The following is a 72,089-nucleotide window of genomic DNA, read 5'->3' on the forward strand; positions in this document are numbered from 1 at the left end:
TTTCATATAAATGCTTAAAAATCTTTAACTTTTTCAGTGTTAGTATTTTTATACATTGTTTTAGGTTGGCATGATGCTCTTTGTCATATGTAATTCAAATATTTTGTTAGTATTTAGTGTGTCTAAATTTTCACAATTTCATAATCTGTTATACAATCTATTTGTGTCTATTTGTGTTAATCAAAATTTTTATCACATAGAACTTTGAAATTTAAATGTAATAAAAGTGATTTGTCTAATAAATTTTTATGTTTTGCGTTACATGTTAAAATGGACTGACTTCTTTGGATCAAAAAAGATACATGTATAACTAGGAGTTAGGGGACTATGGATAATGTCCAGAAAATATGAGCCTTTATTTTCATTAAATAAAGTTGTGTTCTTTGTTTCAAGTTGTCTTAGTTTATTTTGGTTGTGAGGAAGACCGGAGGATGCTTGTAAATATACTTTTACAAAATCATCATCTTAATAGTAATTATGTGTAGGATGATATTCACAATATTTAATAAGCACTAACCAGTTGAAATGATACTGGGTGGCCTAGGAGAATCCTGGAAGACCACTGGTGGGAAAGGTCTCAATTTTTAAATTTTTAATGATTTTTTATGGAGATATAATTGACATATAGCATTGTATCAGGGAAGGTTTTTGTTTGATGGTAAAGAGGTCCTGAGGGGCTCATAGGAGAAACTACATGACTAGGATGGTCTGAGGTGAGGACAGGGAAGCTCTAGGGGACCAGGATGAAAGGGATTCAGGGAAAGTATTTCAATGTTTACCAAGCATGTAAATATCAAACATACTGAAACAGGTAAACTGTTAACATGTTTGTTCCTTCTCAATTTCAGAGTTTCATGGGGATATAAAGCAAAAATACTGAATTTATTTCAACTCAGATATTCAATCAAATATCTATTTCATTCAAGTATTCTTGTTTCCTTATAAGGAATGACCACCTGATTTGTCTAACTTATTTTAATGTTTATTTACTTTTGAGAGAGAGAGACAGAGACAGAGCACGAGTGGGGGAGGGTAAGAGAGAGAGGGAGACACACAATCAGAAGCAGGTTCCAGGCTGTCAGCACACAACCCGACCCGGGGCTCAAACTCACGAACCGTGAGATCATGAACTGAGCCAAAGTCAGACACTTAACTGACTGAGCCACTCAATCATCCCTTGTCTAGTTTATTTTTATGGATACTAATTAATTAGTTAAAAGTGTGAACTTACCATTTATAATAGTGAAGAAAGTTAACAAACTTTTGTTGTTTTTGTGTGTAAATATGAGTAACTTTTTATTAAAACAAAACAAAACAAAACAAAACACTATTATCCCTAGTAAGCAAACCACTGAATTTGGGAAGAGAACAAGTGATTTTTTTTAAGTTCACAGCAACAAAAGATTGAGACACATAAGCCACAGTAGCCTATTTTATTATGTGAATCAACCAATAATAAATTAACAACTCTATTTTATGTGCTTATGTGCTTAATACATTAATTGTCACTAATGGCATCTAATAGGTATCTATTTTATGACCAGGTGCATATTATCTTTGCCTCAACAATAAACCCAAATATAGATAACTGTTCTCTTCCAAACAGATTATTTCTAATTGGGGAGAAAACAAAGTTCACATTCTCAAAGTAGAAATTTTGTCTAAATAGAGAAAAAAAAATGTTATAACATCTAAAAGAACTAAAAAAAGCAATAAATTCTCTTTTAAAAAATTAGTTTTTTCCCTTTTAATAAAAATTTGATCTTCAAAATAACCCTGAGGTAAGTAGAGCAGTTTTATATCATTTTTTTTTAAGGTTTGCTTATTTTTGAGAATCCGAGTGCAAGTGGGAGAGGGGCAGAGAGAGAGGGAGACACAATACAACAGGCTCCAGGCTCTGAGCCACCAGTACAGAGCCCAACCCGGGGCTTGAACTCATGAACCACGAGATCATGACCTGAGCCCAAGTTGGACACTTAACCGACTGAACCACCTAGGCTCTCCAGTATCATCTGTTTTTAAGTCAAAGCATCTCCTATGGTCAGTCCTGGCAAATGGTAGACAAAGAGCTGAAACAATGTAATCTAACTTCTTTCCCTGTTTTGTGTTAAATTATTTTTAAGATATGCCTTATCTATAGTAAAAATGAAAATCAGCTAAATTTTTAATGAAATTTCTTAATATATAATTCTGACATTTTCTTTGGTGTTTCACGTAATGTGGAATTGAATCCAAATCAGCAACATGAAGACTATGGGTTCAAGTAAAGCCAAATAATCTTTGTAAATATCACTTTACAAATTTACAAAACAGGGATTATTACCTCACAATGTCACTAAATGGTTATTAAATTGTACAGGTTATTAAATGTGTCTGTACTAACACCTAGTGAAAATGAATGTAACTACAAAAAAATGGTTCTAAGTAAGAATAACTTTCAACACTATTATGTAACTCCAGGGATCTGTTGATCACAGGGTTAAAATATTCTTTCCTCTGGCATGTACTTGTAACATTTGTCAGATATAACACCTGTTCGAATTGCTATTACACAGATACCACTTGAGATTCAGGATTTGAAATTGCCAGGTCAGTTTTTCAACCTCTAAATCCTAAACTTTGATGGCCACTTTTCTTCAGGAAAAAATTACATAGGTTTATTGAATGAGAGGCAGCCTGTAAATGAGCCAGGCATATTTCATGCAACTTCCTTTGATTTGATTCTACTTGTCAACTTTTCCATTCTTATCCTTCTTGCATTCCTATTAATAGTACAGGCCAGTGAGTTCTACTTTTTTAAAATCGTTGAGATCAACTTTTTAAATAGCAAAAAGAATTTTCATTAAGAAAATAAATGAATATACTTAAAGCCTCCAAAAAATATCACTAATCACTACTTTTTAAAAAACAAAGCATTTCATTGGTCTTAAAATTTATGTCCTGATGTCCTACCTATGATTAAAATGATAATTACCTATACTGTTTATGTATTTGTCTTTAGCACAATATTAACTAAAATAAACTTTGCCTGCATTCATGTGCTATTTCTATGAATGATCTCATTCAGCTGGCAATCAACCAACATGGAATTAGGTGGAGTTTGATGTCTATGACCTCTATTGCCTGTAAGCCTGTCTCACCCAGTCTGCATGTGAGATGAGATGTACTCGATAGACAGTCTAACTACTAGAAACTGGAGCAAGGCATCTCCTCCAAAAAAAAAAGGAAAATTTTAAACAGAAAACAGCTAGAGTGACAGCACAATAAAACAAAGTGTCATTTGGCTGCCATCCACTAAACACTAAGCAAAATCCATTAAGGGAGTGAGTAAATGGATCATTCCTCATTCAGCTGGCTCAGACTGGTAACAACTCTAGCTATTTGCCTATGTTTTCTAAGGGTTCATTTCCGCTCCTCTGTGATCTGTTTTGTTTCAGAGTGGCCGGTATCCCAAAACTACATTTCCAAAGCTATCTTGCCAGCTGCCTTCTGGTTGTTTGTGAATGGGATGCCCTGGTGGAAAAGAGGGCAGAAAGAGGTAGGTAGCTCTTTTTCTGCTCCTGTTGGCTGCTCATCTAGTTGAACACAGGCTTTTAGAATGATGGGAGTTTCTGTGTCCCCCCTCCTCCACCACCACCCCCCCCCATTTTACTCATTAAACCTCTTTCCTGGTCTTTTGGCCTCCATTTCTGCTGAGAAGCCATCCTTTGTGCTTATCACTGTCCCGTGTGTAATGTGCCTATTTCTCTAGCAACTTTTAATATTTTCTTGTTCTCACCAGTTTAGACATGCCGTGTTTAGGTGTAGTTTTCTTTGAATTTACCCTGCTTTAGGTTCACAGATTTTCTTGCATAAGCAAGTTGAGATTTTCATACATTGTCCAAAATTCTCAGCTGTGTAGCACTTCTGATATTTTTCTCTGCCCTACTCATGGTCTCCTTTCCTGGGACTCCAGTTACATGCTTATTAGACTAACTGGCATTGTCCTACAGGTGTCAGATGCTCTTTTTTTTTTTTTTTTTCTATTTGTGATTTAGTTTGGATCATATCTATTGACCTGTTGTCAATTCTATTCAGCCTTTTGTGTAGCTCAGGAAGTCTTCATTTCTGATATTGTGTCTTTCACTTTTAGCATTCCTTTTTTATGATTTCAATCTCACTCTGATAAAATTTCCTACATGCTAATCGCTGTCCACCTTTTCAACTAGGATCAGAATTTCAGATTTCTGTCTTGAAACAGCATCTTAACCTTTTGTACCTTTTATTGGTCCCTTGATAAACTTATTGTTTCTTATCTTTCCAAAGAGTCACATTTTCTTGATTCTCCATATATCCTCTATTTAAAATTTTGTACCAGACATAATAAACAGTCTGACCAATGTTTGGAAAACTTGCCATATGGTCTTTATCACTACTACTCAATAGTTATTTTACCACAAAAGCAGCCAGAGAGTATGCAAATAAGAGTGGCTAAACTATAATACATATTTATAGACACTGAAGTGAGAGCTTTACATAATTTGTCTCACAAAATTTTTAAGTATGTAATTATGTAAAAACAATTCTTACCCAATAGGTAATATTAAAATTTTGCCCCTAGGCCACGGTTTGTTGATCTCTGATATAGATTAATAGAAATATTTTTCCTGTTCAAAAAGGCATGCTCTTTCTTTCCTCAGATCAAATATACATTGGATTGATTCAGCTTGTGTGGGAGCTTAATCAATCCAATGTGTATTTGAACTGGATCTTGGCTTTCTTGCAACTTTTGTAAATTTACAAGTGAACTAAAGGTTTCAAATATTTTGAAGGTGGAGTCAGGATTGATCCTTAAGAAATATAGAATTTTAATATCTATAAGACTTCAGAAATTCCATACGGTTTTCAGACTACCTGTAACTTTCCAACCTAGGAGATATTCTCTCTTCCTTATAGTTTGTCTGCAGGGTTTTTGCAGGCAAGTTCTCCTTGTGCTTTATTTTCCTATAACACAATCTTACTCCCAGATGATGGGAGTGGGGGTCATTGAAGTGCACCTGCTGAAGGCCCAGAGTACTCTGAAGGAAGTCATCTCTTCTGAACAAACCAGCTTCTAGATTACTATACTACCCACTCAGTGAAGGTCTCCAGAAAAGAGGTGCTGAGCACCGCATGCTGACTCTGTGGTTGGAGACCTTCGGTATTGTAGTACATCATAGAAGGCTGCATGCATGCATAAAAAACTTCAAGTTACATTAAGTTTCTCGTGAAGTCCATTTAAGATGTTCACACCTATTTGTGTATGTTGCCAGGATAAAAGCAGTTATCAATCTCTTTTCTTCTGAGAAGGTTTACTACTTACTAAAATTTTGTTAATTTTTAAATCTGACAGACTGCTTAAAGCCATATATATATATATATATATATATATATATATATATATATATATATATTTTTTTTTTTTTAGTTGATCCAGCATTTCTTATATAGAGTGGGAACAATGACATTTTGCAACTTAACATCTTAATAAGAAATCCATATTTAATGGTTTTCATCCATGGAGTATAAGAATCAGACCTTTATTTTTAGTTATTACAAGTGTAAGGAAAGAAGCAGGCACTGTATTTAACAGAGGACATTAAGATATGGTCCAAGGTTGTGGCAAGAGGATTGAAGTATATAGATCAAAGATATATTTATGATTCCTTTATTCCTATTAGCTAATACATCATGTTCTTTCAACAAAATTTATAAAGCATGTTAGAAACAAACAAACAAAAAAACAAAACACCACAATCTTATGAGACAAAGCATCAAAACCAGGTTCACCTTTGACAGACATGTTTTGACATTATCTGTTAGGGAATTTTACACAATTGTGGTTAAAATGGTAAAGGCTAGTCTAATGGGAAAAAAATTAGATTTCATGCAAGAATAAATGTAAGCAAAAAGATGAAAACAAAAAAATCAGAAGTATCAAATATCAAAACACTAACATAATGAAAAATGCCTTTGGTTGGGCCTATTAGTGTACACATGGCCAAGCTTACAGACATGCCAATAGAAATTTCCAAGATTGAAATGCAAAGGGAAAAAATAAAACAGAATATCAAGAACTATGAGACAAAAGGTATAACATATCCATAATGCAAATATCAGATAAAGAAAAATATTTGATGTAACAATGGCCAAGAATAATAATGAAAACCAACCACAGACCTAGAAATCTCAGGACACAACAAGTAGATAAATGCCAAGCAAACAAACAAACAAACAAACAAACAAAAAAAAACCAGGCACATACATTTAAACTGCAGAAAAATAACGTGAAAGAAAATCTTGAATGAAGCCAGGGGGATGAGAAACATTATTTTTAGAGAAATAAAGATACGAATTACATCACACTTCTCATCAGAGACCATGCAAGCAGCAAGAGTAGACTAAAATACTTAACATGTTGAATGAAAAAAAATCTCATCAACCTAGAATTCTGTATCAAGCAAAATTAATCTTCAAAAACAAAGGAAAAATACAGAATTTCTCAAACAAAAACTCTGAAAATTTGTTGCCAGTAGCTCTGCCTTGCAAGAAATGTTAAAACAATTTCTGCAGAGAGAAGGAAGTTCTTTTATATGAAACTCTGGAAAAGGCAAAATTTTAGGGATAAAGAACCAATCAGTGGTTTCCAGTAGCCAAGGAGGTAAGGAGGGGACTGAGTACAAAGGGGCCATAGGAAACTTTTGGGAGAGATGGAAATACTCTGTGAGCAGACTGTTGTGGTAGTTACAGAACTATATGCATTTATCAAAATGTGTGTGATGTATACATGAAAAGGTTGAATGCATCACATCTCTAAATATTATCTCAGACTTCGTTTTAACATGGTTAAGTCTGATATTAGGCTTGAGTTTTCTAGTACCTTGAGATAACTAATTATCTAAGTATTAGGTAATAGAAAAAGAAACTCCAAAATAAAAATAAGAAAGTCTAAACTGGTATCCCAATGTATACATATTTATGGTTAATTCTTATTCATGGATAACTCTTGTCTATCCAAGAATTAAATATAGTTAAAATTTTTCAGAAACTTAGATGTTTTAACATTTAAGGATCAGATTATACACATGTTAAAACTTATTTGTAAAATTGATTTTTATACCCGTTTTAAGCTTTTTTGAACATATTTATAATCAAATAGTGTATCATACCACAATTTTTCCCCTTAAAGTCAGTAAGTTATATACGCTTTAACACATCGCAAGTATTTTTTTTTTTTCTGATTCTCTAGGCTTAGGTTGAATCAGGCCTTAAAAGACCAGTGTTCTTGTTTTTAAGCATATTGATTAAACTGAAATGGTTATTGCAATGGGACTATGGAGAATTTATTGTTTACTTCAAAATATTAAATATATGGTCTAACATCTTAAGCCATTGATTCCAAATAGCTCAATAAATGGATGACATTATAATAAACACTAAAAGGAAGACAGTATCAGTTATGTTTTTCTCCTGAATATCAAGTGTTTATGCTATGGATTATTGAAGGTTTAATTTTGCTTCTAAACACCTTCTACTTGATCACCAACATTGTAATTTAAAATTGTTTCATAAGGTTTGTTAGTAGTTATTCAGAAAAACCCCAAGGCAAGTCAAACTTACTATTCCATTTTATGGATTAGGAAATTTACCAAAAGCAGGAAAGTGGCTTGCCTTAAGCTGAATATTGATTCAATGGTAGAATAAACCACTAAACTCAAGCCCTCAGGCATTGCTTATTTCATTATGCAACAAAATCTCTTTGCTTATATTTTGCATGGAATAAATTTAAGTAATGTGTACTGCTAGGTATGAATTAGTTTAAGGAAATATTCATTGTCAGAATGAACACTAATCTGTTTTTTTAAAAATGAGTAAATCTCCATATTAAAACAGTTTATCAAGAAATAGGTTCTTATAGAGTTTGATAAATTTGAGTTTCTCCCTTATTTTGTAAGAGAAAGAGAAGTGTGCTACTCCCAAAGACCAAAAGCACTAGTGAAAAAGCACTACCCAGACTGCAATCCCAAGAGAATCTTGTTACAAAGTTAACCTAATTTAAGAATTACTAATTGGATTTTGTGGTAGATAAAAGTAATATTTAGAATTCTAGGGAGAGATATAATTAACACACCTGTAAGTGTCATAAACATTGTGAAAAAAATTTTAAATCCATTTTTAAGCAAATATTTAAGTGAATGGAAAATCAGTAAAATTACATAAAAGAAAATCAGATGCCAGTACATAAAGCTTACTTTTGTCCATGTACTGTTAAATGTCTATAAAGTTAAAGACTGACACATAATTATGTGCTCTGTGGCCCAAACCAAGCCTCAATCTGTAACTTTTGCAGGCCCTCAAAATTCTTTAGCAATCTGGGTTCTTGTCTTTAGTATCTTCCTTGTTGATTCTCCATATAATCTCTTTAAAACTTTCAATCATTTCTTAAGCCACACTCCCTCTTTCACATCACACTAGAAAAAAAGAATATCCACTGGGATCTTAGTTCTCCAACCCAGAAAACCTAAGTGTTATCCATCACAGTGTATAGTTGTCTTTTGTTCTCCTGTTTTAATGTCAGTGCTACAAATGTTTATCCACCTAAGGCTTAATTCTTCCAGTGCTTTCCATAGACTCTGTTACATCGCCATTAAGAGTAAAATTCTTCAGTATTACATGTTCTATGTAAACACAATTTCCTTTCATAGTTAGAAACAAAAACAAAATATTCTACCACTCTGAATATTCAGTATATCATCATTATCCCTCTTTCCTTTCCATAATTTCTGTTAAGAATAGGCTGTTGAAACTGAGAGTTTTTGACTGCAAGCAACAGAGATAAATTTCTACTATTTTATGCAAAACTGAGAACTCCTTGAAAGAAATAGGGAGCTTTCAGAATTGAGAAAAGAGGAGGCCCTGTAAAATAAGTAGCACACAGACCCAACATTAGAGTTGATTCTTTACAACTTGGCTTATATTTCCTGTGTGGCTTGAATTTTCCTCCTTTGAGATAAGCACTTGATGGCTTTTGTTTTCCAAAAACAGATCACTTTTATCAAAATTGAAAATTCAATCTAAGATGCACACATTTATATAATGTGTGTATTATAACATAAATAAAATAAACATAATTTATATTTTAATACAGAAGAAAACAGTGTTATAGCTTCTTTATCTGGACTCTAAATCAACTATGCAAGCCACTATTTGCATTAAGGTAAAGAACTCCCTGTGTATTTTAAGTTGCTTTCTTCAGGGTTCCTCTTCAACTGTGAAAAAGCTTGCCTTTGGTTACTTCAAAACAATATGTTGTACATGGGGGAACATGTATGGGTAAGACTTTGCAAAATATTGACATCATCCAACTGTATCCAACCAATCACACATGATCTAAAAACCTTAAAGGAACACATTTCTTTAGAACAGCCTATGTTGTCTTATCTCTCCCATTTGTTTGTAATCCTCACACAAGCAAAAAATGAGTCTCTTACTTTCTAGTATTTATTAAGCTTACACAGTGCCTGTACCACTCTGAGATATTGAATTTAATACTATATGAATCAAGTGAATAAATAAAGCTTACTTCTGTTTCAAGTAATGATTTTCCTCTTTCTAGTTGTACTTTGCACAAATGAATGTCCCCATAATTTTTAGCCCAACTTTGTCAGTAATCCCTTAGATTCCAGTCTAGTTCTTTTAGAACGATATTCCCTTTAGCTGTCATCATTCTTTTAAAACTGCAAATCAGACAGTTAAATTTGTTTAAAACTTCTTAGAGGCTCCCTGTTTACCTGCTGGGTGAAAAAGAGGTCTACTTACAACAAGGATGCCCATCTTCTGCATAGTATTTATTTCATGAAACTCAATCACATGCCACTGTTTTACAGTGAACCCTCTACTAAAAGTACACTGAGATTAGATTTGCATAAACACCCTGCCATCCTCCTCTTATTTCCTAGACTCCATCCCTACTTAGCCTTCTAAGGTCTTGAAGAAGCCTTCCTTGACCATGCCTGTCCCAATTGTCCCTTAATTGCCTCAGAATTTCTGTGCATATACCCATTCACATGATTCATATTTTGTTTTATAGATAGCATTTACCTATTTGGGAGTCTGCCATCAGACTGCAGAATGAGTCTTATTTTGTGCTTTCATATGCAAATCAACGACACTCACAGAGACAGTGAACTGTATTTCCCATTTTACATGAATTCAGAATATACTTTATTTAGGGGGTCCTGATGCTAAATCTATAAGTTGTTCTTCTTCCAAATTCTAAGTTCATATTTTCAATTGTCTTAAAGGAATTTTTATCAGTAATTCTCACCATCAGTGTACCAAAAGGATCTTAAACACATGCAGGTCCAGAATTTAACTCATCTACATTTACTCTTTACTGTCAAATGAACCCCTCCTCCTGCCATCCCTCTTTCTCAATGGCAACATTATTCTCTAAGGCATCCAGATGGAAACCTTGGAGAATACTTGTGTTAGTTGTTTCTGATTAGGCCACATCCTAACTAGAATTACTTGATGGTGAAATATACATTAAACAACTCTAGTCAAGAGGAAAACAAAGTATAGATAAATATTTGATATTGCATACTGGGCAAGAAAGCATCCCTGCAGTTAAAAATCCTTATAGAAAATGAGATGCAGTGTGGCATACAAAAGGAAATGTAAGATGAGCATCTTGAATTTTACTTAAGTTTGTGTCCATTTTCCCAAGGATGGCCATCAGAGGGGAAACCAAGAGAATGGCCAGTTTATCTTTTCTGTCAGCTGCAGACCAAATGGAGAGAACGCCATGAATGGGCATTATCTCTCAATGAAGCAATGTCACCCTCTAGTGATATGCAGCTAAAAGATGTTCTTCAAGATCCTTTTACGATATAGGTCAATATAAAAGTGTCAGGAGAGAAAGTGCCTATCCCCACACAAATACAATATTTCTAAGATTTTAATTTCCTTTTAATCTACTGATCTGAACAGACAAACTTACGGTCAACTTGTACACAGATTCTCTTAAAGAGGCTATTAGGTCATTCGAGTAGTCATGATCCACCCAAGACAAAAGATTAACTTCATAACAACTACCAGTGTTTATTTTTATTTCTGGAAGCAGGGAAAATGGCTATTCTGCTTTAATTTTCATAAGTCTCTAAAATAGAAAAGGATATTAATGAACCTTACAGACATACTGCAACTTAGACCAAAAAAGAAAATATCTTCAATTCTCTGCCAGATTATCTAACAACATTCAATGAAATGTATATAATGAATTCTAACTAAAAAGGATGACCTAGATTTAAACACAAACTCTTTCCCATTATATCTGCCAATGTTTTTTTTGTTCTTTTGTTTTTTAGTTTAATGTTTGTTTATTTTTGAGAGAGAGACAGAGCATGAGCGAGGGAGGGGCAGAGAGAGAGGGAGACACAGAATCTGAAGCAGGTTCCAGGCTCTGAGTTGTCAGCACAGCGCCTGACGCGGGGCTCAAACCCATGAACTGCAAAGTCATGACCTGAGCTGAAGTCAGACACTTAACCTACTGGGCCATCCAGGGACTCCTGCCAATGGTTTTAATATTAAAAATAATAATAATAATAATTGCTCCTTTACATTCTGATTCAATTCATGCATAGTTAAATGGTTTCCAATTAGATGCCAGACAAGAGTGGAAATTAACTTCAGCAGATGTAAATATATAAAAATGGAATAGAACAGTGTCTGGCACATGATACTACATCATTACTAGATTGGATTGTCTATAGGTACCACCTATTAAGTACCATATTAGTAGAGATTTTGCTTTTTCAAAGTTCTGAAGGTCTGTAAGGAATATACAGTAAAACCTTAATTTGGGAGCATAATTCGTTCCGGAAACATGTTTGTAATCCAAAGCACTTGTATATCAAAGTGAATTTCAAGAACCAATGGCTCAATTGTGATCATGTGACATCCGGCGTCATGTACAACTTGTATTGAAAGACATCATTCGTTTGTCAAGTTAAAATTTATTAGAAATGTTTGGCCATCTTGCAGAACACTTGAAGAACAAGTTACTCGCAATCTAAGGTTTTACTATGCTACAATGGTTTTATCAGTCAGAATGGACTAGGTTAAACTGTAATGATAAATAACTCTGGGCTTACACTCACAAAGCATTACATTATATCATTACATGTCCAACCCATGGAACTCTGCTCTATGTTGTTTTCAAATCCTGTGCCCAGGAGTGAATAATTGTAAACACAATCTCTAATAGTTCTAATCATGAAAATTTAAAAATTCAAAAATTCACATATTTATTAAAATAAGACAAAAATGGGGGAAAGGAACATATATGGTTATGGATCAGCCTCAATACTAGGTATTTGAAATTTAGACCTCACACTGGAGTAGCTAATATTTATCTCTATTTTATAGATGAGGAAATCAAAGTCAAATATTATAAACAGTGTTTATAACCTTAAATAGTATAAGATATTTAAATGTATTTAAACATAAGTGGCAAAATGACACCAACTACAGATTGGTGGCTTTTTAAATCTGCTTTTAAAAATTATAAATATACACAGATTTTTATTTATATACACTGGTATCCTAAGGTTCAATAAACATGGTACTTATGGATTTCAATGAGATATTTTACATTTTAAAAAAATCTAGTTAGATACTACTCTTTCTCTCCAGCCCCACTGCCTACTCCTTTTTTCCCTCCTCATAACCATGTCTGTTGAACTGAATCAAAAGATTAGCAAAAACAAAGAATCTCCGGCTATAAGCTAACATGCAGCAGAGAAGACAGCTTGAGAAACCATTAAACACAACAATAGTTTAGAGTTTCAGGGCACAGAGCTACTCTAAAAAGAGGGAGCAAAGACTCCAGGAATGGAATGCACAAAATTTCAACTATACTGGCATGCAGATTTTAGCAATGCAGAATACTCAGCATCAGCCACACAACAATCCTTTAGGAAAAGATTTGAATAGTTATTTCTCTGCAAATTAACTTTACATTTGGGGTTAGGTAAAATTTTCCAGCAAAGGTAAATGGGATCTGCAAAAACATAAAAACAAGATGATTCTGCCCTGAATTCTCACACCTTCTGGTCTTCAAACATTGTCTTTAGTTGTTTTTTTCCCCCACAATTCTAAATGTATATTTCAAACAAAATTAATTTGTCTTGTTAGATTTTTATACATTCTATGTAGATTACCAAAGACAATGCAATTTGTGTAAATAAGGAAACTATCATTCATAGTAACAATGCTAGAAAAATCAAGATCAATGTTTAGAACTTAAGTTTATCTGATGCCCACAGTTCACTTTTCCAATATATCCAGTGAATCTTTTGTTGGTTAAAAAAATCAAAGCTTAAACAGCTGATCATTCTCTAAAGTTAGATATTTGCTTAGGTTTTACTAAACTTCAAAGATGAATACCAATGACAAAATACATGACTGTAATTACTCTTCTAATCAATGTCAATTTCAAAGCTACACATTTGGTATGATATTTCTGAAAATACTCATGAAGTTTTATTGTATAATTCTTGATATTGTATATTATATATTGCTCTCTACCATGTAAGTATATGCGGTATACAGAATCATGATTTTGATATAATTTCAACACCAAGGAATCAAAATTTATCTATTGATTGCTTGGTTTTACACAAGTGCTGTTTTGGTTTTTTCTTCCATATTCCATTAAAGTTTTATTTCCTTAAAAGAGTAACTTGTATGCATTTGTTTGTTCTCGTTCTTTTTGTTGTTACTTCTATACCAGGGTTTCTCTTCATAAAATGAAAGTGATTCTTCTATAGAACTTAGTAAAGAATTTTATTCTGTAAACATAGGGGGATATTTTTGTTGTCAATTCCATGGACTTTGAGTAGTGCATATGCTTTCATGCCATAAATCCTAAGACTAAATTGCAGTTTCCTCCTGAGCGAGATGAAATGGATTTGAATTGGACACCGGAAAAGTCAACTACTGTGCTATTTGTTACAGTTGGCCAACTTTGTTCAATTGAAGCACAGGAATGTCTTGAAAACCAGGCTGTTTCCATAAGGTCATTATAAAGCTTACTCTTGGAAATGCCAGTGGAAAATTTCAAAGAATCTCCTATGATGCATGGATGTTTCATTCCAACTATGGTAGCAATCTTCTATATATCCACAGCTAAGCACAGCAACTTTTGATATCTGAGGAATTTTCAAGACTTAGACATAAGGTACACTGGCTATATATTTTGGACTTTCTTTTCATTCTATTGATTATTGTCAAATATAGAGACAACTTTATTTTAAAAAACATTATAAAGCAGGAGATTTGCCCTCAAATAAGTTTGTGTTTAAAAATTCTTGGAAAGTTTTCATTGTGGCACCAGAAAAACAAACATTTTCTCCATACTCTGATGTGTATTCTGTCTCAAAGACTAAAGTGATTAAAATGTAGGTTCACAATATAAACAGAGTTTAGAAACTTACAGTAAAATTTGTAGGCCACAAATTTGGGCATATCAACTTGTATCCATCATTTCTCTATAGAGACTTGAAAGTCTCTAACATTCACTTAAATGCTGTTTTATGGTTTTAATTATATTCCCAGCTAGACAACATGAAGACCTAATGCATGAACCAATAATATTTTTGAGAAACTCAACAGGTGAATACCTAAAAAAATCAATGGCTATAACTGAGTACTCTTTTACAAAGCTCTAACTTCAAAATTATAGGCAAAGTTGTTTAGATGTTGCATCTATTTTATTGCTTTTTTTTGTAAATCCCTCCCAGCATATCTCTGTTTCCCTTTCCATTGCCTTTTAGGTCACTGTTTATAGTAACTGAGCAAGTAGAAAAAAAATGGCAACTAGAACAGTGAGCAGATGGCTAACACAGTCCCCTCCATGCGACTCCTGCTAACATAGAAGTCTGCTCAAGACTACGTGGTCAATAGTGTTTATCATAGGTGGGATCATTAGCCCTTTAGCCCCTTCATTAGCTCTTTGACCCCTACAGTTCAGCATTAATGAAACCATAACTTCCCATTCCTGAGGCCTCTGTACTATTCCTATAGTTCCCTAGTAATGGTATGTGTTGTTTACTGCAGCTATATTACAGAGCTCTGTACTGCATGCCCCTAGCATCAGCCACACACAGTTGTGGGTCTTTGACACACACTGGTAAAGTTCTGCAATGAACTGTGTTTATTAGAGCCCACCAGGAAGGCAAGCTTCTTAGTATAATTAGCTCCCCTGAGAACAATGGCTGTCTTCACAGCTGGAAAGCTAGAAGAAATTTATTCTCAAGTATGGGAAGAACTGAAAAGGTGCCTGTAATTAAATTTCTTTCTCTTTTCCTCTTTCCTATTTGTAGTTTGGGCTTTGGTTTTTCACTTTTCATCTCCAACTTGATAAGCAAAATATAACAACCTAACCTGGTAATTACAAATACTATCTACTGAAGGTCATTTCTTTAAGTGCTATAAGACTAAACTTGCTTTTATCTTTTGATGCAATTTCAGTAATATTATGCATAGATATATACACACAAGGCATGAAAAAAGCATTGCTGTTTGGAATCTTCACTATGTAGACAAAATACTTAAATAGATTAATTTTTATATAGGACATGGTTGTGGATTTTCCACTGAAGCATGGTCTTGATTTTGGTCTGAGGCCTTTCTCCTATTACTTCTCATTTCCCTTTGATATTTTCCTTTTCTTTCTCTGTCTATGGTTTTTCACTCTATTATTTCACTACAGCTTTCCTGTTGATAGCTGACAGTCTGTTGACTTTTGTTATGAATACACTAATTTTCGTCTTAATGGTTCCCAACTTCTCTCAAGTGGTACTAAACTGTGTAAGAAATGCATAGCAGGTGCTGGCAACAGCATATTATCACAAATGTGAATAAGTACAACTCCGTTGACTTGATGGCCTCAGATTACATTTCACATTCATACAGGAGTATGAGATAGGGTCTTATACTACATCCATTGTAATGTGCAAATATTTATCCAGTAAATGGCCATCTCTTGAGGCAGAACACTGGTTTATATATGGAACTGGGATTGTAATGAAGATCTAAGCAGTCTTTAGTTCATTTGTCTAGACTTGAGAAAAGCATGTTTTGAAGGTAACAGGGGAACAGAAATGCTAATAACTATGGTAATTAAAATTATCTTGCAGTTGGAGTTCTTTCATAAACATCTTACTGAGTCAACTATGAAAACAATAGAAAGCAGTCTGTTCAAATAGCTGACACTATAGCCTCAGAATCTCTGAATCTGGGATTTAAAAAAAAATCTACAATAAAGTCAAGATTTTTTTTCTCCCTAATTTTCCTGCTCTGAGGCTATATTTGCACAACACAATCAACCCTGCTGTTTCAATCAAGTCAGTGAGGGGAAAAAAAAAGTCAAGAGAACCAGATGTTTGGCATTTTGTATATGAAACAGCTGGTTGATTGTCTGAACTTTTCATTTTTGAACTAATCTTGCTGTCATAATATAGAAACATCCTGAAAACGAATTTCTTTGCTTGTGAAATGTAAATAGCTCCCTTTAGAGGCCTAGTATGGGGTTAGGTACCTTAGAATTAATAGGAAATGGTTTAGACTGGGTAAAATTCCACTTACAGATAGCAAGGAAGAAAACACAAATGACATTCAAGGAAAATTAAGTTTCAATAGTCCTGCTATAAATTTTATCTTAAATTCTCTTCAGCTGCACAATGTCTTACCGCAAAAAAGAATTAACTACTATTTTTTTTTATTTTTAAAAGATTATGAAAGATCTTTCCAGTTATGGAATTATTTGAATCTTTGTCATATTAACATTTGGGTCTAATTGTAAAATACTTATCCCTTTTACTATTACAATTTTGTATTTAAGTAGGATTTTATAGTATCTCAAGTAAAATGATTTTTTAAAAGCATTGTTCATTTAGCCCCTTAAATAAAGCAATTTCAACATCACAGAAGTTTTATGTTAGCAAATTACAATACTATAAACAAGTATGTGCATGGCAAAGACACAATCAAGTTAAATAAATGTTATCACTAGTTTTTCTAACAGACTTTTTTGGTCTATAAACACACAATGCATTCTAATTTAAGAGTCTTTGCTCTAATTTTAAGTCTTATATTTACCTATCCAGTATGTACCTGTACCAAATGAACTAGTGAAATAGTTATCTTGACATTTCTAACTTTTTTTTCTGGCTACGGATTTATTCAACACAAAACAATCTCCAACTTTACTGAGGTGGCTGACCACACACACTCCAAATCTTCCTCTAAACTCGAATTCAGTTGCTGACCCAGCCAAGGCCACAGCTTTCTTGTAGGCACCAGGGGGCACAGCACTTCCTCTGTAGGTGTCTCTGTCAGCTTCCCCTCATGTGAGTCTTACAGGTAGCTCTCCCTCCAGACCTTTGAGCCATGGCTTGCCAGTCTCAGGACAGCTATGGCATAGAGTGGCAGGCTCAATCTCAGGGGACAGGTTGAGGTAATCATGGCGACATTGGATACTCTCACTGGGAAGCTATCAGTAGTAATGTCTCTAGGCAAACTGTTCCTTTACATAGCCTCGTTATTTGAGACACTGCAAAGCCTTCATAATGTAAAGATTTGGCACATTCTGGTCTCCCAGCTCAAGGTATTTAGGCATGTGAGCATCCTTTCTGGCCACCATCACTCTCTCCTTGAAAAGGAGTTCATAAATGGCAATTCAGTTCTTCCTGGGCATCCACATCTCAGCAGCTGCTATGTCCAGAGCCGGGGCCAAAAAGCTTATCTGGATATTTCAATGCAATATTTTGCCTCCACTGTTTAATGATACATCAGTAAAATATTGAAAAACGGTTATACAAAAGGTATTGGGCCAGGCACTTTTAGAATAAAAAAGTGTGTGCATAACACCTGTTTAAGTAATAACAGTATAAGACATTAAATAAATATAATTTGCTATGCAAATAACAAATGTCTGTAAATTTTAGGAGTTAATCATTTCATGCTAGAGGCTACTAAGAAAGTGCATACTGAATATACTAGTTATTAACAGTAAGTATAATTTGGAAAAGTGGCAATGATATGACATGCCAGGTAGATAGAACATAGGCACACTGGAGAGAGACAGCATGATCACAAGTGACCACTAGATCTGTTTGTAGCACCCACAGCACCAGTAAAAAAGAGCAAAGGCTACTGATAAGTTTTGTAGCATAGAATGTATTCAGTAAGCAGATGGAATTCAGTGCAATATGTACTTTGTATGATAGAGAATATGTTACAAGTCTTAATGTAAAACTCAGTCTTCCCTTGCTGGCTATTTGTTATAGCTTGAATTATGCACAATCCCCCCACCAAAAACAAACAAACAAAAGTTATGTTGAAGTCCTAACCCTGAACAGCAGAGACCATAACCTTATTTGAAAATAGGGTCACTGTAGATGTAATCAATTAAATTAGAATGAGATCATTCTAGAGTAGGGTTGGCCCTAATCCAATATGACTAGTGTTCTTATAAGAAGATGGTCATGTGAAAAAAGACACCTAGGAAGAATGTCATGTAGAAATAAAAACAGATTGGAATTATACAGCTGAAAGCAAAGGATTTCTGGCAACCATTAAAAGCTAGGAAGAGGCAATGAAGAGTTGTCTTGCCAGTTTCATGGGAGGTTAGATCTGCCAACACCTGATCTCAGGCTTCTGCACCCCAGAAGATAATGAATTCTTGTTGTGTGAAGCCTCTTGGTTTGCAATTTGTTATGGCAGGCCTGGCAAACTAATACAATGACTATACAATACCATCCGATGGGCCAAAGTTTGGCAATGCATATCCTTTGCATATGGCTGCAGGAGCTATAAGAAATTACAATTATTTTTTCCTTAAAGAAAATCAAAACAAAAAAACCATTGGGGCACCTGCCTGGCTCAGTCAGGAGAGCATGTGACTTGATCTTGGGGTCATGAGCTTAGGCCCCACATTGGGTGTGGAGCCTACTTTAAAAGAATCAAAACAGAAGTAATTTTTCTTGTTGGTTTCACTTAGTGCTCAATTCTACTTTGGGAAGTCAATAGATGTAACTTGAGAAATTATCAAAATGTTACATCATCATTCAAAAGATACTGGTCAACTATAAACAAATAACACGTATGCATTATACTATCTAAAGTACCAATATCTAGGGGTGCCTAGGTGGCTCAGTTGGTTAAGCGTCCAACTTCAGCTCAGGTCGTGATCTCCTAGTTCATGAGTTCAGGCCCTGCATTGGGTTCTGTGCTGACAGCTCGGGGCCTGAAGCCTGCTTCAGATACTGTGTCTCCCCCTCTCTCTGCCCCTTCCCTGCACATACTGTCTCTATCTCAAAAATAAATAAACATTAAAAATTAAAAAGATAAAAATAAAGTACCAATATCTAAATATAAATGTATGTTTAGAAAACATGGATAAAGATAAATTGATATCTGAATTTAGGCTTTTTACGACACTGTGACAGAACAACCAAGAAAATACTGAAGTTGTTTTATGGAGGCTGATTTTAACATTTTTATTAATAGGCAAAGATATATCTGTCCAGATATAAATACTTAGTTTAATTGTCACCCCCACAAAAAATATAGTGGGACCATGAAACACACATTAAAAAAAAAGTCTGTAACAGTGGGTTAGAAAAGAAGTCTTGGGACAAACAGTATACAGACTTGTAAAATTAAGCACTACTTTTTTTAAATTACTCATCTTAAATAGAGAAAGAATTGGGTAAAAAGAAAATATTGGTATTGGTGATACATGTTTATGACAAATCAAAGCTGCACATTATCTCCAAAATTCTGTGTTAGTAAATATAAATTTAAAGTGATTTTTATGTAACATAAACATTCATTTCTATAAAGTGTATAAATGACATGGAATAATAAAAACCTTAAAAAAATCTTAATTATAATAAAATTAAAAGTTTTGAAAGCAATTTCAGAATGAAAGTAATAAGTTATGGTATATACAACATATTTTTTAATACAGCAGAATATTACTCAGCCTTATGGAAGAACAAAATCTTGCCATTTTTGACAACATGGATGGACCTCAAGGACATTATGCTAAGTGAAATAATTCAAAGAAATGTTGTATGATCCCTCTTATGTGTGTAGTCTAAAACAAAACAAAAAATGAGTAATCTAACTTTATCCCTAAAGAAACTAGAAAAAGAACAAATGAAGTCCAAAGTTAGTAGAACAAAGGAAATTAAGATTTCAGAATAGAATGACAGATTTCAGAATAGAAATGGACACTAAAAAAGAAACAAAACAGATCAATGAAACAAAGTGCTGATTCTTAGAAAAGATAAAATTAATAAACCCTTAGCCATATTGATTAAGAAAAAAGGGGACTAAAAATCAGAAATGAAAGAATTAACAACTGATGCCAAAGAAATATGAATTATGAGACTATGAAAAATTATATGCCAGTATTAGACAACCTAGAATAAATGGATAAATTCCTAAAAACATAATCTTCCAAGACTGAAAAAGAAATTTAAAAATGTGATCAGACTAATTACTAGTAAGAAAGTTGAATCAATAATCAAAATTCCCAACAAAACTCCAAGACCAGATGGCTTCACAAGTGAATTCTACCAAAAAATTAAAGAGTTAATATCTATCCTTTTCAAACTATACCAAAAATACAAGGGGAAAGGAAATGTCCAGAGTCAGCTAGAAGGTCAGCATGACCCTGGTATCAAAACCAGACACAGACACTACAGAAAAAGAGACCTACAGGCCAATATCCTTGATAAACACAGATGCAAAAATCCTCAACAAAATATTAGCACACCACACTCAATGATACATTAAAAAAAATCATATACCACGTTCAAGTGGGATTTGATCCTGGGATACAAAGATGGTTTAATATCTACAAAATCAATGTTAAACACTATATTAACAAAATGAATTATAAAAACCATATGATAATCTCAACAGATGCACAAAAGCATTTGATAAAATTCAACATCCTTTCATGATAAAAACTGAGAAACTGGGTTTAGAGGGAATGCAGCTCAACATAATAAAAGCCATATATGACAACCAAAAGCTAATATTATATTCAGTGGTGAAAAACAGATCTTTTCTTCTAAGATCTGAACCAACAGAAGGATGTCCACTCTCATCATTTTTATTCATTATAGTCCTGAAGTCCTAGCTGCAGCAATCAGACAAGAAATAAAAACCATCCAAATTGGTGTGGAAGAAGTAAAACTGTCACTATTCATAGATGACATGATACTATAGAAAATCCTTGAGACTCTAAAAAAATCCATTAGAATAAATGAATTCAGTAAAGTTTCAGAATACAAGACTAATACACAGAAATTTATTGCATTTCAATAAATGAATAATGAAGTAGCAAAAAACTCTAAGAAAACAATCCCTTTTATAATAGCATATAAATAATACCTATGAATAAATTTAACCAAGGAGGTGAAAGGCCTGTACTTTTAAAACTGTAAAACATTGATGAAAAGAATTGATGATGACACAAATGGAAAGATATACCATGATCATAAATTGATCATAAACCATACATACCATAGTATGGTTAAAATGTCCACACTACCCAAAGTAATCTACAGAGTCAATGTAATCCCTACCCAGATATCAACAGCATTTTTCACAGAACTACAAAAAAAATAAACCAAAAATGTATTGAGCCACATAAGATCCCTAATAGTCAAAACGATCTTAAGAAAAACAAAGCTGGATTTCAAGCTATACTACAAAGATGCAGTAATCAAAACAGTATAGCACTGCCACAAAAATAGATACATTGATCAATGGAACAGAACAGACAGCCCAGAAATGAGCCCACATTTACATGGTCAGTTAATCTACAATAAAGGAGAAGAGAATATACAAGGGAGGGAAAGCTGGTCTCTTCAATAAACGGTTTAAGAAAACTGAACAGCTATCTGCAAAATAAATAAATAGGAAAGAATCTAGATTATTTTCTTGGTGGGTTCAAAATGGATTAAAGGCCTAAATGTAACCTGAAACCATAAAAATCATAGGCAGCAATCTTTTGGACACTGCATCAATCTTAGCAACATTTTTCTAGATATATCTCCTCAGCCAAGGACAAAAACAAAAATAAACTATTGGGACGACATCAAAATAAAGAGCTTGTATACAGCAAAGCAAACCATCAATAAAATGAAAAAACAACCTACTGAGAGAGGACATTTGCAAATGATATATCTATTAAAGGGTTAATACCCAAAGTATATAACTCAACACAAAAAAATCTGATTAATAAATGGACAGAAGACATTTTTGCTTTGCAAAAAAGACATAGATGGCCAATACATGAAAAGATGCTTAACATTTGCAAATGATATATCTATTAAAGGGTTAATACCCAAAGTATATAACTCAACACAAAAAAATCTGATTAATAAATGGACAGAAGACATTTTTGCTTTGCAAAAAAGACATAGATGGCCAATACATGAAAAGATGCTTAACACCACTAATCATCAGGGACATGGAAATCAAAATCACAATGAGATATGATGCAATGGCTAGTATCAAAAAGACAAGAAATAATAAATGTTGGCAAGGATGTGGAGAAAAGAGAACCCTTGTGCACTGTTGGTGGGAATGTTAATCATGCACCACTATGAAAAACAGTGTTAAGTTTCCTCAAAAATTAATAATAGAAATATCTTAAAATCCAGTAATTCTACTGCTTCTTATTTACCCAAAGAAAATGCAATCACTAATTTATAGAAATAGGCACCCCTGTATTTATTTCAACATTATTTATAACAGTCAAGGTATGGTAGTAACCTAAGTGTTCATTGGTGGATGAAAATGTGGTACACAAACACAATGGAATATTACTCAGCCATTAAGAATTAGATCTGGCCAAACCATAAGAGACTCTTAAATACAGAGAACAAACTGAGGGTTGATGGCGGGGGCGGGGGGGGGGGGACATACAGGGGAGAGGGGAAAATGGGTGATGGGCATTGGAGGGCACTTGTTGGGATGAGCATTGGGTGTTGTATGTAAGCAATGAATTATGGAAATCTACCCCTAAATCCAAGAGTGCAGTGTATACGCTGTACGTTAGCTAATTTGAGAATATATTTTAAGAAAAGAATTAGAGCTTGCCATTTGTGACAACATATATGGACCTAGAGGGTATAATGCTAAGTGAAATAAGTCAGACAAATTCCACGTGATTTCACTTATATGTGGAATCTAAAAACAAACACTCATAGATACAGGGAAAACTGGTGGTTGCCAGAGGAGAGGAGATGGCAGGGAGTGGGCAAAATAGGTGAAGGACAGTAAGAGGTATTAAACCTATAATATAAATAAGCCACAGGGATGAAAAGTACAGCATGAAGGATCTAGCCAACAATATTGCAATAACTTTGGTGACAGATGGTAATCACTCTTATTATGATGAGCACTGCATAATGTATAGAATTTTTGAATCACTATGTTGTACACGTTAAAGTAATATAAAGTGTATGTCAACTATGCTCCAGTAAACAAAAATAAAAGGATAGGCATCAGAAAAAACAAAACAAAAATAACAAGTTCATAGATACAGAGAATAGATTGGTGGTTAACAGAGGTAGAGAGGTGGAGGGTGGGAAAAGTGAGGGAAGAAGGTCAAAAGGTTTTAAGAGAAATCAATTCATTTAAGTAATTAAAAATGAGCAAAGCTACAAAGGGAAAAATGAAAATATGTCCATTTTCTATTTTGTTTGCTTTTCTGTACTGGATAGGTTCTGGCATTATCTTCCATTATTCCACCAGCAGTTGGATGGCTATTTTACACATTGTTATTTTTTGAGAGTAGATACTAGAGGGGTAAAATATATTACATATAAATAACTTTATTGCACAGAAATACGGATACCATATTGGATATGGATACTAAATATGGATACTGTGGATTTTTTTCTGTGAAGAAATTAAATATTATTCCTTTATTACATGATAGAAGATACTGTTACACAAATAAGTAAGTACTGCTTTTAATTTTAAGGAGATCAAAATCTGATGAGGGAAAACTACCTGCCTTTTCCTCTTGCTATGTCTCCCAACCTTCCCACCAGGGAATTCTGTTGCTAATCTGTGTGATTTATATGGGCATCTGTGCCCTGTATTCATGTGCATACTTTATTATTTCATTTGTTAACATGATACCCTTAGGGTTTCAGATATACTTTATTACAAAGAAGTCATTATTGGCAAAGCATTATTTTAAATAAACATCAAAATAGTTGTGTGTATATTTACAATCAACATCACTGAGCTAGAGGTATGAATTGAACTGATGTTCAGGTTGGGTATCATTTGCTTAGGACTATACCTCCCACTTGATACAATCAAGTTTTCTAATTACATGAAATTATTTAGGGTACTGTCATTCCTAGAAGGTATGGAATGACATGATCTCTATTAATTGCTACTGATTTCCTTCTCTGGGTAACTCTAGGATGGAAGTAAAGGAAGCAGTGTCTATAATCATTTGATAAATGACTTCTGTTTTTAAGGATATCTTTGCACAACACTGAAGATCCTGTAAGAGACTGTTATGGTACATTGTTCCCTTGCCATCATTTTCAACAGCCTAAAATTAGAGTATTAAGAGAGATCCTAGGATGCAAAATACATTTTTTAGCCACTGAATTATATGCCACATCACTTGTCTGCTTAATGAGAAACAGGTGGCTCATTTTCAATTGCTACCATTTATTCCTTTGACATAAACTTGTTTTCCTTACTTTCATGGTTCTTTAATTTGCTTGTTATATTATTACTCTCTGAAGGTAAAACTAGTAATTTCAAGAATGGTTGGTATGAATTGCCTTGTACATCTGTAACAAAGTGTTCTCAATGCCACAGAAAGTTTCATAAGGAAAAACAGAAATGGGTAGGAAAACTGGAAAAATGAATTTCTAAGATACTAAGGTGAAACTTAAGCAGGGGAAACTAATTTCACATATTTATTTTAACCTAAAAAGTAGAAAAATAATTCAGAACTAATTCTTGACTCAATTTATCACAAATTGATATGCTATCATGCTAAATATTTTACAAGCACATCTAGGAAATTAAAATATGCAATGCCACAAAAAAATAAACTAAAATTTTAAAATACCTACCTTAACGTTATTAATTAATCACTATCAATTTCGGGGTAGAATTTATTTTAATGTATGGAATATGCCATAAATCAACCATGAAGTCCTTCAAAAAGAATAAGCAAAATGAAGCATATTAATTGCAGAAGTTGTTTGGGTGATAATAATGTAACATGCAAATGAAGTTAAGACCGAAAGTCACATTATAAGCAAATGAATTGCTTAACCTGAAACAAGACTGATGTTTCTTTTACTTTCATCAATAGCTTTTACCTTCTTTGAGAACAGGCTGTATCTTACATATTTCTGCATTATGAATGTCTTTCATTTATCTGGGCAAACTGTTATCGACTCCTTCCTGTTTTAGGTATACAGGAATAAAAACAAATCCGTACCCGCCCAAGGTCTCACTTACTCAACAAAAGCGATTCACATTCATTTTTTAAAATATTTATTGTTAATTATGATGACCTTCATTTCATTAAAAAGGCCTTAAAAGGTTATAGACCAAATTTTACCTACTGCAAGAAAGTTTATAGTTATTGCAAATTTTTCATAATTGCTTCACAAATAATTTTGAGCAAAGATCAACTTTTGAGCAAGTTTTACTTTGTTTTTATTTAATTCTACTTTTTCTTAATCTTTGTCATCTTAAACTAGTTATACAATTTTAGGTCTCAGTTTGTCTTCCAAAATTGAGGGTAATAACAACGATCTGAAGAGTTGTGGGATACATCTAGGTAAAATCCAGGAGAACTGTGTCTTACATAGAGGTTAGGTTCTAATGTCAGTCCTTATAGAAAAAAAATCTAATAAAAACTACCTTTAGGAATAAAACCCTTAAATTCCTCCTAAGACTATATACGGTGTTGGGTATATAATCCTTGTACAGGAATACAATACTCATCTGTACTCTTTTGTTTTTTAATTCTTTTAATGTTTCCTTATTTTTGAGAGAGAAGGAGACAGAGCAGGAATTGTGGGAGGGGTAGAGAAGGAGGGAGACACAGAATCTGAAGCAGGCTCCAGGCTCTGAGCTGTCCGCACAGAGCCCAATGTAGGACTCAAACCTGTGAATCTTGAGATCATGAGCTGAACCGAAGTCAGATGCTTAACTGACTAAGCCACCCAGGCACCACCCCCATCTGTAGCCTTTTAGATCAAAATGTGTTTCAGAATTCAGAATAATTTGTATTTTAGAAAGCTAGTAGATGCATGTACCTTTTGAATTAATACTTTAAGTTGATCTCTCCCAGCACCTTGTGATCAGGCACAATATTTCTGCAATGTAATTGCATACTGGAGTCATGTACATATTTGTGGGAAAGCTATCAAGGTAAAGGGAAGATCCAGTGTAAAGACATGGAACAGGGGACATTTTAGTGTTCAAAGAAAAATCAGAGGCAAGGTGTGCCTGTATCCATGTGATCAAGTAGGAGAGTGAGAGGAGAGGTGGTCATGAAGCTGACAGTGTGCCTGAACTGGATGGCCATGTCAGTCATTGATCCAACTGTACCTGTGTGATACGGAATCACTGTGAGATATGAGTATGGATATGACACCTGACATATTTAACAACTTTGGCTTCTATACAACGATCGACTAGCATATGGGGGGGGCAATAGAAAAAGCAGGGAGATCATTGAGGAAGCCTTCACAAAAATTAAGGTGAGAATTAGGATTGCTCCGATTATGTCAGTGACCATGGAGTTTTGGAGAAGAAAAAAATTTAAGGTAAAATTGATAGAATTGGCTGACATATTAGATGTGGACAATGGTAGGGGTGGGATAGAAGGGATAGAAGGGAAGAGGGGAAAGAGGGAAGAGTTTCAAAGGATTTTTACTTGAATAACTCAAAGCATAAGATTTTCATTTGTCAATATGGGAATAATATAAGAGCAGTTGATTTTTAATATATAAAAAAAGTCAAGACTGGTTTTGGCCATGTGTTAGGTAGATATATAAGGAATGATGTCAAATAGGCTGCTGAGTGTAAGGATCGAGATAGAGTCCTAGACTAGAGATATACATTTGGGAGTCTTCAGTGAGCTGAAAGAATATAAGATCACAAGATTGATGATGTTATAGAGAAAAATGGATGATGACATAGAACAGAGAAGGGGAATAGGTCTGCACACTCAATCTAGGTCTATCTTTGAGAATATCAGAAAACAACCAAGAGGACTAAGAATAAGGTAGAAAACAAGATAGAGGAATGCCCATGACCTAGTGAAGAAAGTGTTTCAAGAAAGGGGGAGTGAAAATAATTGTATGAGAAATCAAGGAGAATGAGGACTAGGAGTGATCATTTTATAAATCAACATAGAAGTAACTAGTGGCCACCATGAAAGTTATTTCATCGTTCAGTGGTAGATGTGAAAATATGAGTTCAAGGACTATAACAATATAAGAACTGGAGAATACAAATGGACAAAACTTTAAAGATGATTGATTATATCACAATAATGGAATGGTAGCTGAAGCAAAACATAGGTTCAAGAGAGAAGTGTTTTCTTCCTTTATAAAGAAGCTGAAACAGTATACCAGGAAGTATGATCATGATGGACTTGATTCAGCAGAGAAGGCAACTTATAGGACAAAGATGGGAGAATTGTTAGATCAGTTTCCATGAGATAGGTGGGAGGGAATTGGATCTGGCACACAGGTAAAGGAACTGACCTTGTTTAGAATATAAACATCTCATCTTATGGTAACAGAGGGGAGGCATGCAGGTTGGCAGAAGATGTTAAGATGCAAATTTATGGAATATGACTGAAACAATTTTCCCAGTGTATTAATAAAGAAGGTGGTTAACTCAAGATTGGGGAGTGGATTTTCAAGACTGGTAGACAGAGGAGAAGGTAGGAGTAATCTGGCAGAGTGGGGAGGTGAACAGCCTAGGGATGTGTGATGAAACTGAGGCTAGACGTAATTAAAATGAGAATTGTGGGCACCCTAATGTACTTCTCCAGTAAAGTTAATGTACTTCCCCAGTAAGTTTAAGTGCCCAGGATGATACAGAGAGCAGACAGAGACGTGGATTTAACAAGAATTTAATTTTAACAGGTAAAAAAAGTGACAGAGACAAAGGGTTGAGTGTGTATAAAACAATGACAGTGTGGTGGACTTTTGACCAAACATAGATGAATATTTTAAAAGGTAAAGAAGAACCATGTGAAAGTGATATATTTGATGGATTGTACATAGCAAAGTGGAGAGAAAATTATGGAGTCATTGCACTAGCAGGAATGTCCTAAAAGACATGAAATTTTAGGAAGCAAATGCTTAGAAATTAATTTATGAACAAAAGCTATGATTGAAAATAAAAATGTCCAGGCTATGCTTTGCATAGACTGCTGGATTAAAATGTATGAAAACAGGTATTTTGAGGAGAGGAAGTAAAGCAAGTCAAGCAGTCATTCATCTAAGAATTTAACACCTAGACATAGAATTTCTAATATCCTCTTTCCATGTAACAAAATTTTTAATCATAGCCATAAAAAACATACAAATAAGGAATAGGCAAAAAAAATTAAATCACAGTCACTGAAATTTTTCTTTAACTGAATTTTCATTTACCACTCCTTACTGCTTTAACACTGGTATCATGCACTACCAAGGAGAACAGAAATAATCCCAACAATTACAAACCATTGTGAACTTTCTTTTACAATGAGGACATACAGCCAAGTCTAAATGTGTGAGGGCCAACTATATAGAAATGAGAGTTCCCCTAATTAGCTCCCATATGAATTAAAGTATTTACTAAAGAAGTGAACAAAACTAATTTGAAGCTAAATATAGAGTACGTTTTGAAACTAATCATAACTATAATTGACTAGAATGTAGCCCACTGGGGTGACCGGGTGGCTCAGTTGGTTAAGTGTCCAATTCTTGATTTCAGCTCAGGTCATAATCTCACAGTTCGTGCGCTCAAGCCCCACAAAGAGCTCTGTGCTACAGTGTGGAGCCTGATTGGGATTCTCTCTCTCTCTTCCCCTCTCTCTCTCTGACGCTCTCCCACTTGTGCTCTCTCAAAATAGAAATAAACTTAAAAAAAGGATGTAGCCTATTAAAAGATTTTTTCAAAGGGTAGTATATTCTTACTGACATTGTCTAGAAATGCTGTCACATGGTAATAACATGCAGACCAAGTTTACCCAGTGTTATTTTTAAATCCTCCACTGAAAATTTGCTCCTCATTATCTGTACCTGGGGGTAGAATGCACTCATCACTCTACTCTTAATCTGACCAGGAAATTAGAAGTATCCTGAATATATTGAAATCATTCATAAAGAAGATCATTACTATTGGAGAAAACAACAATAAACTGGGTTTAAAATGCAAGATAGAAGGGGAGTTTAAAAGGCCATAGAGATATCTGTGACAATGATAAATGTCATCTCATGAGCTTCTATGCTGTACATTTTAAGAAAGAATGGTCATATCTGGGTATGGCAATGAAAAACAAGATAGACTATTCTGTTCTAAGCCAATGGCCTGTGGACTATTGCGTGACATAGGAGATATAGCCCTCTTGAGAGGGCTACAGAAAAGGCAGTATTATCACAAGAGGGCCAGCATCTGGCCTTCCAGATGTACAAGATGGTGTTCACTTGTATTTTTTTCTCTAGGTAATATAGAAAAGGTGAAATATATCATAAAATAGGAAGGAAGTCTCTGACTTCACACTATCACCCCAACTTATCCACATGCAATTTTTAAACACCACTACCTCAAATGAGATGTGACAGTGTGCATGTGAAGGTGTGTTGGGGAGGGCAGTTGATTTCTAACATTCATATAGGAGTCACAATGTACTAGTTACTTTCCATCTCCATGATGTGATACATATCTATTTCCACTTTACTCAAGAAACAATATACAACTCAAACCTTGTATTTTTCTTCCTCAAAAATCACACTGCACCAGCACCTCTGTTAGATGCAAAATGTTATATGATCCAAAGTCCAGAGAAAACATGCTTTCTTTGATGGCATTCTTGGTCCAGTCACTTCCTAGGACAAAGTTCTATACTTCTTTACTGTCAGATGTACCCAAAAATATCCAAGGAGAGATGACAAGACGCTCCCTTCGGAATATCAGTTAAATTTGACTGGATGATGGCTCAAAATTTTGACAGTTTACCATATTCAATGTTCTATGCTAAGTGCTTCGAATTAATGATATGTGGTCTTCCTTAGAATAATCCTTTGAGGAAGACATAAGCAGATCAATTTGCAGATAAGGTAAATAAACTCTGGAAATGTCAAGTAAACTGCCCAAACTCACAGGGCTTGATGAACTGCAGAGCAGCATTCAAATTTACATTATTTTTTATTACATGAAAAATACAACTATATACCAGCTTTCAAAATAAAATTTTTTAATGTTTATTTTTGTTTGAGAGAGAGAGAGAGAGAGAGAGAGACAGCGTGCACGTGCAAGAGTGGGGTAGGGACAGAGAGAGGGAGACCCCGAATCCAAAGCAGGTTCCAGTCTCTGATCACAGAGCCTGAAGGGGAACTCAAACTCACATATGGCAGGATCATGACCTGAGCCGAAGTCAGATGTTCAACCACCCAGGCACCCCTACACCAGCTTTCATAACTACTAAATATGAGACACAGAGTTTCGTGGCAGCAATACTTTAAGTATCTGCAAATTGCTCCATTCTACAAAAGCAAGACTTCAGAGAAAGTGGGTGGAGAGCAGGGTCACTCCAAAACCCTACCCGAATGAACACAATGATGGAAACATCAATAAAGACATAACCAAGGTTCTTTTTTAGAGGTCATATATCAAAATATTAACAAAAATTTTTCTTAATATTCTGTAACTCCAAGGTCGCTTGAAAAAAATACCATTTTCCTACTCCATATATATTTTTTTAATTTTTTTAATCTTTATTTTTGAGAGAGAGAGAGAGAGAGAGAGCGCGCGCGAGCGGGGGAGGGGCAGAGAGAGAGGGAGACACAGAATCTGAAGCAGGATCCAGGCTCTGAGCTGTCAGCACAGAGCCCTATGCAGGGCTCCAACTCATGAACTGCGAGATCATGACCTGAGCTGAAGGACGTTTAATCAACTGAGCCACCCAGGTGCCCCCATTTTCCCACACCATATTTAAAACACTGTGGCACAGGGTGCCTGGGTGATTCAGGCAGTTAAGTGTCTGACTTCAGCTGGGGTCATGATCTCACAGTTTGGGATTTTGAGCCCCAAATAGGGCTCTGTACTGACAGCTCAGAGCCTGGAGCCTGCTTCGGATTCTGTGTCTCCCTCTCTGTTCCTCCCCTGCTCCCACTCCGTCTCTCTCTCTGTGTCTCTCTAACTCTCAAAAATAAAGACAAAAACAATTATAAATAAATAAATAAACAAACAAACAAACACTGTGCCTGTCATATCATTCTTCCTGAAGACGTAGGTTTTAGGAAGTACTGGCCTGAATAAAACTGTCCCTCCTCCTTACTCTTCAACTAGGAATGGCCAATGAGTCACATTTAGATAAAATGTAACATTATTAAGAAAAATAAAGTTTGTGCTGAATAAAAACTATTCCAAATCACATCAGTGCAACAAAGTCATTCAAGAGGCTAAAACCCAGTTCTTTTCCCTGGAGGTATTAAGAGAATTTATTTTTACCGTACTTCTCTTTATTAATTTTACTGCAATACAGTTGATAGATTTCTGTGTTTTAGATGTATGTCTTTGTATGCCTATGTCTTCCATAACATACTACAATGTATAGGGTATAGACCTTTTAAAACTCTACATTTATTCATTTAAGTAAAGACCTAATAATAGTTGTTTAATACATAGTTGCTTAATGATATTCTAAAACTTTTGCCCGTTGTTGTATGTTTACATAGAATTATTGTGAACCCTATTTACATGTGACGACACACATATGCATATAGAATGTATGTTAAAGGGTGTAATATATAATCTCTTTGTTCCAGATTCACTTTTTCTAATAACCCATAAGCTAGGCACTTTTCTGGGATCAAGAGTTACAGCAGTGATTAAAACAGATAATGGACCTCCCTCATTGATTGTCCAGACAGTGTCAGGACAACACAAATAGAAAGGAAAGAGGGTGACTGGCAGGGGTGAGGAGATCTCTTCCATTTTAACTTGGTGACCATGGAAGTCTTATGAGTGAGGGTAGAGACCTCCAAGCTGAGAGAATTGCAAGGACAGTTTACGTGCAGCAAAGCAGAGCCACTGGAGATAATGAATCAGGGTTGAGTAGGAACTGAAAACTTGACCCCCTTTTTTTTTCCCAAAAAAGTGAAGAATGTCAAAATAGAATTAGCTACAAAAAAAATGAGTTTTTGAAAAATCAATTACAAATTTCACATTAACTGAAAAATAGCACAACAATTACAAATCTAAGAAAATTCTAATATCTTTTATTAATCAACTGATACCCTTTTTCATTATTTTTTTCTATATTTTTCAGTTATATACTGTTAAATAGGTCCTATATGGCAATGATTATCTAAGAGTGGAAGATAATTTTTTCTAGTATACTTGATCAATTTTTTTCCTGAGGGATTAGAAAACCATCTTTTACTTTTAAAATGGGTATTCAAAACATCATCCAATTTTTTTAGTATTACTGTTAAACTTTTGAGAACTTCTATAAATCTTTTTATGTGTAAGTTATAAAATCTCAGGGCATTTTAATTTTTCTTGTAAAGTAATTGTAAAAATTATTTGAACTGACAACAATCCATGTCATTGATGTGGATTCACTATAATGCTGCATTAACAGTCATGTTATCTTTGTTAATATCAGTATTTTGTGTTAAATCAGCATGAAATTAAATTTTTCCACCTTCTATTCAAACTATTATCTACTCTTCATTAAGTGGATTATCAAACAACTTAAGATTCTATTCATCACTTCAAAATGTATTTTTCAATGAATTACTGCTTTGATGGGATGTGATTTTTATTTCATTTTGCTTCTTGATATCAAAATAATTTCAATTTATTTCCTTACTCATTCTTTTCACTTCCCTTTAGTGACTGTAAATCTTTATCTCTTCTCTGAGTTCCTCCATAATAATTTTTTAATATGAGAGTACTGCACATATATGTTAAATCAAGAGTCTAATTTCTTATTTGTTTTGGTGAAATGTTTCAAAACCTCATTCAATTGCATTTAAAGCATTATCAACTTTAATGTTTTTTTTTCAATTTGTGTTTGAATTTATAAAATATCACTGCCTTAATCTTGTAAGGCTTGGATGGCATGATAATCAAATCTGTGGAATGTGGCTATAGGGAAACTGAGTAGGTGTTTAGAGGTACATATATTTTTCATAGTCACTTCAATGTGTTTGTGTATATACGAACTGTATATACTGTATATATATACAGTATATATACAAACTGTATATAAAAATTTTTAAATTTTCTAATGTTTATTTTTGAGAAGGAGAGAGAGACAGAGAGAGAAAGCGTGTGAGTGGAAGAGGGGCAAATAGAGAGGGAGACACAAAAGCTGAAGCAGGTTCCAGGCTCCAGGCTATTAGCACTGAGCCTGACGCAAGGCTTGAACTCACAAACTGTGAGATCATGACCTGAGCCAAACTCAGATGCTTAACCAACTGAGCCACTCAGGCACCCAACACACACTGTATAGTCAACTTACTGTTAGCTGTTTGGTGCAGGAATACATTTCCAAGAATTTTCTTATTAGAGACTGCATTGACATAGCTGGCACTTCTTAAAAAATGTTTACTTATTTTGAGAAGGGGGGGGTGGGGAGAGGGAGAATGGGGCAAAGAGAGAGAGGGAGACTCCCATGCAGGCTCCGCTCTGTCAGCATGAAGCCTGACACAGGGCTCAATCTCATGAACCGTGAGCTCATGACCTGAGCTGAAATCAAGAGTCAGATGCTTGACCAACTGAGCCACTCAAGCATCCCCATGGCTGGTAATTTTAATGACTGTAAAGAAAAAGGTTTCATATGAATATGTTCTGATACCTCACCACTGTCACTTGGCAGGAGCAGATATGTAAAAAGGTAAGCTGGCATGGAAAAAAGGCAATGACTTGTGGTTGAATTATCTTCTTTTTAATCAGATGGGCATACTGTCGGGGCCCTACCCAGGGCCTTAAAACGTGGCTGTACAAGTGAGGAGCAAGTGAAGAACTCTGAAGCTTCAGTTTTATTGGCTGTGCAGGAAATCCAACACTTGAGGCCACTGAAACTAGAGCAGAGAGAAAATGGGGAGATGGATTTGGAGGGACAGCCAGAGGAGAAGGATCTTGTGCAAGCTGAGGATTTGGAGATTGATGCTAAGGCAGCTACTAGGGGACTCATAAGGGATGTAATATTATTCATTAACAGAATTGCTTTGGCTGCTGACTTTGGGGGGAAGGGAGGACTCTTGAAGCCCAGTTAGAAAGATATTTTAGTAATTCAGGTGTAAGATGATGGTGACTAAAGTATTACTAGTCATAGAGAGGTAAAAAAGAAAAAAAAGGGAAAAATGCTTAGATTGGAGCAATATTTTGAAGGTAGAGTTGAAAGGTTTGATGGATTTGATGAATGGTGTCAAGGAAAGAAACTAGAATGATACTAACTTAGAGAATAGATGTGCTATTTCCCAGACTGCTGAGAAGGAAAAAAAGGTTTTGGCCAAGCACGTTTTGGGATGCCTATTGGACATATAAGTGTAAGGGGGTTTGAGTAGATAAGTTAACTGAGTCTGGAATTTGGTGTAGAATTAGGATTAGATAAATAGGTTTAGATGGCATCAGCTTTGGGACTTGATGATGTCCCTAAAGAATGAGTATGGACAGAGAAAAATCTGAGAATTGATCCTACGCACATCATTAAGCAGAAATCAGGAAATGGGAGAAATAAAAGGCAGGCAGGGGATCCAGAAGCCAAGAGAAGAAAAGGTTTCCAGAGTGTATTTAACAATACATGTCTGACTTCACTGGCATGGCACTTGTGCTGTCACACAGGGCCCTCTGCTTTTATTACTTCCCTGCATCAGTCAAGTACTAATGCTGAAAATGACAGATGTTGGTCACAGGGTGTAATTCTTCAGTTACCAGATGAACAAGTTTTGGGGACCCAATATACAGCATGGTGACTACAGTTAATAAAACTATATATTTATATATTTGAAATCTGCCAAGAGTAGATCTTAGGTGTTCTCATCACATATGCAAAAAAATATAACTATGTCAGGTAATATAGTAATGATTGTAGTAATCATTTCACAATCTATATGCAGACTGTCTCTGAGGATGAGTACTTGAGTAAAAGTCATGTACAATGAGAGGAGACCAATACAAGGAAACAAGAGGAATTAGAAGTTTCTAACATCTACAGCTATTGCAAATATTCGACACAGACCAATTTCTAATCAAATTAACATAAAGTCTCACACTAAAGGTATATACCTCAGCCTCCACTACACAATTTAACATTCTTGGTTTTCATCAAAAAATTACAATAAAAAACACATTCTAAGTAGACAAAGTAAGTATCTGAACGAGATTCACACATGACCTGATTTTGGTATTATCAGATACAAAATTTTAAATAACTACCATTAATATTTTAAGGTGCTAAATAGAAAAAGACTATATACAGGACAGAAGGTTAATATAAGTAGAGATGGAAATTCTAAGAATAGGAAATGCTGGCAATAAACAGTCAGAAATGCATGCCTTTGATACTAATTCAGACTGGAAACAGGTGAGGAAAGATCACTGCTTTTGAAGATAGGTTTATTGAAACTTCCTAACATGAAGTGTAAAGAGAAAAAAAAAAAGAGAACATCTAAGAACTATGTGACAATCTATAAAGATAAGTGTAATTGGAACACCAGGAGAATAAAGAAAATGAAACAGAAGTATTTGAAACACAAGGGCTGAGCCCTTTTCACATTAGTGACAGACAAAAGGTCACAGATCCTGAGGATCCCACCTTAGAAAAAAATGATAGCAAGAAAAAAAGAACTACACTCAGGCATATTATATTTAAGCTACAGGAAGCAAAAGGCAAAAGCAAAGAGAAAATCTTGCAAAAGGCCAGGAGTGATGAGAAACAACTTACCTGTAAAGGAACAAGATTAAGAATGACACTACTTGGGGGTGCCTGGGTGGCACAGTCGGTTAAGTGTCCGACTTCAGCCAGGTCACGATCTCGCGGTCCGTGGGTTCGAGCCCCGCGTCAGGCTCTGGGCTGATGGCTCAGAGCCTGGAGCCTGTTTCCGATTCTGTGTCTCCCTCTCTCTCTGCCCCTCCCCCGTTCATGCTCTGTCTCTCTCTGTCCCAAAAATAAATAAACGTTAAAAAAAAATTAAAAAAAAAAAGAATGACACTACACTTTTTGTCAGAAGCCAGAAAAGTAAAAAGTACAGCAAAATATTTAGAGTGTTGGGGAAAAAAAAAATCAACCTAGAATTTTATAGCCAGTGAAATTATCAAGGAAAATGAAAGAGACTTTCATCTTCAGCAGACCTATACCCTCCAAAATAGGTCAAAAAAAGTTCTTCAGAGAGAAGGACCTTCTATAAGTCAAAAATTGCTCTACGTAAAGAAGAACACTGAAGTAATAAATGAAGGTAAAATGAACTATTTTCTTTCTTGATTTAGAATAGTTTAAAGTATTAGTAGCAATGTATTGGATTATAGAATTTGGATAGGAAAAATTAATGGCATAATTTTCATAAAGAATGGTAGGGATGAACTAAGATCACTCTAAGTACCTGCATTACACATGAAGCCACATAGTGTTAAGTTGGACTTAGTTAAAAAACTGGAAACTCTAGGGCAACTACTACAAGACATTTTAAAAAGAGGATTAGAGGATATAAAATGGAATTAAAAAAATTTATGTTTATTCATTTTTGAAAGAGAGAAACAGAGAACAAACAGGAGTGGGGTGGAGAGAGAGGGGGACACAGAATCTGACTCAGGCTCCAGTCTCTGAGCTGTCAGCACAGAGCCCGACATGGGGCTCGAACTCACAGACTGTGAGATCATGACCTAAGCCGAAGTCAGATGCTCAAACGCCTGAACTACCCAGGTACCCCTGGAATTTTTTAACATTTTCAATTATAGAACAGAATGCAGAGAAAAGAGGAATAAATACAAATGCAACTAAAAATAGTTACAAATATGGTAGATACCAATCCAATTATATCAATAATATTGATATTGATCTATTATATCTATTATATCAATTATATCAATTATATCAATGTAAATTAGTTAAATCACCAATGAAAGACAGATGGTCAGAGTGAAGTAAAAATAGGACCCAACTATGTACTGTCAAGAAGAAAAATATATTTTAAATATAAAGACTCTGATATAATAAAACCAAAGTACATGCCATCCTAACACATACACACATGCATGCACACACAAAGAGCTGGAATAACTAATTTCATACAAAACACTTCAGAACAAGAAAAATTATTAGGAACAAAGAGGAACACTACATGATAGTGAAGTAAATTCTCCAAACCAGAACATTAGAAATATCTTAAGTTAAAAATACAACATATAATATTTTCAGGATACAGTGAAAATAGTACTTAAACGGAAACTTATAGTATTAAATTCGTGTTAGAACAAAAGAAAAATCAGTCATCTAAGCCTGAAATTTAAGCAAGTAGAGAAGGACAGTTTAAAACTAAAGCAAGTAGGAGAAAATAAAGTCAAAATGAAAATGGAAAAATGGCATCAAAATACAGTTCTCTGAAAAGATCAGTTATAAACCTCTATCAGATATAGGAAAAAGTGACGACCCATATTACCAGCATCTGAAATGAAAGAAGCATCACAACTAATCCTTTGTTTATTAAAAGGATAAAGGAATACTGTAAAAACTATGCTCACTAATTTGATAATTTAGACGAAATAAAAATTCCTTAAAAGATACAATGCACCAAATTATATACAAAAAGATACAGATAATCTATAATGCCCCATAATTAAAGAAATCAAATAATTAATAACGTTCCAAAAAAGATAGCACCAGGACCAAATATATTCACTGATGAATTCTAGCAAACATTTCAACAGTAAAAATAACAAATTCTCCACAATCTTTTCCAGAAATTGAAGCAGAGGGAAAACCTGGATGCCAGCAATACCCTAAATACGATGAATACATTAGAAACACGACTACAGACCAATATTTCTCATGAACTTATGCAAGATTCCTTAACAGAACATTAGCAAATCAAATGCAGTGGTGTTTAAATTATATTTATTCCATGTACACAAGGCTGTGTTCAACATTTTTAGATTATTGATGGAATCTACTACATCAATAAAGATGTTAAGTTATATAATTAAGCAAGTAGAGCAGAACAGCTTAAGACTAAAGTAAGTAGAAGAAAATAAATTAACAGAAAGCCAAAATGATAATAGAATAATAGCATCAAAATATAGTTTGACAAAATTCACAAATTCATTATAAAAACTGAGCAAACTACAAGTGTATAGGAACAACCACAATATGATAAGGAAGAAACCTACAGCTACCAACAGACTTAATACGAGATGTAATGTTTTTAAATGTAATGTGAGAACATTCATGAGATCTTGGAACAGAAAAGAGAATATTACATAAAAGTTAAAGAGGTCTAAGCATAACTTAATAACATAGCAATTTTAATTATTAATTTTAATTTTGACAAATGCATCATAATACTGTAAGATATTAAAAAGCAAAACTACGCTATGGGACATACGAAATTCTGTACTATCTTTGCACTTTTTCTGTATATCTAAAACTGTTCTAAAATTAAAAGCTTATTTTAAAAATACATTATGTTCTTATTCAATTTACTGTTTAAGAAAAAATTTTTTCAAATAAAAAGTATTTTCTAAACTTCATACTATTTTAAACACAAAAATGTATCTGGTCAGTGTATGTGTTTTGTATTTATTAAGCTACACATTGAAAGAGATTCATGTATTTAAGAACTATAGATTTATTTAATAAGCAAACTAGGTTAGATAGCAACTGAAAAATGAGATGTTTACAGTCTGTTATACAATTCATTTGTGAGTTTGTTGAGATGAACATTTTCTCACATAAACATGGTTAGTGTTCATACTAAAACTGAATTGATAAAAATGATTAAATCTATGATATGGTTGAAATACATATGGGTAACAAATTTTTAACAATGCTGTTCAATATTTACTCCATGATTGTTGGCTTTAAAGATTATTTTGAATGTAGCTACTCTAGAATTTCAAAAAAGGTTTAAGAGAAGAAAACAGATAAAAGTCCTTGCAGAAATTCTGAAGGGGTGTCTTGTGAAACTAAGGGTTCTGCAACTGAAATCCTTACCGAACGGTCACTTTGTCATATCTAAATGGAATTTCAACACAGGACTTTGGAAAACATATTTGTGAGACTAGAAATACCTTTACACAACAGGAGCCATATTTATTTCATAGGAAATAAAGAGGCAAAGAATTGTTTAAAATGTGTATTTACCATACATATTTAAACATTGCAAGCACTATAAGGATTGCATATGGAAGATTAACCTAAGAGCAATAAAAGAAGTTTGTGAAGAAAAGTCATTGGATCTAATAAGCTGTACTAAATACCACATAAAATTTCCTGGTATATCTTAGTAATTTCCCAAATCAGCCTTATTAAGCATATCAAATTGTTGAAGACACTGGAAAACTGAATTATTTCTATAAGCAGATTAAGGCAATAGACACACACACACATACACACACACTGATTTTACAGTCTGACAAACTTAGGTTGCCATCTTAAGGAAAAAATAAATTATAGCTGTAAAATCTGTGCAACAAATATGTCAGTCAGGGGCACCTGGGTGTCTCAGTCAGTTGAGTGTCTGACTTCAGCTCAGGTCACAATCTCACGGTTTGTTAGTTTGAGCCCCCCATTGGGCTTGCTGCTATCAGCATAGAGCCTATTTTGGATCCTGTCTCCCTCTTTCTCTGTCCCACCCCTGCTCACCCTCTCTCTCAAAAATGAACAAACATTTATAAATTATATATATATATATATATAATTAAACATATATAAAAATATATTTATATATAAGTAAAACATATATATAAATACATATATTATAAACATAATATTTATAAAATATCTAATATATATACACATGATATAAATATTTATAAACATTAATAAAATATATAAAAATAAAATATAAACATACATATACATATATGTATATATACATATATAAATATATAAATATAAATACATACACAAATATACATATATAAATAAATGTATAAATATACATATATAAATATACACATAAATATAAATACATATATAAATATACATATATATTTATATATATATAAAAACAGATTCCACCCTGGACAATAAGCAGATTATTAAAGATTAGGCAGCTCACAAAATCTTCAGGGAAATTAGAAAAACTGGCTAGAAGCCATGTACCTAAAAACAATTTGCAACCACACTCAGATCTGTATCATTAAGAGAAATCATCATGGGCACTAGTGAACATAGGATTAGACTCCAATGACTCCATGCCTTCTACTCTTTAAGAGATTCCCACATCCATGCTCCCAAGATTTCATGCTCTTCATCTTCTTCAAATGCCCCTCTAAATGAAGTTTCACATGGTGTATCTGCTTAGAGAAGCATAGAATGCTGGTTGTATCTAGTGGCAAGAGAGGCTCAACTAATGAATTCTGGCTTCTATGCAAAGTAAGGATTTACTAAAAACTTAGAATCATACTGTTCAAGAGATTTTAGGCAACCATCAATATGGCCAATGTCTATTATACGTTTTAGATAGCTTATTTCATGTACATTGATTTCATTCGGTAATGCTGTTTTACATAAAAGTAGCTTCTGTAAACTTCTTAACACCATGACTACAGTATATTAAATACTCAAAACATGGATATTATTATTGGTTTGCAAAAACTTTTATAGAAGTTTTAAACATTTATTATAGTCAAGCTAGTCCTGCTACCTCTATCAACAAAATTATTATAGCCACTTAGCCTAATAGTAATAAAAACATAAATTATAAAACTGATTTATCATATTACAATTATAATTGTATATCTCATGAGGCTTACTAATAGGGATAAAAATTACTGGTCAAGGAGAACCTGGGTGGCTCAGTCAGTTAAGCATCCAACTTTGACTCAGGTCATGATCTCATGGTTCATGGGGTTAAGACCTGTGTTGGGCTCTGTGCTGACAACTGGAGCCTGGAGGCTGCTTCAGATTCTGCACCTCCCTCTTTCTCTGCCCCTCCCCTGTGCTTGCTCTCTCTCTCTCTCTCAAAAAATAAATAAACATTAGAAAAAGAAAATTACTGGTCAAAAAAAAAAAAAAGCACTATCACATTCAAATGACTCCTTCATAACATTAAAATCTATTAGTAGCATTCTTGGTTTTTGCAACAATTTCTCTGGGATTGGATTTTGTGAATCCTGTCATGAAAGATAGAGTACACATATCAATATATCAACAGTCCAGCTTTTGTAGAGAAGGCTAACAGGTCCCAAGTAGTGGTCACTTGCTAAAGTAATCATTTGGAGGTCTACTGGGAACTTAGTTTTCCTTAAATCCTTCTGCCATAATTTATGGAATTTCCCATTAACTTATGGCTTCTCATTTCCTCAGATTTCTATAATCTAACAATCAAACTTTTAAAACTTGAAATAGAAAGTAATGGAAACCAGGTTTTTATTATTTAAATTTATTATTTGCTTTCTTATCTCTAATGTACATTTTACAGACTTAAAAGAAAATCTTTGGAACTGTCAGTGACTATTTAAAATAAGTAGCTTCCAAAATAAATGACTTGTCAGTTTGTATTAGAATTGCTTGCCTGATTAAAAAAAGGAGACCGTAATTAAGTGTTTGCCTGTTAATCTAACTGTTATTTAGAAGTCATTAATGAAAATGGTTTATGGGTTCAAGAAGTCTTCCATATTTAAATTAACTCTGTTGCTAAAAGCTAGACTAGATTTGCACAATATTCAAAACACTCTGGAAAGTAAATAAACCAACAGGCATTGAATGAAGAGCGTATCTTTCAAAGAAAAAGTTTGTATTTGCTGCTTTTTAATGCAATTCTGTCTAAACATTGGTGTTATTTTTACAATTGAAATGAGAGGTCTTAAAAAAGTAAAAGAAATAAATTGAGAAAAAGTAATAAGACTCTTCCTTTTATCTTATCCCCAAGTGTGCCTTTGAATTCTCTAATTGCAATAGATCTTACTTATACTTTAGCTAGAGAGAACTTAAAAATCCTGCAATTATTATTGTATTTTATCTGTGAAAGACAAGATCACTGAAGATAAATACACAAACTGTTAAATTAAGACACTTGTGGATACAAATGGTCTTAAACATGTTCATCTCAATCTTTAATAATTATGTTTTAAAAAATAAGAATACTCCAGGACATTAAAATCTAAGAGGGTATGAAATGGTGAGGATTCAAGGAAGAGTCATTACCTCAGATGCAACTTAGGATAGCTTTTTCTGACCTTAATCAGTATTCATTCCACCACCATTATGTCTAGTAAGTAGCTTCATTTTCAATGTATATTGTATGCAGTTTGTCATTGTGTTATGTTTAATAATTTACATCCTAGATGGGAAGATGAATATTACAGTTCATGAGGTCCTGGAATTCACATTTTTTACCCAGCCCTAATCCTGTATTTAGTATTATATTTAGCTTTAGTCAATGAATTTTTTGTTGGCTGTATAGATTTGATGTTTGAATTGATGGAAAATTTTACTTAAAATTAGAAGCATAAGGTCAAGATTAATATTAAATTTATTGAAATGGAGGGCTTAATTGGTTGTCAATGACTGGTATTTTTTGAAAGAGAGAGAGAGAGAAGAGGCAGAAGAGAATAACCTTAAGATTATTATCAATCTATTAATCTATAAAATGGATTTAATAATGTCTAGATCAATAGGATTTTATGAAGTTTAAATTCAATCATAGTAAAGTACTAGGCTCATATAGAACACAAAGATTTTTACCTTGAGGATAGTAAGATACTCATTGATCTTATAAGGAGAGGTCACTGGACTCAAACTAAGTCAACTAACATTACCTTTTTTAGCAAAAGATTGCCATTCTGGTTGATAAACCATTTCACATGCCATAGTATATTATCTTGTCAAGGTGCTCTATGATATACAATAATGATTAATTTTCTGCATCATTTCAGATACACTACAAGTTGGAAAGAGATGGCATTCTCTCTCTCTCAGAAAGCAACAGATATTACAGAGTAAGATTGTAGACATTTCTCAACTTTTAAAAAATGAGTGGAAGTTAGTCACAGATTGCAGAAGTAGATGCATATCTCAACACAGTTGCTTTCAGTCTTACAAAGTTTCAGGAAAAACTTTGTTTACAAATAGTATTTCTACCCAAGACAATATTACAATCATTGGGACTTCTAGTTCCTGAACCAAAATCAGTGTCAGAGTAATACATGTTCTAGGGAAAAGTCAAATAATGTATCACCAACATTGTTATCTGCCTAGAGAAAACTAGTAGGTACCATTATCACTTCGCTGGAAGTGAAGCCTGGAATAAAGTCTAGAGAATAAGGATTAACATCATCTGATGACCACTTCCACTCTTTGTAAATCTTGTAATATTCAATGAGAATGAAAGAATATCAAACACCTTGCTTCTATGTGACATTTTCTCTTTTAGCAATTGGCTTTTTATGTGAACTCTTTTGGAATGGGTTTAACAGACATTTGACTGAGTGTATTCTTTGTATAATGAATTGTGCTAGAACTATATACACTCATGGGCAACGTAGAGACTCCAAGCTTGAGAAGCTTACATTTTGGAATTCATAAAATTAAAAAACAATGGTAAATCATTGTGACGGAGTAGTTTACAGATGAATTTTAAAAGACCCCAAGGAAGAAACATCCAATCATCTGAGAGATAAGCAAAGACTCACCAGAAGTGAGATAGAAGACAAGCTGACCAAGTGGACAAAATTCTTTTGCAGACAAAATTCTAGGGTTAACACTGCAATACTACATGGATGTAAGAAAGCATGATAGTTCATAGAAGTGAAAAAAAAAGGAAAAGAAGGGGGAAAAAGTTAAAAAAAAAGGGGGGGGGGCTCCCAAATGACATAGAAAGAGTTGCGACTTAAAAACAATTAACTTGTTTCTATGCTTCACATTATTTAATCATTTAATACATCTCCCTAATGGGTAGGTGCAATCATTATAATACCACCTTATCCCCATTTTACTGTCACACATCTGAAACACATGAAGATTAAACAGTTTGTCTATATTACACAGCTAAGTAGTGAATGAGTCTTCATTTAGATCCTAGAAAATTTAAAACAAAAATCTGCTCAGTCACTACTCTATATGGCTTTTTAGTTTAAAATGGAGCATGCCAAAAGATGGGAAGAGTGAATGAAGAAATACAATTTAGATACTGAAAATTTCATGACCCATGCTAAAATAATTTGGATTTAATTCCAAGAACAGTACAGACTCAAGCCATTGTAAACTCAGGAATTCAATGCTTATTGAGTTAAGCAAACACCTTTCAATTTGTAGTCTGGAGAGTAGATTGCAGGAAGGCTATACTGGAAAGCAAGGACATAAAAAGTTGCTAATGAAATTTAGGCAAAATAGTTATAGATACTACAAAGAATAGAGAGCTGTGGAACAAGCCAGGTGATATTTAGAAGACAGAATCTATATAATTACTTTAAAGGTATATTGGAATAAAATAGGTAAAAATTATTTTTTTTAATTGTTTTAATGTTTATTTTTGAGAAAGAGAGACAAGTATAAGTGGGGTAGGGGCAGAGAGAGACACAGAATCTGAAGCAGTCTCCAGGCTGTCAGCACAGAGCACTACACGGGGCTCAAACTCATGAACCGTGAGATCATGACCTGAGCAGAAGTTGGACACTTAACCAACTGACTGAGTGACTGAAGCAACTGACTGAGCCACCAAGGCGCTCCAAAATTACTCTTTGAAAACTTAATACAAGGATAATAGTTTTATTTACTAGGATGATAGAAATGAGTTCACCCATTGACCTATTACACTGAAGGTGTCTGAAATTATAAAGTGTAAATACATATGTGCACCTGGTTATATGGGATATGAAGCCAATAAATGTTCTCTGGGGTGAATAGGTACCAAATGGTTCATTCATTGTTCAAGAAATACTTCCAGAGCACTTATTCTACACCACAACTATTATCCTAGCAATGCAAGTACAGTACTGAATATGATAGATAAGGTCTTGCCTGCCACAGAGAACTAAAGATGAATAGTAATTAAACAAGTGAGCAAGGTAATTACAGATAATGGTTAGTGCTATTGAGAATATACAAGGCTTTATTTAGAGTAACTCAGAGCAGCTCCCTTCAGGTTTCATAATCATGGAAGCCACCTCTGTGAAGGAGTCTTTGGAGAAAAGATTCGCATGATTAGGAGGGATAACAGGGTAATTGAGGAGTATGGGTGTTCAATGAAGTTAGAGAACTAGATTCAGGTCTCAGCCATGTAAAATAGTGGCTTTGTGAATTTTCCGAATTATTTAAGCCATCTTAGCCCGGGTCTCCTCAGTTTCATGTAAGTCATTTAACACAGTTTTAATAAGAAAAATATTCAAACAGTATCAGCAACAATACAACAGTAATTCTATTATTATTATTTTACCCAGCTCATCAAGGCAGGAAAACATTTGTAAGTTTTCTCAGCCACTACTTACAAGTAGGTATTTGCATGCAGTGTCCTCTCTATGTAGCTCCTTTACAAATGTGCAGTGGTATTTAAAAAAATGGCTTAGAGTATAGAATTTACAGATAGAAACTATCAGGCTCACCTTTAAAACACAGGGAGGATATAAAAGATTTGGGATTGAGAGTCCTTTTGTATATAAACTGGAATCCCTCATCATACATAAATCTACCTGTTACCGTATTTTGTTAAATAATCCTGAGTAAACATTTTAATGTGTTTTCTAATGACTTCGATGGCAATTAGATTTGTTATTCATTGTTTCTAAAGACCTTTGTGGTCCAGGAGAATATGAATTGCTTCCTTATTCAGCAGGTTGATAATGACTTCATTTCTTTTAAAGTATTTCATTTTAAAAATTATTTACTGCTCTCTGCTTATAAACAAAAGTATAAGCTTGGCTTTTATCCAAAGGAAGGAGTACAAGGATCTTTGATTCTCAAGATATATCCATGTTTCAAATAGCAGGGGAAAAAATGGAAGATGTTTTTTTCTAAGATAAACATACTTAAGTTTAATATCTTCTACATTTGGGCATATAGGTGCATGTGAGTAGTATGTTTGTGTATAATCTCCGTTTAAAATAGGCTTTCCAGGGGCACCTGGGTGGCTCAGTCAGTTAAGCGTATGACTTTGTCTCAGGTCATGATCTCACAGTTCAGGAGTTCGAGCCCTGCATCAGGCTCTGTGCTGACAGCTCAGAGCCTACAGCCTGCTTCAGATTCTGTGTCTCCCTCTCTCTCTCTCTCTCTCTCTGCCCCTGCCCTGCTCACATTCTGTCTCTCAAAAAGTAAATAAACATTAAAATATTTAAAAAAATAAGTTTTCCATTTCTGACAGGTGAACTATACAAAGCCAAAAGGTGAAGTCATTTGAATGGCTTCCTCAAAAATAAAATCTCAATTCACTGAAGTTGCAAAGTAAGGAAAACTTTTCCCTGGTTTCACTAAGGAGGCCTAATCACCCTATTTTAAGGCTCTAAGAGAACCATTTATGGCTACCATCCATCGGCTTTTCTATTTTTTGATTCAAACTTTCAGTGATAGGACTTATAACTTCACCATTACACTATATTTACTATGAGTGCCATGAAGTCAGAAGACCTGGCAAGTAGGGGTCCTTTCAGTAAACATCTAGTGAATGAATTCCTATCACGGTACCGACTAGTTTCTTTCTCCCTCCAGCCCCAACTTCCATTTCTATTCACTGTTGTACTCTTCATCAATAAAGATGGTTCTCCTATTTATTGTTCAGCAGAAGATCCACAATCATAGTCAAATTTTAACCTCAAAGATATTAACAGTGTCTTCAAAAATCATTTTGGCGTATAGTATGCATTTAAAATGGCATTTTTCTTCTCTTCCTCCCACAGCTTCTGCTTGACTTGTCTAAAGCAGACTGATTCAAAATTATAATTAAAAATAAGTTATGCAACACCCACAGATGCAACTTTCTTAAACTAGAAACTCATTTGACCTAGTTCAAGAGCAACAGTGGGCAGTATCCTGAAACTGAGTCTATGAACTACTTGCCACATAGAACTAGACTAATGACTAGACTAATGTACCTTAGTTTACTTACCCTCCAGTCACAATTTTAAATGTTGCTACTACTGATAACATTGTTCAGTTTCTTTCTGGTCATTAGATGCGGCATATAATAGTCAAAGCATGTACTCTGGGGCCAGAGTCCTGGGTTTATGTAATGGCTCCGCCACTTAGAAGTTGTGAGACCTGGGGCAAAAAATCTTGTGTATGTGCCTTCATTGCATTATCTATATAATGGGAATGGCAATAAATATGGCTTATCCTATTTTAGTTTTAACTTTTAAATCTAATACTTAGAAGAGTGACTAGCACAAAGTACCTTATAAGTGTGAGTTATGATCCATCTCCAACTGGCTGTTTTCTTATTTAGCAGAAATTTATAGATCCCCCTACAAAGCAGTTTTATCACAATGTTTTCAGTTTCTTAAATATATTTATAAGTCAACTTACCTTGAAAATACAGTTCATTTCAGAGCCACTTGTTTTTATTTGCTCAAAATGTTGTCTACTTTCTACATACATTATTAAATAAATTTGAAATTAAATAATTTTTAGATACATTATTCATTTTGGTATTTCCTTTCATGTTGAAAACTTTAACCTCAAGGAAAAAAAAATTTAATTCATCTCTGACTTCAATGTGAATTTGGGCCAGGAGATAATTAAGTTAGGAGCATGGTCCAGGATGACTATTTGAACTTTCATTTTTTAATTACTTCTCAAATTAAAATCTAAGGTACCTAAAAGAAAACTATCATAAACACAGCCCTCTGATAAGATGTTTAATCATGAGTTATTAAATAGTTATGGTTCTAACATCTTATTTTTCCACATCCTAGCCTGTCTCTAATAAAATCAGTTATTTTGTTGATATCTTGTAAGATTGAATTTCTACCCAGAATGCAGGAATATCTATATTTCATGAATAATTTGACAAGAAACTTTACATAATATTGTAGGTCAACCTGGCAGGATAAATATGTATAGAGAAGACTTACTTGGGTGTGTTTTTAGCATTTCTATAAGGACTTCCAATCTCCCTCCAGGGCAGACATTGCATCTGCTACGTGCATAAGGCTATTTTATTCAGTCCCTGGATTTACTATGTAGTGTCACTTATAAATAGCATTGGAAGTTTTATTTTATATTCTCTTTCATCTGTGTGAAAGTTTATTTCAGGAAACATCAAATGCAAACATTTGTCTTTGGTGAATTCTATATTACATTTCAAAAGTCCATATTACCCTCAAATTTTGAGAATTAAAGTCAGTATTTTCATACTTAATAGTAACTATTTAAGTCCTATATACTTAAAAACTGTCCTATTCTGTCCTATTCTGTCTGTAAAATCTGCTCTTTGTACTCAAGGCTTTGGAGAAGGGAATGTAAAATGGTGATGAAGCAGACACCTGACAGGGAGTTCAACTAAATTTTAAGCATCCCAGACACTTTCCACTAACATTCAATCTATTTTACTTTAAATATAAAATACGAATACTAAAATGACCTATTTCTTTTTTGTTTAATGTTTGTTTATCTTTGAGAAAGCAAGAGAGAGAGAAAGAGAGAGAGAGAGAGAGAGAGAGAGAGAGAGAGGTGCAGTGAGAGAGAGAATCCCAAGCAGGCTCTGTGCTGTCAATATGGAGCTGTACACAGAGCTCTATCTCATGAACCATGAGATCATAACCTGAGCTGAAATCAAGAGTCAGATGCTTAACCAAGTAAGCCACGCAGGTGCCCCACTATTTCTTAAATGTTAAAATAAAAATATAATTTAAAATTGGTGAGCATTAAAAACTAGTTTTTGTTAGTCCAAACTAAACTTGTAATCTAATTTAAAATACTGGTAGATTCCACTTAAATTATGTCTCAGAGGTATGAATACTGGATTTTAAAGTAGAGTTTCATGTAAAACACAAATATGACCTCATAAGCTGTTAAAAATTCTTCAATTTCCCCTTTTGCAAAATCTACTATACTAATAACCTGTGTAAGTTAAAAAGTAGTCTAATTTATATTATTTTTTCAAAATATGGTACAAATCAAAACTTAGTGATAAACAAGTAGCAGAGTTTTCCTGTGAAAAGCCCTGATTAACTTTGTGAGAGATTTAATAAATTTATTTCATAAGTTCAACTCATTTTAACTTTCTTAAAAAAACATTTAACTTAAGCTGTGTGATAGTTTCTAGAGAGAAGGAGTCTTTGCCCTGAGATAGAGCATTCAAAGGATGTCACTTTTAGGGAAACTGCAATTGTTCCAATTATATAACAGACTAACTATGTAAAAGTTACTTTTGGAATACTCAAAGTATCATCTCACATGCATTTAAAAATAATCAAATTATCCAATCACGCAGAGCCATAGCTTCTCTTCCATAATATTTATTCAAGAGAACCAAATCCTCAAACAGGAATTAGATGGGTGATAAAACTAGCCTAATCTATATTCTGTAGAGTACTTTTTACATTCATTTCATATTATATACAATTTATGTCTATTTTTCTATTAATATTATGCATAATGTGTCAAAGATCTATGTAATATGTGGTAACGTATTTTTAACAATATAAACAAAATCTTTTTTAAAGTAAAATATGAGACATTAAGTTTTCACAGTATGTCAGAGATAGTGTTCCACTTGAAATGTAGAGCAGATGAAGTCTTATTTTTCACTCACCTCCAAGCAAAGCTCTCAACTTTGCATTTTCATTTATGTGCAAAGTAGAGGCATTCAAAATTCACCTTAAAGTGGTACAACAACATGAAGACTGGGAGACTGAAAAGGTCAATGCTCCCATTAAGGCAACACCTTGAGAAGTGCACCTCAACTTGTGTAGAGAAACTGTCATTTGAGAAAATGAACTAACGTGGACTAAGTATTTTAAAATCTACCTGTATTTCATAATATTTGCTTTGGCTTAATTGTGGGAAATTTTTCATAAAAAAACTCCAATGGTTCCATTGTGCAAATAATTAAGCATAATAACTGATCATTTATTTATCAAGGTCCATCAGTTTTATTTGGTACTCATCTTGGGAATCCTGGTTTGTAAGGTAAGTTAGCATATTGTACGTACTTCAGGGCATAATTAGCATTTTGGAACACTTTCACATGGAGACTAGCTTTCATTCTTCTTTCAAATATAGTTTTATTATTCTAATTTGGTTTGTTCATTGGTAAGTCCTTGGATTTTTTTTTCTCTTAGAATTTAAAGCTGTCTTATTATCCTATAAATATTTCCTGGTTAAATTGAATTTTCAAATGTTCACCTCTAATACCAACAGGAACAACCTTTCACTTTCATGTTTTAAATCCAAAATTGTCATAGCTTCAATAGCGGCATTTCACATGAGTTTTAACAGCCATAAGATATATGACTAGTTTATTTTATTTGCAAGGTTATTTCTCTTCACTGATATTGTAATAAATTTGGGATCTTATTTGTAGAAGGAACTATTTGTAGTTTTCTTATAATATTATATTCTACAGAAGTAAAAATAAAGGACTTTTGTTTGTGGAACATACTAGATGCCAAGTATAGTGGTAGAAAGCCCAGACTCTAGAGCCAGAGACCCTGTGCTCTACCACTTATTAGTTGGGAGAATGCACTTGGCCTCTGAGTACTTCACCTCAGATTCCTCATCTGTAAAATGGCCATAGGCTTTCACATAGGTGAAATACAATATTATCTATACAATATACAATATTATCTACCTTACACAGTTAAGAACTAATAAAGTAAAAATAGCATCGGACACATAGTAACGGCTACATACTGATGTTAAGTGAATCAAAATGTTAGTCTCCAAAATTATGGAATTTTCTATGAACTATAAACACCTGAAGGTACTTGTATTAAACATTGTGCCTCAAAAGCCTATTACTATGCTAGGCATAGTTTGATTTTTATTGTTAATTTATGTAAGAAAAAACCATTCATATTTTGGTGGAATTAGACCTGGTTTCTATAAAAGAGGCGTGAGATAGTTTAGAGAAGTTTTCTTAAACGTCTCCCCATTTCCCCACCCGTTAGTCTCTGGCAACCAACATTCTGTTTCTATTTTTTAAGATTCCATACAAAAGTGACACCTTAACATTATTTCTTTTTCTGACTTGTTTCACTTAGTTGAATGCCCTCAAGATGCACTCATGTTGTCACAAATAGATTTCCTCTGATGACTAAATGTGTGTGTGTGTGTGTGTGTGTGTGTGTATAATATAATTTCATTTTCTTCATCTATCAGTTGACATTTAGGTGGTTTCCAGATCTTGCCTATTGCAAATAATGTTTCATGAACACAGGGTGCAGATATCTGATAGTATTTTCATTTCTTTCAGATATACACTCACAAATAGGTTTCCTGGATCACACAGTAGTTAATTTTTTTTTAACTTTATTTGGGGAGTTGGGGGGGGTGGGGAGGGAAGAGAGAAAGAAAGAGAGAGAGAGAGGGAGAGGAAGAGAGAAAGAATCCCAAGCAGGATCCATACTGTGAGCATGGAGCTGGACACGGGGTTCCAACCCATGACCTGGAGATCATAACCTGAGCTGAAATCAAGAGTTGGATGCTTAACTAACTGAGCCACTCAGGTGCCATAGTAGTTAATTTTTTGAGGACCCTCTGTACTATTTTTATAATAGCTAAACAAATTTCCATTCCCATCAACAGTCCACAAGTTTCCATTTCTTCAATGACATTTCATTGTGGTTTTGATATGCATTTCCCTGATGACTAGTGATGCTGAGCAGTTTTTCATGTACTGGTTTGCCATTTGGATGTCTTTGGGAAAATGTCTATTTGATTCTTCTGTCAATATTTTGGATTGTTTTTGCTATTGAGTTGTAAATGTTCCTTATATATTTTAGATATTAACCCATTATAAGATACATGGTTGGCAAGTATTTTCTCCCATTCCAGATTTCCTCTTCATTTTGATGATTGTTTGCTTCCAAAACACTTTAGTCTGATGTAGTCCCACATGTTGATTTTTGCTTTTGGTGCTGTACTTTTAGTATTCTATTTAAAAAATCATTGTCAAATGTTGAAGAGCTTTCCCCTACATTTTGTTCTAGGAGTTTTACAGTTTGGGGGCTTGCATTTAATTATTTAATCCATTTTGAGTTAATCTGGGAGTTCAATTTTTTACACTTTTTAATATATTTTTTTACAGTTTTCCCAATGCCCTTTATTTCTCTACTGAGTATTCTTGGCTGTCCTTTCCCCATTGAGTATCTTTGGCTCCCCTGTTACATATTAGTTGACCGTATAAGCATCAATGTATTTCTAGGCTCTCAATTCTTCCATTATCCTATATGCTGTTTTTATGCCAATACATTTCTGTGGTGCCCAGTTGTAAAATCTCCTCTTTTGAAACTTCTATCGTGATTTTTTCAAACACTTCTATATCTGCATTACAGAATGACCATTCTGTGCATTTACTGAAATAACACTTTAACACATTGAGCATGTAGCTCTCTTAACAAATTTCTTAACATATGTTTTAAACACTTCTCAAAATCCATTTCAAAATGGCCATCACATCCATTTTCTAAAGTAGCAATGTTTATTTTTTTTTAATTAGGAAAACTGTATTTTGGATTTTTTAATACCTAAATTTTATTATTTTTATTATGTTTTTATTATTCAAATAATTTCAAGAATTTGGAAAATGATACATTTTTCTCATCTACTTACATTGCAGGTTTTACAAGAACCAATATCTGTTCCTACAATGATTTTTTTAAACAGTGTTACTAAACCAATTAACTCATCTGTAGTCCTTCTTTCTCTCTTTTTCCCTTCCCAGAGATATCATTCCAAGGTTGGTGAGTATCCTGCTCAGTGGCATTAATTTTAGGTTTCTAAAAAAACAAACCCCATAATGGCATTTGTTCATTTTACTTTTTTCATTGAGATACTGACATAACATTGTCTGAGTACAACATATTGAGCTGATGCATTTATACTGCAATATGATTACCACCACAGCATTAGCATTCTTGCTGGAGAGAAAGAGACAAGGATTTTATGGAGTTATGGAGAGAGTTCAGATGAAATTAAGTTTGCTTGGGGATAATTGGTCATAAATGGTTCTAGGAAAAGGGAGGAATTATTCAAGTATTAGCAGTTGCTGGCTGGGCATTTTATTAAAAGGAATTAGAAGGAAGAGTTAGGACTTAAAGCCATGTGCAAGAGAACAGGAAGAGCAGTGGGTGGCAAGCAATCCAAGACCCACAACAGAAAATTTTCCATTTCTCAAGTGTCTCTTACACATGTTATAGGGATATGTACTGCATAAAGACTATGAGTGCCAGAAGTAGTCTACCTGCATATTATTTCAGCCTTTTCATTAAATCAGACTGTAGTTTTACAGTTTAAAAACAAACTGAATTCTTTTTTCAAACTTTTGGGAAAAAAAATTTATGATCCTTTAGAAAAGAGTGCTTTTTATACTAATTTCCACATTTTCTATAGGAAGGTTAAGACTTCTTTTTCTCCAAGAGAAAAGACTAATACTTAGACCACTTCTTTCTTACTTGTTCTTGTTCATTGATGAGAATGATTTATTTAATTGGTGATATAAAAAAAATACTTAACAAGTATAGCCATGCCCTGTGTTGACATTCATTCTTACACAGAAGAGATGGACCAAATAAACTGTATGTCCACTCTAGTCTTATGCACTTGGTAAGCTTCCCATACCATGTTCTATTCTATAACGGAAGCAGCCTGAAATTGTGTCAAGTGTAGGAGGCATAATTTTGGTTTTGGGTCCAAACTGTATTCTCCAGCTTAGTTTTAGTAACTACAAAGCAGATATTTTGGTCTCTATTTCACACCTGTGTCTAATTCTAAATTGTTTCAGAACCCATAAGGGAAGGTATATGATTAGTTGACTGCCTGCTCATTTATCATTTTTTTAAACACAGAATTCATTTTTAATGAACCATATTAGAGGCTACTGTTCCATGGAAAACACATTAAGAATGATTTAGTAATCTGGAGGAATATTACACAGATCAGTGGCTTTCAAAATATTTCATGGAATTTTGGTTGCCAAGAGAAGTCTGGAAATGTACTAGACTAGGCAATATGCATCGAAATCTTTGATTAGTGACAGGCAGCTTAAAGTAATAACATGCACATGAGCATTGGAGAATGCAGAGTGGATTCAAATTGTGTCTCCTACATTTATTAGCTGGGAAGCTGTACCTTTTAGGTAAGTCATCTATAAAATTCAACACATTTCATAAAGCGCTACAATAGTACATACAGAAGTCACTATAATACTTGAACATGAATAATGTGTGCAAACAATGCTTGACAGAGTTGGAGCTGAATAAGTAGTTCTTATGCCATTGTTTTAATAACAGTAAGTAATAATAGTCTGGTGAGTTCCATTGGTTATTTTTTAAACACATGTTATACAATAGTTTACTGATTATTTTCAGAACAACAATCGTGGCAGGACATAATAAATATGTTAATAACAAATCTTAAAATGTAATCATCAGCTAGAAAAAGTTCCCCCCACCAAAAAAAAAAAAAAAAAAGAAAAAAAACCACAAGCATAAAATAAAAAAAAACTAGACAAAACACACAGAAATTTATAAAACAACTTAGTCCTCAAAATGTAGCAGTAAATGTAAAATCACTTAATTGTCTAGTTAAATATAAACACGATATGAGTAAATGACATCCATATAACCACTCTATGTTACATGAGATTACCTTAATGTAAGTAGTCTTCAAATATAGTTAAGCAAATGTCCTGAAGTTCTCAGCACTACCCAGATCACATCTGGGTATAAAATTAAAAAATAATAACTCTAAAAGATGGACAAATATACAAAACTATTCAGAGAATTAGAAAGAAACCAACACATTGGGGCACGTGAGTGGCTCAGTCGATTAAGTGTTCAGCTTTGGCTCAGGTCATGATCTTGTGGTTAGTGAGTTCAAGCCCTGTGTCAGGCTCTGTGTTGACAGCTCAGAGCCTGGAGCTTGCTTCAGGTTCTGTGTCTCCCTCTCTCTCTGTCCCTCCCTCACTTGTGCTGTCTCTCTCTGTCTCTCAAAAATAAATAAAAACACTTAAAAAAAAAAGAAAAAGAAACCAACACAGGGCTGTAATCCTTGATAGTAAGAAAGCACAAAACGTGAGAGACCCATTTCACTGTCTTTATTCCTGACTGCATTTTTCAAAATGCTTCCCCAAGATTTAGAAATAAACAGATAACATCACTATCACATGGTTAAAGAAACAGAGACTAACAAAAAAGATGGGATTTGATGGCAGTTACAAGAGAAGGGAGCCACAGAATAGAAACTCAAGTGCGTGAACAGAGATTTCAGAGGCTACCCAAGAATAAGAGAAGTTATAGTTCAAGTCTAGCCAGAGTGAAAACTTTGTAGTGGAAATACAGTTCAGTTGAGATCCCAGAAAGGCAAAATCCTAGGAACAGGAATTACGTCAGAATGAAGGTCATGCTCTAAGAGTAAGGAAAAAACTGAAAAAGACCACCCTTAACACCACTTAGTAGCAAATATTAACAGGAATAAGGTTATCTGTAGTAACTGAACTGCCTAACAAAGTCTCACACTCTCTCAGAGCACCAAGAGAAAATACAAGTAAAAATCTACTATGAGAGGAATAAAAAAAAATAAAAATGATTGGTTAATCAAACGAAAATAAGGAACAATAAAGAATAAGCAGAAAGGACCACTAGAAAAAAAGCAAGATGGCAGCCCTACTTTCAGCATTGCATTAAGTGTAAATCAGTTAAATGCTTTGATTAAAAGACCAAGCTTATCAGGGGAACCTGGATGCCTCAGTGGGTTAAGCATTCAACTTCATGATCTCAAGTTTCATGTGTTCAAGTCCTGCATCAGGCTCTATACCACCTGCTTTGGTTTCTGTGTCACCCTCTCTGACCATCCCCTGCTCACCTGCTCTTTCTCTCTCTCAAGAACAAACAAACATTAAACAAATTACAAAAAAAAAAAAAAAAACAAAGCTTATCAGATTAAAGTTATAAAAACCCAAATATGCTGTTTGGACATACAATCTGCTGATTAGCTATACTTTATATCCCTATAATTCAATCCACTGCTGGATATAGAATAAAAAATGAAACCAAAGACTTAAATTCAAAGACTTATACACATATGTTTATCAGCATAAGTTTTGAGGGTTTTTTTTTTAAACTCAAATACAGTAGGATGTGTACATCAATTGCAATGCATTTATCTAAGGGAATAGTACATATCAGTAAGAGAGCAAAGTACAATATATACAACAACATGGACACAGCTCAGAGACAGCATGTTGAGAGAAAAACAGACACAAAAGAGTATATGTTGTATGATTATATTTGCATGGAGACAAAAACCAGTTACAACTCATCTATAGTGACAGAGTCTGAGGAATGGCTCTACCTTGGAGTGTAGATAGTTTTCATATCTAGACCTAGTGATAGTGACAGGAGACAGGCAGATATAAAACTTATGAAGCAGGTCGGTTAAGAATTATGCACTTCACTTTAAGTCATACCTAAATAAAAATAAAGGTCAATGATTGTGCTGAGCTACATAAGAAGCAGGCTTAACTGCTCTCTTTCAAAGGCCTGTGTGCAAGGTTGACTCTTGGGTGGCATCCTGGAAATTAGATTTCAGCATGCTGTCATGCTGAACTTAGAGGAACGTCACGCCAACTTGTAAGAGTGGCTTATTATGGTTGGAAGATGTCAGTGGAGTAGGAAAACCCTAGGCTCACCTCATTCTACAGATACAACTAGACAACTACCAAATCATCCTAAATACCCCAGAAATTGACCTGAATAGTAGCAGAAGGAACTCCACAGCTAAAGGTAGATAAGAGGCCACACTGAACAAGGTAGGAAGTACAGAGATGCGGTTTAGAAGAGAAAAGGACCATCGTGGCCACTGAGGTGGGAAGGGAGCCGAAGTCATGGAGAAGGGCAAGAGACAGATTAGCACATAGAGGAGTGCACAGGGAAAATGAATCCTCCTAACAAGTAGCTTGGAAAGCAAAAGAGGCCAAATTCTGTTAGTTCTTGCAACCAGTGGGGTTTAAAACCTGAAGCTTTAAAGGACAGCAGGCATGGTTGGGATAGAACCTGGAGGGCACTGTACTGCTTTTGGAGAGAAGGCAGGCAAACAACCAGGGACATCTGTGTGGAAACAGCAACCTGAAGAGTGCCTGAGGCAGATAGTGGGGAGGTTATTTGCTCATTTTAAGACTGTCCTAGAAAGATGGCATTCGTGAAGCCTCCTTCATGAATGTACCCCCTCTGGGAACAAAGGAATTGACATATGCCATTGCCCTCCCCTGCCCCTCAGCATAAGTACAGAGTGGCGGGGAAGGGTGCAGCGCCAACACTGGCTACCTAATCTGCTTACACCAAACCCCATCCCCCATGCTCCAGCAGAATTGCTCTTCCTTGTCACATTTGCCTCAGTCCCACACTCCTGCTCACACTGCATCTCCCAACATGGAGTTTTGTGAGGCCTCAGGACAGCATCAGAAACAAGTCTCATTTAAAAGCAGACCAGAGGATACCTAGTTAAAATGTACCTCATTCAGACCAGGGACCAAACACTGCCCACAACAGGTAAAGAGCCTCTGCAGATGACTGGCATGAAGGATTAAACAGCCAGGACCCAATATGAGAGCACACTCTGCACACATTCAAGACACTCCGAATTGCCAGGCTCTGGGGAAGTGGAGACACTACATGTCAGGGACCTCTTCTTCATGAGGTCATTACCCTCAAGAACAGAAAATTCAACTGACTTGCTTAACACACAAAACAGGGACAGAGGGACAAAATGAGAAGAGAATTCTGACCCAAATGAAAGAATAGCACAAGGCCACAGCCAGAGATCTAAGTGAAACAGACATAAGTAACATGCCTGATGGAGTATTTAAAGCAATGACAATAAGGATATCCCCTGGACTTGAGAAAAGAATGGAAGACATGAGTGAGACCCTTAACAGACATAAGAAATAACATAGCTTGGCACAAAAACAGACACTCCGATCAATGGAACAGAATAGAGAACCCAGAAATAGACCCACAAACGTATGGCCAACTAATCTTTGACAAAGCAGGAAAGAATATCCAATGGAATAAAGACAGTCTCTTCAGCAAGTGGTGTTGGGAAAACTGGGCAGCGACATGCAGAAGAATGAACCTGGACCACTTTCTTACACCATACACAAAAATAAACTCAAAATGGATGAAAGACCTGAATGTAAGACAGTTAGCCATCAGAATCCTCGAGGAGAAAGCAGGCAAAAACCTCTTTGATTTTGGCCACATCAACTTCTTACTCAACACGTCTCTGGAGGCAAGGGAAACAAAAGCAAAAATGAACTACTGGGACCTCATCAAAATAAAAAGCTTCTGCACAGCGAAAAAAACAATCAGCAAAACTAAAAGGCAACCGACAGTATGGGAGAAGATATTTGCAAATGACATATGAGGCAAAGGATTAGTATCCAAAATCTATAAAGAACTTATCAAACTCAACACCCAAAAAAACCAAATAATCCAGTGAATGGGCAAAAGCCATGAATAGACACTTCTCCAAAGAAGACATCCAGATGGCCAACCAACACATGAAAAAATGCTCCACATCACTCATCATCAGGGAAATACAAATCAAAACCACAATGAGATACCACCTTACACCTGTCAGAATGGCTAACGTTAAGAACTCAGGCAACAACAGATGTTGGTGACGATGTGGAGAAAGAGGATCTCTTTTGCACTGCTGGTGGGAATGCAAACTGGTGCAGCCACTCTGGAAAACAGTATGGAGATTCCTCAAAAACTAAAAATAGAACTACCCTATGACCCAGCAATTGCACTACTAGGTATTTATCCAAGGGATACAGGTATGCTGTTTCGAAGGGACACATGCACCCCAATTTTATAGCAGCACTATCAACAATAGCCAAAGTATGGAAGGAGCCCAAATGTCCATTGATGGACAAATGGATAAAGACGTCCTATGTATATACAATAGAGTGTTACTTGGCAATCAAAAAGAATGAAATCTTGCCATTTGCAACTATGTGGATGGAACTAGAGGGTATCATGCTAAGTGAAATTAGAGAAAGACAAATATCACATGACTCCACTCATATGAAGACTTTAAGACACAGAACAGATGAACATAAGGGAAGGGAAGAAAAAAATAACATAAAAACAGGGAGGGGGACAAAACATAAGAGAATTAAATATGGAAAACAAACAGAGGGTTACTGAAAGGGTTGTGGGAGGGGGGATGGGCTAAATGAGTAAGGAGCATTAAGGAATCTACTCCTGAAATTGCTGTTGCACTATATGCTAACTAATTTGGATGTGAACTAAAATAAATAGAATAGAATAGGATAGAAACAACATAGCAGAGGATAAAAAACTCAATAAACAAAATGAGGAACATGTATGATGGAATGAACAGCAGGGTGGAAGAATCAGAGGAATGAATTAGTGACCTAGAAGACAGAGTAATGAAAATTCATCAAGCTGAACAAAAGACAAGAAACAATTATGCAAAATGAGAAGACTCGGGGAACTCAGTGACTCCATAAAACATAGTAACATTCATATTACGGGAATCCCAGAAGGAGGAAAGAGAAAAAGGCACCACAAATTTTGAAGAAATAATAGCTGAACACTTCCCTAATCTGCAGAAGAAAACAGATATCCAGATCCAGGAGGCACAGAGAATCCCCAACAAAATCAGCAAAAGCAGATCCATACCAAGGCATATTGCAATTAAGTTGACAAAATATAGTGATAAAAAAATTTTAAGCAGCAAGACAAAAGATGGCAGTAACATACAAGGGAATCCCATAAGACTATCAGGATTTTTCAGCAGAAACTTTCCAAGTTAAAAGGGAGTGGTGTGATACATTCAAAGTACTGAATGGGAAAAATATGCAGCCAAGACTATTCTATCCAGCACACCTACCATTCAGAAAAAGAGAGGAGTTTCCCTGAAAAATAAAAACTAAAGGAGTTTGTGATCATTAAACCAGCCCTGTAAGAAATATTCAAGGGGACAGAGTGGAAAGAGGGGGCCAAAAGTGATAGTATGAAGGGAGGAAACATAAAAACAGTAAAAATATTATTTCTGTAAAAAAAAACTCGCTAAATAAAAGGATATAAAATATGACAACATATACCTAAAATATGGGGAAGAGAGAAGAATGGGTTCAAACTTAAAAGACCAACAACTTAATATAGACTGCTCTATGCAGAAGAGGTTATATGCAAACAATGGTAATCATGTATCAAAAACTACTAATAAATATGCACAGAATTACAAGAAAGAAATCCAAATATATCACTAAAGAAAATCAGCAAACCATGAGAGAGAGAAAGATAAAGATCAGAAAAAGTCTTTTGAAACAACTACAAAATAATAAAATTACAATAAATATCAATAATGACTTTGAATTTAAATGAACTAAACATTCCAATCAAAAGACACAGGGTGACAGGATGGATAAAAAAACAAGACCCATCTATATGCTACTTACAAGAGCCTCATTTTAGACCTAAAGACACTTGCTGATTGAAAGTGAGGGAATTAAGAACTATTAATCAGGTAAATGGATGCCAAAAGAAAGCCAGAGTAGTAATAGTTATACTGGACAAAGTAGACTTTAAAACAAAGACTGTAACAAGAGATAAAAGAAGGGCACTGCACTATCATAATAAAGTAGACAATCCAACAAGAAGATGTAACAATTAAAAATATTTATGCACCACCATGAGAGCACCCAAATATATAAAATAGTAACAAACATAAGGAAACTAATCAGTAATGATACAATAACAGTAGGGAATTTTAACACTCCACTTACATCAATGGACAGCTCATCTAAACATAAAATAAACAAGGAAACAGTGACTTTGAATGACACACTGGAATAGATAGATCTAACAGATATATTCAGAACATTCCATCCCCAAACAGCAAAATACATACTCTTTTCAAATGCACATGGAACAATCTCCAGAACAGATCACATATTAGGCCACAAAACAAGCTTCAACAAAGTCAAGAAGATGGAAGTAATACCTTGTAGCTTTTCTGACCACAATGCCATGAAACTAAGTCAACCATAAGAAAGAATCTGGGAAAACCACAAATGCATAGAGGTTAAATAATATGCTACTAAGCAATGAATGGGCCAACTAGAAAACCAAAGAAGAAATAAAAAAAGTACACAGAAACAAATGAAAATGAAAACAAAATAGTCTAAAACCTTTGGAATGCAATATAAGTGGTTCTAAGTGGGAAGGTTATAAAAATACATGCCTACATCAAAACACAAGAAAAATCTCAAAAATCTCAAATAACCTAACCTTACACATAAAGGAGCTGAAAAAAGAACGAACAAAACCAGAGCAGAAATAAATAATGATACAAAAACTAAAAAAAATAAATAAATAAAAATAATAAAATAACAGATCAGTGAAATCAGGAGCAGTTTCTTTGAAAAGAGCAACAAAATTGATAAACCTCTAGCCAGACTCAATAAAAGAGAAAGGGCTCAAATAAAATCATAAACAAGGAGAAATAACAACCAACATCACAGAAAAGCAATTATGAGAAAATTATGAAAAGCTAAACAAATTGGACAACTTAGAAGAAATGGATAGATTCCTTAAAATATACAACATACCAAAACTGAAACAGTAATACAAAATTTGAACAGACCAATAGCTAGTAAAAAAATTGAAACAATAATCAAAAAACTCCCAACAAACAAAAGTCCAGGACCAGATGGCTTCACAGGCAAATGCTACCAAATATTTAAAGAGTTAATACTGGTTCTTTTCAAATTATTCCAAAAAAAGAAAAAAAAAGGAAAACTTCCAAATTCATTCTAGGAGGCCAGCATTACCCTGATAACAAATCTAGACAAAGACACCACAGAAAAAAAGAGAACTACAGGCCAATATTCCTGATGAACATGGATGCAAAAATCCTCTACAAAATACTAACAAACTGAATCCAACAGCACATTAAATAAATCATTCACCACGATCAAATGGGATTTATTCCTGGGTTGCAAGCATGGTTCAATATTTGCAAATTAATGTGATATACCACATCAATTAGAGAAAGCGTAAGAAACACATGATCCTTTCAATACAGAAAATGCATTTGACAAAGTACAGCATCCATTCATGATAAAAAACCCTCAACAAAGCAGGTTTAGAGGGAACATACCTCAACATAATAAAGTCCATATGTGAAAAATCCACAGCTAACATCATCCTCAATGCAGAAAAACAGAGCCTTTCCCCTAAGGTCAGGAAGAAGAGAAGGTTGTCTACTCTTGCCACTTTTATTCAAAATGCCAGAACTGATAAATTCAGTAAAGTTACAGTATACAAAAATCAATGTATGAAAATCTGTTGCATTTCAATGTACCAATAATTAAGCAGCAGACAGAGAAATTAAGAAAACACTCCCATTCACAATTGGACCAAAAAAACCTGGGAATAAACCTAACCAAAGAAGTGAAAGACCTGTACTCTGAAAACTATAAAACACTGAAGAAAGACATTGAAGCTGACACAAAGAAACAGAAAGACATTCCATGTTCATGGATGGGAAGAATATTGTGAAAATGTCCATACTACCCAAAGCAATTTATGCACTTAATGCAATCCCTATCAAAACACCACCAGCATTTTTTTTTTTTACAGAACTAGAACACAATTCTAAATTTGTATGGAACCACAAAAGACCTCAATAGCCAAAGTGACCTTGAAAAAGAAAAGCTAAGCTGGATGCATCACAATTCCAGACTTCAAATTATATTACAAAGCTGTAGTGATCAGGACAGTATGATACTGGAAGAAAAATAGACACACAGATTGATAGAACAGAATAGAAAATTCAGAAATGAACCCAAAACTATATGGTCAACTAATCTTTGACAAAACAGAAAAGGATACTCAATGGAAAAATGACAAATGGTGTTGGGAAAACTGGACAACATGCAAAAGAATGAACTGTACCACTTTCTTATATCATACAGAAAAACAAATTCAAAAACCATTAATCCTAGAGAAGAACACAGGCAGTAACCTCTTTGACACTGGCCATAGCAACTTTTTTTCTAGATATGTCTCCAGAGGTGAAAGAAACAAAGCAAAAATAAATTATTGGGACTTCATCAAAATAAAAAAAACTTCTGCATAGCAAAGGAAATAGTCAACAAAACTAAGACAACCTACAGAACGGGAGAACATATTTGCAAATGATATATCTGACAAAGTGTATCCAAAATATATAAAGAACTTCTAAAACCCGACACCCAAAAAACAAATTACCCAATTAAAAAATGGTCATAAGACATGAATAGACATATTTCCAAAGATGACATTTACATGGCCAACAAACACATAAAAAGATGCTTAACATCATTCATCATCAGAGAGCTACAAATCAAACCTATAAAGACATAATGCCTCAAACTTGTCAGAATGGCTAAAATCAACAACACAAGAAACAACAGGTCTTGGCAATGGTGTGGAGAAAAAGGAACACCCCTGCACTGGTGATGGGAATGCAAACTGGTACAGCCACTCAGAAACAGTATCGAGGTCCCTCAAAAAGTTAAAAATAGAACTACCACTAAGTACACTACTGCACTACCCAAAGAATACAAAAACACTAATTCAAATGGATACATGCACCCCAGTGTCTATAACAGCATTCTCCTCAATATACAAACTATGGAAACAGCCCATGTATCCATCGGTTGATGAATGGATAAAAAAGATGAGGTGTATGATATATATGTTATATCACACACACACACACACACACACACACACACACACACACACAATGGAATCTTATTCAGCTATAAAAAAGAATGAAATCTTGTCTTTTGCAATGATGTGGATGAAACTACAGAGTATAATGCTAAGTGAAATAAATCAGAGAAAGACAAGCACCATATGATTTCAGTCATACGTGGAACTTAAGAAACAAATGAGCAAAGGGAAAAAGAAACACAGTCGATTATAGAGAACCGACAGTTACCAGAGGAGAAGGGTGTGGAGGAATGAGTGAAATAGAGGATTAAGGAGTGCGCTTGTGATGAGCACTGGGTGATGTACAGAATTATTGAATCACTATATTGTACACCTGAAACTAATATAACACTGCATGTTGACTAACTTGAATTAAAGAAAAACTTAAAAAAAGTGGCTTAGTGTGCTTAGACAGTTTTTATAAGCAATATGGTTTATGTTGAACACCTGCTCTCCTTCTGGGAGTCTGGAATTTTTCTATGTGCCAAACAGAAGCTGCCTATGTGACCAGCTCCCAATAAACACCCTGAGTGCTGAGTGTGTAATGAGCTTCCCTGATAGGCAATATTTCCCAGTAATATTTTATAGCATGAATATAATTATATGTTGAGTTTCAAGTCCTAGCAAAATGACTGAATCTGGGTGTATTTGGAGACTGTTGGCATTAGGATAAAGACAGGAAACTAGGGTTTTTTGTTTTTGTTGGATGCAGTTGAATTTTAATATTTCTCTTCCTACTTGAATTTCACTCCCCTCCCTTGGAAAGTAAGAACCTGAGTTAAATCAGAGGATGCCCCATATGTAAGGCATTCCAGGATGGGGTCTAACAGCCTTAGCTGGGTTAGGAGGGCCCATGCCAGGGCACAGCCCAACACATGGTTTTCAACTTGAAAGAAGTATGAGGATATCCAAATAGTGGCCTCCCAATGTATGGAAAGATTCTACACAGTGAAGGGGTAGGGGTCTGTGTTCATGGCAGTGGTGATAGATTTGCTCATCACATCACTAGTACATGAAGGATAAAGGGATATAGATTTCTCACTACCAGATACATTACAGCTGCTAAGGAGGTAGACCTTAAAAAGTTCTCAGCACACACAAAATGTGTAACAATGTACGGTGATGAAAGTTAACTTATTGTTGTAATCATTTTGCAATACATATTGTAAATGTCATGTTGTACACAAATATAGTGTTATAGGTCAATTATATCTCAATTTTTAAAAATTAAGTAAAAATAAGATTATAAATATGGACTAGGGAAGAATACTGTATGTTACTGCACTGGGATTGGAGAGGACAGTGTGAATTATCTTCAATATAAATACATATAGAAATATAGCTACATACACACACTTCTCCTAGGTGTGTCTACTGAATCGGCGAAAGAACAATGACAGACCAATGGTATCAAACACATTTAGCTCCCAGACATGGGTTTCTATGAACAATTCTCTACTGAAAGGAACCAGACCTCCTTGGAGAAATGGCTGAGTCCAGGGTTCAGGCAGAAAAAAGTAAAACATGATGTTAGAAAATTATTTGTTGCTGGAAAGAAAAAGTATTTTTATATAGGAATATGTTAAAAGAAAATATAAACAGTTTGAAGGGGCTTCCACTGGTCTAACTGGAAATAATTAGAGCATAAAAACAGTTAACAGACTTTATTCCATGGTGTATGTGTGTGTGTGGGGGGGTGAGAACTAGAAGCCCCTATGGACTTAAAAAAATGTGAATACAACTGAAAGTGTGATAAGGAATATCCAAACTCTTTTTTTTTTTGAGAGGGGTGGGCACAAGTGATCAAGGGAGGGAGAGAGAATCCCACGAAGGAGAGAGACAGAAAGAGCGAGAGAGCGAGCGAGAGAGAGAGAGAGATGGAAAGAGAGAGAGGAGGGACTCAAATTCTGACATGGGACTTAAGCTCAGGAACCATGAGATCGTGACCTGAACCGAAATCAGATGCTTAGCCTATTAAGCCACCCAGGCACCCAGGAATATCCAAGCCCTTAAGACACCTAGCCATAAATTGTTACTTTCATGAGGGTGGGGAAGTGACTTTAAAATGGAGGTGTCTGACACACAACAGCCTAATCTAGTGATCAAAATTAACACCACCAGTAATGAGATACAATGAAAGCAGGTACCAACTGACAGAATAAAAAAAATAAATAAATAACTTTTATTCCTGCCAAAGATACAGAATCTAAATCTAATCATAAGGATATATTAAATAAATCCAAACTGAGTGACACTTTAAGGGTAACTGCAAATGAAAAATAAAATGTCTTCATGTTGAAAATAGACTCCCCCCCATCCCCTTAGAGCATTTACTTTAGAAAACTTGTATTAACTTTTGTCCCCTCTTTGAGATATATGTAAATCTTTTTAAAAGCTAAATAAGCTCTTTCCAGCTTTAGAGACTCGAACATCTCAAGGACCTGGGAAGTATTTCTTTGAAATGTAATCAAGGAAAAAAAAATCCAAGAGAGCATCCCCATCTCTCAGTTTCTGTGGGAGGATAACAGCTTAACTTTGGTGGGCAGGCTTCTCACTCCAAGTTGTAAAACCACCCCTTGTCATAAGGACATAAGAAGCTGATATTTTTTTTTCTTTTAGATAAAGCCAATTAGCAAACACAGATGGTCACCCAACTACCAAGTAAATTTGGGATGAACTATGTGTGAAAAATAGTGCTGTCAAGTCCTCTTGAGGACTAGTTGTTTATCTTGAGAACACAGATGTTATGGGTTGTATCTGCTTAGCTATATAAAATACATATATTTGTCTTCATAATCTCCTAGTGGATTGCCTGGGATGCACCTCACAATCTATATTAATGTGTACTCAATAATACAACTGTTTTCTTTCTTTTACACCTTTGTGGAGAGGTTTTCTGTGTCAAGAGACTGTTTTTAATTTTATTTCCCCAACAAATGTGAAATGAAGAAAGGATAAATGGCAGTTGACCAGCTGAAGGTCTATGGCCAAACCTAGGCAGGTGAAAGAACCTCAGTTCCAGTTTCCCTTATAGCTCTCTACTCTTGGAATAGAAATCAGAAAAAGACATCCTCTTCAAATTCAGTATTTTACTATTGAATAAGCAGAGATAATACGGCCTCTAAAGTTCTGTCAGGATCACTGTATGATTAGAAAATAAGGTAAACCAGTTATGTTGCCAGCAGGTCTTTCTCTTAATGGGTTAATGTTTCTGTCCTATTTGGAATGGGTAAATGAGAATCCAGTCTTGTGATGACCCAGGGATGGTTCTTCTGATGTGGATACATCAACATATTTGCTGAGGTTTTTATACAGGCTCATTCCAACCAGACAAACTACTGGTATTTAGGAGATAAATATCATTCTAAGGGAAAAGTTATAAGCCAAAAAAAAAAAAAAAAAGAAAAAAAAAAAGAATGAAAACCATGGAAAGGGGATTGAGAAAATGAAGGGCACATTCCCTTTCCTAAAACCCTTTTCCACCTTTCTGCCTTGCCTTCTCCCTCTGCTTCCCCTGCAACTGTTTATCCCATCCTGTTTCAGACTATCTGACAGCAAGAGGGAGGCAATGAACTTTTAGATGAGTGGTTTCCTTCATTGAGCAGATTTCTCTGAAAAGGATGAGGCACAGCTTGAGTTAGTGATAATTTCCTGCTCTAAAGACACAGGTTTGTATACCTCCTGGCCTAACTCTGAGTCCACTTACTGTCTCAGTCCAGATTTCACTCCCAAGAGTGAATTGGCCAATAGGGATTGGCCATACTACATAGCTAGGAAAGCAGAAGTGATAAAGAGACCTGATCCGGGAACAATTGAGAACTCGGATAAAAGACTGTGCCCTGGAAAAAGGCAAACAAGGTGTTAAGCTCATGAATGTCAACATGGGAAGGGAAACCAAAGTGCTACATAATTTACAGGTTTCATGTTTTCATGCAAGAAAAGCCAAACAGCCTTCCTATTTGGAACACCAGCATAGTTGAGGCAACTGAGATCCCAGGAAATCACATGCATTTGTCACCAGCTGATTACTCATTTTAAGTTTTCTTTACTTTGTTCCTCCAGAAGTTTGAAGTACTTCATTGTGTTTTTAGTTTTTAGCCCCAAACATGGGGATGTGCACTGGCTACCTTGTAGAATTTTCCAATTGCAGACTTTGTTCCTCTTATCCACCAGGTACATCAAAATCCAGAAGATCCCCATGGAAAGGACTACAGTGGCCAAGGAAGTAGCTATCTACTTCCTCTCACTCCCCACATATACTACTTTGGAAGATGAAAGTGCATTAAAGACCCATCAAAAGAGAACCAAATTTGAGGCCTTTTCAATAATAGTAATCTGGGAGAAGTCACCAACAGGTGAATCCCCTGTTGATTTCCACGAGCATTTTCTTAAGACTTTCTCAAAATTCACTGGCATGGACCCAGAAGTATATCAAAATCACACGCTATTCTTATCAAACTTTTCCTGGGCTCTCTTGTTGATTATCCAAACCCAAGTTAAGGAAAGGGTGATAAAATAGTCTCAAATGATAGGAAGGTCTACTCAGGTTGGGGACAATCTAGAGAAAGATAAGGAAGAAAAAAATTCCAAACTTCTGTGTTAGGTGCTTAGTCAGAACACTTTATTAAAGAGAGTAACACCTGCTTTGGACAACCTGTGAAGAGAACACAAGAAGGAAGAAAACTACGACATTATTGCAAGAAGCCAGGAGGGATTGTTAAAAGACAGAGGAATGCAAGAATTATAGGAGAAAAAGAATCACAACAGCCCAGAAGGCTAGGTAGGGCATAATGGCTAACTGGCTTAAAAATGGACAAATTTAGGGAATCTCAGAGGTTGGAACTAAGGACATTGGTGCTCCTTATTTTGTGGTTTCCTCTGGAATTTCTCAATTTCCATTTGGTGATAGATAAATACAAATTTACAGTGTTTGGGGTCATCCTTCTACTTCCTTTTCCTCCAGGATCCCAAACGGTCCTCTGACTGAGGGACATACTTTCTTACTTTCTCCTCATTCTTTTGTAAACAAACCGAGGGAAAGACGTGTAGTGCAACTTAAAAGCTACCATATTTGGCAATCCAAAAAAAAAACATATATATATATATATATATATATATATATATATATGTATGTATATATATATATATGTATGTATATATATATATATGTATGTATATATATATGTATATATATTTGTGGATTTCCTTGGAAAAATGGGGACCTAATTCAGTTAGTATTTGCTTTCTGGAAAAAAAGAAGTATGGCAGCATGTGCATTTTCATACCATTCTAGAAAAGCACCCCTAACTGAAACAGACTGGTGCATTGCTCTGGGCTCTTGGAAACAATAATATTGGTTTAATATACAAGAAGACATTCTATGTCTTGTGTTACACCAGTATCACCATTTTCGCCTGGAATTAAGTCTGTACAAGGAGACAGGTTAACAGCAGCCACCAGAGCTGCAAATTTTGGCGACAGGCTTAAAAATGATTATATATATGTTTGGTATGCCATGCAATGGAACAATTTCTTTTTTAAATAGAGAATTTTTATTTCAATAGTAACCAAAATATCTAATGGAAAAATATCTGATTCATCAGAGGCCTTAAAACTGCCTGCCCAGATAGGAATATTTTATTGACAGAGCTCCAAAATCCCTCAAAACATGGCAGAACCCAAAATTAGAAGCTCTACTTTTAATACAATGATAGCTCTCAAATTGCAAAAACATGCTTCACAAGAAAATAGACAAATGGATTATAAAATAAGTAATTCCCATGTTCTAATCAAATTTCTTTTAGCCTAACAAAAGAATTCCTATACCATGGTCCTTATTTCTTTGGCTAGCATTGTCATCCCATTAACAAAATTATTTAATAAAAGAGGGATTTTAAAGACACTACACCTGCCAAGGAGATAAAATTGTTCAAAACATTAAAAAGATGCGCTATATTTCAGTAGAAATATGTACAGGCCACTCCTGAGGTAAGCACAGGAAATCCTCTTTGGCCAACTTTACCAGGAACCTGGTGGCAGCTGGGGATCATAGCAATAATGCCTGTAAAGTTAAGTGATTTGGGCTAGTCACTGTGTGTTTCATGCCTGGGTTACCTGAAAACTTTCCTTCAAGAACAATAAAAAAAATGTTCAGGCAATGGTAATGACACTCAATAAACACAATGCCCACTTTGGGGATACCACAGCACACTGACCAGCACAGACAAAGCTCTGTCTCTGCTGTTCAGGGAATATGCAAATGTTCACGAATTTCTATAAGCTGTCATATACTCTATCATCTTCAGTCCTCTGGACATGTATAGCAAATTAACCAAACTCTAAAAAAACCTCATTGACTACAATTCAGTAATCTACCAGGATAAAATAGCTTAGAAATTTACCACTAGTTTTGTTTAAAAATTACAATCATCTCTATGAGCAAGTTTTGAATCTTTCTTTGAACTTACATTTGACAAGCCTATGAATTTGGGTCTGAAGCAACATCGTGGGACTAATTTAGCTGAATCCGCTCCTGATAATGGCCAATACTTTAAAAGAGTTTGGGGGCACCTGGGTGGCTCAGTCAGTTAAGCCTCCAACTCCTGGTTTCAGCTCGGGTCATGATCTTGCAGTTCGTGAGTTTGAGCCCCACATCGGGCTCTGCACAGACAGTGCAGAGCCTGATTGGAATTCTCTCTCTCTCTCCCTCCCTCTCCCCCTGTCTCCCTCCCTCCCTCCCTTTCTGCCCCTCCCCTGATCATGCTCATCCTATCTCTCAAAAATAAATAAATAAACTTAAAAAAAACATTTCTCTCTTCCTTAGAGATCCAAAGACAAAGTCAAAAAGGATCTGGAAAGACCCACTGGAAGAAGTCTTCTACCCCTACTGACCAGGATATTCCATCTACATACATGTTCTGCAAGATAGATGAGTCATCACTACACAGAGAGACCATTCAGGTACTGCTGACAATCCATATGGCTATCAAAGCAACAGACAAACATATAGCTGGATTTGTCCTTCCTGTGGGAAGCCAGCTCCTCAAGGACTGTGCTCCGCATAAAAAGCTTAGAACTTAAGTTTTCTACGATAACTGTTGCCAGTGCTGAACTCCACTGAAAGGAGGTATTCTAGGAAACTTCTTACTTCCCTTACAGAAGATCTTGCTGTTGTATTCACAGTAGGGTTATTTCAACTATTTTAATAATCACATTGGTACTAGAATTGTACCCATAAATATTGAAACCATAATATAAACAGATTCTGGACTTAAGTTCAACAATCTGACAATAAAATGGGACCATCATCACTAATAATTTTTTTATATTAACAAAGTCAAACTTTGTATAACTGCAACTGGTATGCCTCCAGGTACTCAAGCCCTAAATTTAACATAAAAGGTTTTTGTTAACTAGTTAGATTAAGAAAATGATATTGATAAGAGAAATATTTAAATAACAGACACAAAAATCTGGCATTTACATATAGATAAATGCACAAGATCACTCTATTGGCACCCAATTAACTTTGGGATGAACATTTTTAGCATCCCAAAGGAAATCAACAAATGAAGATTTAGTTGACTATTAGGATGAACCTAGACCTAAGGAAAAAATAGTGTAAAGTCCACGGGGTGGAT

General features: G+C 34.7%; 1 pseudogene; it reads right to left on the reverse strand.

Moving 5' to 3' along the window:
- Positions 1-17,122: 17,122 nt before the first annotated feature.
- LOC106979394 (40S ribosomal protein S10-like) lies at positions 17,123-17,785 on the reverse strand (annotated as a pseudogene).
- Between the last annotated feature and the right edge of the window lie 54,304 nt (positions 17,786-72,089).

Source organism: Acinonyx jubatus, chromosome E4, assembly GCF_027475565.1.
Source record: "Acinonyx jubatus isolate Ajub_Pintada_27869175 chromosome E4, VMU_Ajub_asm_v1.0, whole genome shotgun sequence".
Lineage (NCBI taxonomy): Eukaryota > Metazoa > Chordata > Mammalia > Carnivora > Felidae > Acinonyx > Acinonyx jubatus.